Source organism: Crotalus tigris, unplaced genomic scaffold, assembly GCF_016545835.1.
Source record: "Crotalus tigris isolate CLP2741 ecotype Arizona unplaced genomic scaffold, ASM1654583v1 scf7180000021352.268788, whole genome shotgun sequence".
Lineage (NCBI taxonomy): Eukaryota > Metazoa > Chordata > Lepidosauria > Squamata > Viperidae > Crotalus > Crotalus tigris.
The window spans coordinates 71286-140977 of NW_024098466.1; the positions used below are offsets into that span (position 1 = coordinate 71286).

The 69692-nt window shown below is 47.0% G+C and overlaps 5 protein-coding genes and 1 non-coding gene across 7 annotated transcripts in view; 1 reads left to right on the top strand and 5 right to left on the bottom strand.

The window, feature by feature from the left end:
* Window positions 1-636: 636 nt before the first annotated feature.
* Window positions 637-3877, bottom strand: KCTD14 (potassium channel tetramerization domain containing 14). Its single transcript, XM_039370047.1, has 2 exons — window positions 3579-3877; window positions 637-1402 (listed from the first exon to the last, which is right to left on the bottom strand). Exons 1-2 carry the CDS (start codon window positions 3636-3638, stop codon window positions 734-736), a joined length of 729 nt encoding a protein of 242 aa, XP_039225981.1. The 5' UTR covers window positions 3639-3877; the 3' UTR covers window positions 637-733.
* Window positions 3878-9187: 5310 nt separating this feature from the next.
* Window positions 9188-9601, bottom strand: LOC120320391 (thyroid hormone responsive). The gene has a single exon (XM_039370031.1). The coding sequence runs from the start codon at window positions 9599-9601 to the stop codon at window positions 9188-9190; it is 414 nt and encodes a 137-aa protein (XP_039225965.1).
* A 5011-nt stretch (window positions 9602-14612) lies between these two features.
* Window positions 14613-18649, top strand: LOC120320400 (NADH dehydrogenase [ubiquinone] 1 subunit C2-like). Its single transcript, XM_039370048.1, has 3 exons — window positions 14613-14855; window positions 16934-17077; window positions 18469-18649. Exons 1-3 carry the CDS (start codon window positions 14708-14710, stop codon window positions 18516-18518), a joined length of 342 nt encoding a protein of 113 aa, XP_039225982.1. The 5' UTR covers window positions 14613-14707; the 3' UTR covers window positions 18519-18649.
* Window positions 18650-36597: 17948 nt separating this feature from the next.
* Window positions 36598-42592, bottom strand: LOC120320401 (NADH dehydrogenase [ubiquinone] 1 subunit C2-like). The gene is made up of 3 exons (XM_039370049.1): window positions 42343-42592; window positions 38478-38621; window positions 36598-36772 (listed from the first exon to the last, which is right to left on the bottom strand). Exons 1-3 carry the CDS (start codon window positions 42488-42490, stop codon window positions 36723-36725), a joined length of 342 nt encoding a protein of 113 aa, XP_039225983.1. The 5' UTR covers window positions 42491-42592; the 3' UTR covers window positions 36598-36722.
* A 1547-nt stretch (window positions 42593-44139) lies between these two features.
* ALG8 (ALG8 alpha-1,3-glucosyltransferase) overlaps window positions 44140-69692 on the bottom strand; it is a 26788-nt gene continuing 1235 nt past the window's right edge. The window contains exons 2-13 of one of the 2 annotated variants that reach the window (XM_039370032.1): window positions 69279-69357; window positions 67169-67362; window positions 66216-66325; window positions 65567-65634; window positions 64035-64161; window positions 62620-62723; window positions 61654-61774; window positions 54275-54414; window positions 50539-50678; window positions 48105-48202; window positions 46802-46874; window positions 44140-44928 (exon numbers count right to left, since the gene is read on the bottom strand). In XM_039370032.1, coding sequence (XP_039225966.1) covers window positions 44709-44928; window positions 46802-46874; window positions 48105-48202; window positions 50539-50678; window positions 54275-54414; window positions 61654-61774; window positions 62620-62723; window positions 64035-64161; window positions 65567-65634; window positions 66216-66325; window positions 67169-67362; window positions 69279-69357 — 1474 coding nt within the window. In that variant the 3' untranslated portion in view covers window positions 44140-44708. The remainder of the gene's footprint in view (window positions 44929-46801; window positions 46875-48104; window positions 48203-50538; window positions 50679-54274; window positions 54415-61653; window positions 61775-62619; window positions 62724-64034; window positions 64162-65566; window positions 65635-66215; window positions 66326-67168; window positions 67363-69278; window positions 69358-69692) is intronic. The other variant, XM_039370033.1, reaches the window with a different exon arrangement.
* On the bottom strand, window positions 68798-68938 carry LOC120320402. The gene has a single exon (XR_005559952.1).

Genomic DNA, 69692 nt, shown 5'->3' on the forward strand with positions numbered 1-69692 from the left:
AGCGGTTTACTCTTCTTTTTTCTGGGAAGCTTTATTGACTTCCCAATCTAAGTCCACATTCCAGGGATTGCCTGGTGGTGTCCTTTTCAGGTGCTAACTCAGCCGACCTTGTTTAGCAATTTGAACATAGCTGGGCTCAGGTTGTAGGGATTGGTACATGGACTAGCTCAGGGGTAGGCAACCTTGTCTCTTTTATGACTCGTGGACTTCAACTCCCAGAATTCTTGAGCCAGCATGGCTCAACTTGGAAACCTCTCACTTTCTCCTCAGCATGGCTGGCTCAGGAATTCTGGGAGTTGAAGTCCAAGTGTCATAAAAGAGCCAAGGTTGCCTACTCCTGGTCTAGCTATTCCTATTCTCTCAACCATGGCAACTTCAATATGGATAAACTTCAACTCCCAGAATTCCCTAGCCACCAAAACCCAGTTGTTCCCCAAAGGTCTCAAACTCCAGAGGTGGAGCAAAATTTAGAGGCCCTAAGACTGTATACACTCAGCAAACATCTGGAATGATCCTCAGCCTTACCTAGCCCAGTCCTATGAAAGCTACCCAAGAGCCCAAGGGTCTTCAAACTTGGCCCTTTGATGACTTGTGGACTTTGACTCCCAGAATTCCTCAGCCAGTGTGCCTGGCTGAGGAATTCTGGGAGTCGAAGTCCACAAGTCATCAAAGGGCCAAGTTTGAAGACCCCCTGCAACAGCCCTTCTTGATCTAATGGGTTGTGAGCTTTGGGCTACCACCAATGGAACAAAAACTTGTAGAAGAACTCATTGGCTTTGAAGCGAAAGCCTTTTTCTGGGACGTAACTCTGGAAAGAGGCCTTGTAACCTTTGGCTTCTATGTCCATCTTGATGCAGTCCAGAAGATCCAGAATGCTCGGGGCCGCTTTCCATGGGCCAAACTGGACCACCGATTTCTTGGAGGTATCTAAAATGCTGAGGGCATCACTACACCTCGCCACATCTTCCAAAGTCTTCATCACGCAGAGCATCACGCTGGATTGGCGGGAGGCCACAGCTTCTGCCCGGGCAATTCGGATCATCAATTCGATGTTTTCAGAATAGTTGGGCACCCGGTCAAGAAACTGCTTCCTGGCCACCAGCTCACCAAAGATTTGAGGGGATTCTTCCAGTTGTTTGATCAAAGGCTTGAGCTCATAGTAGACGGCTTCCTTGTAAACCTCCTCAACGTTTTGCAAGGGGACGCAATCACCACGCAGATACTCCAGGATGTATTTAAAGTAAGTTCCAGGCCGGTCTATGAAGATTCGGCCCGCTGAATCTGTTCGGGGCTTGGCCTGGCTAAACATTTCAGCCAGTTTGGATCCTGGGTGCCTCTTCAAAGTGTTCAGCGTGGTGGTGAAGATCTCTCCACCAATGTTCAACTCAATGATCTGGCACCGCTGATGAGAAAAGGAAGGGGAAAATAGGCGGCATCTCAGTTTTGAGAAGGGAAAGAGCAGGGACAGCCACAAAGATTGAATTAAAATAGCATTTCAATCAATCATGCATTGTTTTAAAGCAGTTCTCCTTACACAGGGTTCTTCAAACTTGGCCCTTTTATGACTTGTGAACTTCAATTCCCAGAATTCCCCAGCCAGGCATGCTGGCTGAGGAATTCTGGGAGTTGAAGTCCACACCTCTTAAAATGGCCGAGGTTGAGAAACACCAGTTTAGCTCTTTCTGAGTTAGCATTATTTCCCCCTCACATTATGTCAGGGGTCTTCAAATGTGGCCCTTTTATGACTTGTGGACTTCAACTCCCAGAATTCCTCAGGCAGGCATGCTGGCTGAGGAATTCTGGGAGTTGAAGTCCACACCTCTTAAAATGGCCGAGGTTGAGAAACACCAGTTTAGCTCTTTCTGAGTTAGCATTATTTCCCCCTCACATCATGACAGGGGTCTTCAAACGTGGCCCTTTTATGACTTGTGGACTTCAACTCCCATAATTCCTCAGCCAGGCCTAACCCTTCTTTGTCAAATAAGACACAATTTACTGGATTGCCGTGACATGCTTATCAACCTATAGTTCAGAAAGACACACCAAGAAGCTATAATGGAGTTAGTTTGCTTCTTTGGGGCTTAGTGTGACTTATACCACTAACCTTGCTTTTATAATATCCTGGTTTAGGATGCTGCGTCAATCTATACACGTATATGCAGACCGTTGCATATAGATCATATCAATTTCTTTGCCTACCCTCCCTTTCGTCAAGAACTGAATTTGCCTGGTTTTGACTTAGGCCATACGGAATCTAGGTCTGTCTTGTAAACCACAGTTTATGGCTTGATGCAGTGTTTGTCAGCTTCAGCAACTTTAAGATGGGTGGACTTAACAGAATAACAGAGTTGGAAGGGATCTTGGAGGTCATCTAGTCCAACCCCCTGCTCAGGCATGAAACCCTATACCATTTCAGACAAATGGCTGTCCAGTCTCTTCTTAAAAACTTCCAGTGTTGGAGCGTTCACAACTTCTGGAGGTAAGTAGTTCCACTGATTAATTGTTCTAACTGTCAGGAAATTTCCCTTTATTTCTAGGCTGCTTCTCTCTTTGATTAATTTCCATCCACTGCTTCTTGTCCTGCCTTCTGGTGCTTTGGAGAATAGCTTGACTCCCTCTTCTTTGGAGCAGGCCCTCAGATACTGGAACACTGCTATCATGTCACCCCACGTCCTTCTTTTCACCCAATTCAACTCTCTTTAGCGCAGTAGAAGATAACATTATAACCTCAATTAATTTTAAATTTACACAACAGTATATACTAGCCATTTCTATAACAACAAACTCTTTCCAGTATCTCAACATCATTTCTATATCGTGGCGACCAAAACTGGACGCAGGATTCCTAGTGTGGTCATACCAAGGCGTTATAAAGTGGTATTATTAACATTTTATATAGCGTGCTGGCTGGGGAATTCTGGGATTTGAAGTCCACCCGTCTTCAAGTTGCTGCAGTGGACAAATCCTTTTCTTAGTGCAGTGGTTCTCAACCTGTGGGTCGGGACCCCATTTGGGGTCGAACGAACATTTCACGGGGGTCGCCAAACAACGCAGTCCGCCATTTTTTTCCCCCTTTTTCTTAGCTGTGCTACTCCCTTTTATTCTATTGGCTTTTGAAAGCCAATAGAATAGACTCTCTTGAATAGAGTCTAATTCTATTGGCTTTCAAAAGCCAATAGGAATTGTCCAGGCTGTCTCTGCCCTGCTGAGCCCGCCAAAAGTCCCATTCTGCAAACGGTGCTGCACCAGTTGAGTAGTCCTCGACTTACGACCGGTTGAGTAGTCCTCGACTTATGACCGGTTGGGGGTCGCGGCATTAAAAAGGTTGAGAACCACTGTCTTAGTGTGTTGCGTGCTCTCAGTCCACTGACTCCACAATGCACAGACCAAACAAAGGCTCCATTGAAGCAAAGCTGCAGATACTACAGACCCACAAAACTGTCTTGCACTTTTCCTCGCTGCATCTGCTTCTCAAACCTGTCCTATCTACCCACCTGCTCTTCAAGGGCGGCAAAACGTGCCAGAGAGGGGATTAAACTCATTGCCTACCTCCTTTTGCTACGTTCCCTCATGCTTACCGTTGGCGAGCTGGCCAAACTTTGTTTTCCAAGGATCTTAGGCTCTGGAGAATTACTCATTTTTTCTCTCCTCTGGCACTGGAGATCCAGAGGTCTAGCAGTTAGCAGCTGGTGAGTTATTGTTGAGAACGGATTAGCTAACCGGTCTTCCTTTCCAGCTTCTTGTCACCACCCTGCAGCACACCAGTGTCCATTCACGCCCCGTTGCACACTAGACATTCCTTCCAGGTGAAAACAGCGTAACCCGAGCACCTGTAGGCGGACATTTTGCGTTCAGGACACCTGCAGAGGTGGCACTGCCCCCTGAGGTAGGAGGAGATTTCCCTGGCCAGACTTTTCCAAATTCCTGCCTCCAGGCAGACACGTCAAAATAGCCAGCCAGCCCAATCAGTTCTCCCTCATCTCTTTTGCGCCTTCGGCAAACAGTCTCACCAAACAAGCATCGCCCTCAGCTCAGCTGATTCTGAATTCTTCTGCCTGGCTGAAGATAGCCAATCTTCTCGCCTGAATCTGAACAGCTCAGCCCTGAATTGCTAGTTTTGCAAGATCGACCTATTCTTCCAAAGCACCCAAGAGCAGGACAAGAAGCAATGGATGGAAACTTAACGAAGGAGAGAAGCAACCTGGGACTGACTAGGCCAGGAAAATGCACAACTGATAGTGAAGCACAGACAGTCCTCAACGTACAAGAATGATCAGGGACTAGAGGCTAAAATGTAGAAGGAACGGCTGCAGGAATTGGGGATGTCTAGTCTAATGAAGAGAAGGACCAGAGGAGACATGATAACAGCCTTCCAATATCTCAGGGCTGCCCCAAAGAAGAGGGAGTCAAGCTCTTCTCCAAAGCACCTGAAGGCAGGACAAGAAGCAACAGATGAAAACTCATCAAGGAGAGAAGCAACCTGGGACTAAGGAGAAATTTCCTGACAGTCAGGACAAACGTACTGAGGAGAGATCAAACCAAGATTCAGGACAAATTTCCTGATAGTGAGAACAATTAATCAGTGGAATGGCTTGCCTCCAGAAGTATAGTATAGGGCAGGGGTGTCAAACTCAATTTCACTGAGGGCCGCATCAGCATTGCGGTTGCCCTGGGGTGTGTGTGGCCAGAATGGGTGCAGCCTACTGGTGGGCATAACCAGTTCTACATCGTTCGCATCAAGGGTGCCTGTGGGGGCCTGGGCAGGAGTGAGACAGATCTGAGGGTCTCTGGCAGAAGGGGGTGGGACCGGGGCAAGTGCCAAGGCATTGTCCACCGGGGCAAGTGCCAAGATGGCCACCACAAAATTGTATATTGGCTTCCGGCCGGCCTGGGCCAGGGCCAAGGCAGCGGGGGCCGTTCCCTCACTGTTTCCAGAATGGCTTCGCGGGCCACATGAAACCACTTTGCGGGCTGCATCCGGCCCCCGGGCCTTGTGTTTGACAAGTCTGGTGTAGGGGTACCTTGCTCAAGAGTATTAACTGTGAGACGGATCTCGGAGTCCTAGTGGGCAATCACCTACATATGAGCCAGCCGTGTGCTGCAGCTGCCAAAAAGGCCAACACAGTGCTAGGCTGCATTAACAGAGAGATAGAATCAAGATCAGGTGAAATTTTAATACCACTTTACGATGCCTTGATAAGGCTACACTTGGAATACTGCATCCAGTTTTGATCACCGCGATGTAAAAAAGATGTTGAGACTCTAGAACAGTGGTTCTCAACCTTTCTAATGCCGCGACCCCATAATACAGTTCCCCATGTTGTGGTGACCCCGAACCACTTATACATCACCGGGTGCCAGGGGCGTGGCCAAAGAAAAGGGGGAAAAAATGGCGGACAACCTTGTTTGGCGACCCCCGTGAAATGGTCGTTCGACCCCAAATGGGGTCCCGACCCACAGGTTGAGAACCACTGCTCTAGAAAGAGTACAGAGAAGAGCAACAAAGAGGATCAGGGGACTGGATCATATAATGAATGGTTGCTGGAATTGGATGTGTCTAGTTTAATGAAGAGAAGGACCAGGGGGGACATGATAGCAATGTTCCAGTATCTCAGGGGCTGCCCCAAAGAAGAGGGAGTCAAGCTATTCTCCATAGCAGGACAAGAAGCAACGGATGGAAACTAATCAAGGAGAGAAGCAACCTGGAACTAAGGAGAAACTTCCTGACAGAACAATTAACCAGTGGAACAACCTGCCTCCAGAAGTGGTGAATGCTCCAACACCGGAAGTTTTTAAGAAGAGACTGGTTAACCACGTGTCTGAAATGGTATAGGGTCTCCTGCTTGAGCAGGGGGTTGGACTAGAAGACCTCTAAGGTCCCTTCCAACTCTTTTATTCTGTTATTTGTCTTTCTGTTAAAGGAGGAGGCTGTGAAAACCCCAAGGAATATCCTCTCACCCCATAGGGCAGGTTTGGGGTGTAAGTCCCAGTACTTTAGGCCAGGTGCAAAAAGAATTTGAAAAGAAATAATAGCAATAACTTTCTGTAAAGTCCCCAGGAAGCCAAATAGGATCTGAAGGAGATTTTTCTCTACAAGAAAAAATTAACCATCCTGTAGATATTTCACAAGTGGGCAAAACACTGAATCGGAAAGAAGGAAGGGAATGAAGCAATACTTGGAATGAAGTTTACTTATCTTTTTTTATTCACAATAAGTTCCTCAGTTCAGTTACATACAAAAAAAATAGCATAAATATCATTCTGGAAATGATTTTCAAACAGTGGTTAATTCCAGCCACACCCTGATAGGGTGGCTGGGCTGATTCAAAAGGTACACAAACCCGGAATATTTCATCTATGAATAATAACTTAATCTTCTTTTCGCTCGAAGTAAGTTCATAACCATAAATATTTGGGGGGGGGGTTATTTCAAGAGACGGTTTGCTGGCGTGAAAGTTCTCTCCTTCGCTTTGAGCGAGTTCAAAACCTCAAAACTCTTTCTAGAAACGGCAGCACGTCGGTGGCAGCATAGAAATGGGTTTTTTTGGAGCAAGGTTTGACAAGGCTCCCAGTCCATCTGTGGTTTTTCAGGCAGCAATAGTGGAGCAAACCTATGAAATAAATCACAAAAGTTCATCAGCAATCTCTCCCAGACAGCACAAAGTCCTAGCAGCAGAAGCTGTTCAAGGTTAGCCAAGCATCTTTATAAATAGCAAATCAGGGCATAATGCTAGAACAGTGATGGCGAACCTTTTAGAGACTGAGTGCCCAAACTGCAACCCAAAACCCACTTATGCATCGTCAAGTGCCGGGTGGGCGTGGCCCATTGGGTGAGCGTGGCCCATTGGGTGGGCGTGGCTGCGGTGGTAACGGTAGACTGGGTGGGACTAAAAAGTTCAATCAATCAATTCCAACTTTGCGAGATCTTTTTTTTCCCCGCGAGAAGTTGAAATTGACTGATTGATTGAATCTTTTTTTTTTTGCACATGGCGGCGGAGGCCTAAAGCGAAAAGGTTTTCTAAAACCCAGCTGAAGGCCTAGGACTGGGGCAACGGCTCACTTGCCCACAGAGAGGGCTCTGAGTGCCGCCTCTGGCACCTGTGTCATAGGTTCGCCACCACTGTGCTAGGAGGTTTTTTTTTCCTACCACGTTCACTCTTGAGCAGTCTTCCCCTACATATATTTGAAATGAGAGTGCTGATAATTAGGGATTAAATCACTGCTACTATTATACATTTTTATCGGGGTACAGAGAATCACGTTTGGGTGTGATTTCTTGCACAGTGGTGGGGTTCATACATCACCGAAAGCCTGTGTAGGCAACATGGTTATTATATGATCTTTATGCTAATAGAGAAATGGAGAGAGGGAGAAGGGAAAATAGGAAGAAAAGGAGGGAGGGAGGGAGAAAGGAAGGAAGGAAGGAAGGAAAGAGTGAGAGAGAGAGTGAGAAAGAAAGCAAGAAAGCAAGAAAGCAAGAAAGCAAGAAAGAAAGAAAGAAAGAAAGAAAGAAAGAAAGAAAGAAAGAATATGGTGAGTGAGGGAGGAAAGGAAGGAAGGAAGGAAAATGGGGAGGGAGAGAGAGAGGAAAGAAGGAAAGGAAGGAAGGAAGGAAGGAAGGAAGGAAGGAAGGAAGGAAGGAAGGAAGGAAGGAGGGAGGGAAAGAAGGAAGGAAGGAAGGCGAGGGGCACCCTGTAGCTTTTGGTCCCCAGAGCCCCTTCTGATATCATAGAGTTTTCCTAGTCCTGACAGATCTAAACATTTGAAATTATTTCCCTTCACAGGTAGTCCTCGACCAAACGACCACAAGCGAGTCCGAAATTTCTGTTGCCAATTGAGAAGGTTGTTAAGTGAGTTTGTCCCACGTTACCACCTTTTTGGCCACCGCTGACTTTGCCTGTTGCAAAACGGGGATCACATGACCCTGGGACACCGCAACCGTCCTAAGTACAGGCCCAGTTGCCCAGCCTCGGAATTCTGATCACGTGCACCACCCGGATGCCGCAACGGATGTGAGTGTGAAAAGCGGTCACAAAGTCACTTTTTTTTTTCAGTGCCGTTGTAACTTCGGCCACTAAATGAACTGTTGCCAGTTGAGGACTCCCTGTACTAAGGAACAAAGAAACACTTTAAGCCTTAGGAAAAAAGCAACGCCTCCTGTTTTCTGTTCTTTAAGCCAGGGCTTTTCAACCAGTGGTACGGGTACCACCCGTGGTACATTGGCACCTGGCAGGTGGTACGCGACCATCCTAGAAAAGTGGTAGCAGGGGACGGGAATGAGCTGAACCGGTGGCAGCACCGTACAAGCCTGAGCGAGAGACGGCTGGAGTTGCAGGGCTGTCAGGGCTCAGCGGAAGCGCCAGGATCAATGCCGCTTTCCAGCTGATCGGCGCTTCTTCGGGACTGTCAGGGCTCAGCGGAAGCGCCAGGATCAGCGCCAGGCTCCAGCTGGAGCTCAGCGCTGATCCTGGTGCTTCTGCTGAGCCCAGAAGAAGCGCCGATCAGCTGGAATGTTGCAGCATCTCCAGGGTCTTGCAATTTACATTCAAATGCTTGGCAACCGATTCATATTTATGACGGTCACAGTGTCCCAAGGTTATGTGAAGTGACCAAAGCCTGCTGCAACCATCCAGCAGATGGGGGGAATAAAAAAACCCCACCCCACCCCAGCTGCCAATCCCCAACAGAAATGCTCACAACAATGAAAACCTCGGACAGGAGGAAGAGTGCCACTGGGCAGGCAGGCAGGTGTCTTGCTCGGCTGTGGCTTGGGAGACACTTTTTTCAGTGCCATTGTAACTTCGAACAGTCACTAAGCAAACTGTTGTAAGTCGAGGACTACCTGTACTTCATCACTTTTTTTCCTTTTTTGGGGGGGTCATCAAGTTTTTGACACCTTGCTAGGCAACTGGTGGTACTCGGATGTTGCCACATCCTAAAAGCGGTACAATGGGTGAAAAGGTTGAAAAGCCCTGGTTTAAGCACCCTCACCCTTGAAATCTAAACTGATTTTTCTATATGGGACAATTTAAGAAGTAAAAAAATCTTGCGAGTGATGGGATGCTGAGCATTCTTCAGCATGAACATAAAACCGAAGGTCTACCTCAAGGAAGGTCCACCTTCCAGATATATTATAAAAGGAAACATCTTACCTCTGACTGCTTCCTAGGGTGCGTTTCTCCACACCTTAGCTCCGGTTGATCCGTTCCATAATTTCGTTGTATTTGGCCGTGACAGCCAGGGCCCTCTGGGTCAAATGATGGAGGACACGATACAGACTCGACAAGTGGTAGTAAAATATGTCTTCCAGGCTGTCCTCCTCCATGTTGTCCTGCTTCTCTTGAGGAGCCACAGGTAACTGCTTCTCTATTCTCAGAGGTAACAGCCCGCCTTCCAGCATCCCCTTGCCGGATTTCAGCAACGTAAAATGTTCAAACAAATCTTTGCCGGCCCCGAAAGTATCTTCCAGGTCTTCTAAGGAGACCCCACGAAGAAGGCTGGGGAACATCACGGTCTGCTCCATCTTCTGGATGGCAGACACGTACTTCTCCGTGGCTGCAGAAGAGAGAAATTCTGGAAGTTGGAAGTCAGCTGGCATCATCAGGTCTTCACCGAGCTGGGAGACGGGCAAGGAACAAAAAAGGTGGACCAGGGTGCCAGGTGGTTGAGGACCGTTTATGTAGCCAAGCTGGGCAGCAAATCAGCTCCCGTCGGCATGATCGGGATGAGTTCCATCAAAGGACACACCTTGTTTTCCAGCCAATCAGACCTTTCTCCCCCCGGATCTTTCTGTGCAGTTGGCAAAGTGGGTTTATTGACAGGTTGGAAGTCTTCCAAATTGGGCCTCTTCCAAAGGTTTGACCCCCAGAGGGTGTGTGGGGCCGGGTCAAGGGATGACAGCTGAGTCATGTTGGACAAGCTCAGCTGGGTAAATTGGAAAATGCCCAATGGAAAACTTTCTGCCAAAGCTTGAGAAACAGTGAAGGATTGCAACAGGAGCCTTACATACATGGATACTCCAAAAGACACAGAAATCATGCATGCTACAGGTGCTTCCATCAGCTCCCGTGGATGTAATAATACCTGATCAATCAATCAATCTGAATAGAGCTGGAAGGGACCTTGGAGATCTTCTAGTCCAGTGGTTCTCAACCTGTGGGTCGGGACCCCATTTGGAGTCGAACGACCATTTCACGGGGTCGCCAAACCACGCTGTCCACCATTTTTTTCCCTTTTCCCTAGTTGTCCTACTCCTTCTTATTGCTGGCCACACCCACTTGAGGTCACCACAACATGGGGAACTGTATTATGGGGTCACGGCATTAGAAAGGTTGAGAACCACTGTTCTAGTCCAACCCCCTGCTCAAGCAGGAGAATCTATACAATTTCAGACAAATGGTTGTCCAATCTCTTCTTAAAAATCTCCAATGATGAAGCGCCCACGATTTCTGGAGGCAAGCAGTTCCACTGGTTAATTGTCCTCACTGTTAGGAAGTTTCTCCTTAATTCCAGGTTGCGTGTCTCCTTGATTAGTCTCTTGACAAATTGTCCATTAGCTTGCAATTTGCAATTTAATATCACGTCTGATGTCTGTGAAGCTGTCTGGCTTTTAGAAGAGTTTTTTAAATCTATTATTTGAGTTGTGTATAACTTTATTTATGGATTTGTTGAATTTATATAGCCATCCACCTCAATATAGACCTTGGAGAATAGCACAGATCGTCCTCGAATCAATCAATCAATCAGGATAGATCTGGATGGGACCGAGGCCATCTAGTCCAGCCCCTGTTCAAGCAGGAGACCTTGGCATATGCCATTTCAGATAGGTGGCTGTCCAGTCTATTCTTAAAGACATCCAGTGATGAAGCACCTACAACTTCTGGAGGCAAGTGGTTCTACTGGTTAATTGTCCTCGCTCTTAGGAAGTTTCTCCTGAATTCCAGGTTGCTTCTCTCTCCTTGATTAGTTTCCATCCATTGTTTCTTGTCCAGCCTTCAGGTGTTTGGGGGAATAAATTGACCCCTTCCAAAGGTGCTGTCATGGTTTCAATAGATGAAACCAGTCAAAAGAACTTCCAAGGAAGATTTTTTTCCTTAAAGAACATTTTATTAGGAAACAAAGTATCGGCACTTACATAGTTGAACCCAAAACTGAAATTCCCTCCTCCCAGATACGAAGTAACAAGTTACACTTCCCACCCCACAAAAGCTGTCGGAAATCACATTCCCCAATCAGCACAAAACGCGGGCTTTTCTCTCCGGCTCTTCAGCCCGCCAAAACCTGATCAACCATGTCCTTGAGTTCCCACACGACTGCATTTTTTATGGCTAGCTAAATCCTCAAAATAAAAGTTGGAATTAAGATTGCCGGGAGAAATATCAACAACCTAAGATATGCAGATGATACCACTCTAATGGCAGAAAGTGAAGAGGAACTACCACTCTAATGGCAGAAAGTGAAGAGGAACTAAAGAGCCTCTTGATGCGGGTGAAGAAGGAGAGTGCAAAAGTTGGCTTGAAACTCAACATTAAGAAAACCAAAATCATGGCATCCGGCCCTCTCAATTCCTGGCAAATAGATGGGGAAGAAATGGAGGTAGTGACAGATTTTATTTTTCTGGGCTCCAAGATCACCTCAGATGGGACTGCAGCCAAGAAATTAAAAGACGCTTGCTCCTGGGGAGGAAAGCTATGGCAAATCTAGACAGCATATTAAAAAGCAGAGACATCACCCTGCCAACAAAAGTGCGTATAGTCCAGGCCATGGTTTTCCCAGTTGCAATGTATGGCTGTGAAAGTTGGACCATAAGAAAGGCTGAGCGCCAAAGAATTGAGGCCTTTGAACTATGGTGCTGGAGAAGACTCCTGCGAGTCCCTTGGACTGCAAGGCGTTCAAACCGGTCAGTCCTAGAAGAGATCAACCCCGACTGCTCTTTAGAAGGCCAGATCCTGAAGTTGAAACTCAAATACTTTGGCCACCTAATGAGAAGGAAGGACTCACTGGAGAAGGGCCTAATGCTGGGAAAGATTGAGGGCAATAGAAGAAGGAGACGACAGAGAATGAGATGGCTGGATGGAGTCACTGAAGCAGTAGGTGTGAACTTAAATGGACTCCAGAAGATGGTAGAGGACAGGAAGACCTGGAGGAACGTTGTCCATGGGGTCGCGATGGGTCGGACATGACTTCGCAATTAACAACAACAACAACAAAAATCCTCAAGCATTTGCCCCATTCCCCCATCCTACATCTAAACTCTAAGGCACTTTAGAAGCAAAGGTAAAATGGCTGCTGAATCTCAGTTGTCAGAGTGTGGACATCCATTGTCACAGCGTTGACTGGTGCTTTTTCAGGAGGCAACTGGACTTTCTTGTTTTTCTTTGAAGACGTTTCTCTTCTCATCCAAGAAGCTTCTTCAAGCTCTGACTGGATGGTGGGGGAATGGAAGGATTTATACTCCTTGTAGACAGCTGGTCATTTGCATCCTTTTAGAGCAGGGGTATCAAACTCAATTTCATTGAGGGCCGCATCAGCATTGCGGTTGCCCTCAGGGGGCCCGGTGCGTGTGGCCAGGGTGGGTGCGGCCTACTGGGTGGGTGTGGATGGGTGAGGCCAACTGGGTGGGTGTGGATGGAGGTGGTGTGGCCTACTGGGTGGGTGTGGCCAGCTCTACATCATTCACATCAGGGGTGCCTGTGGGGGCCTGGGCAGGAGTGGGATAGATCCGAGGGTCTCTGGCAGAAGGGGGTTGGACCAGGGCAAGGGCCAAGGCATGGTCCACTGGAGGAGCCTCACTGTTCCTCTTAGGCCTTGCGGGGGGGGGGCTTATGGAGCTAAGACTGAATGCGTTTCAGCATAGATGGCCACCACAAAATTGTACATCGGCTCCCGGCCGGCCTGGGCAGCGGGGGCCGTTCCCTCACTGTTTCCAGGATGGCTTTGCGGGCCACATGAAACCACTTCGCAGGCCGCATCCGGCCCCTGGGCCTTGTGTTTGACATGTCTGTTTTAGAGGGTCATTGAGGCCACCTGGAGGTGTACCTGTGTCCTCAGGGTCACCTGAGCTGTGCAAATGGGTGTGGAGCTGAAAGGATTGTGTGTGTAGTTGTGCTTTCTGCAGGATGATTCTGCAGCTCCACAACATAATCCATTTTAGCAGTTCCAAGAAGGCTCCACAACCCTGAGGACACAGATAAATCTCCAATGACCCTCTGAAAGATGGCAAATGACTAGCTGTCTGCAAGGAGTATAAATCCTTTCCTTCCCCACCATCCAGTCAGAACTGAAGAAGCTTCTTGGGATGAGGAGCGAAAGGTCATCAAAGAAAAACAAGGAAGTCCAGTTACCTCCTGAAAAAGCACCTTTGGGACAATCCCTGACCTGGAGGACTGAGAAGCTCCATGGACAACTGGCCTTACACAATTTTCTGCCTCCGCCTCTTCTCCCTCCCCTCAGTGTGTTCCTCCCTTGGTCCCACAAAGCTGTTTTAGACTCTGGACTGAATCTCCTGATGCAATTTCATTGCTTCACTTTGGTTCCAGCTCTGCTGCATCATCCAGATTCTTGTCATCATCTGGCTAAATCAGGCTCTGGATTTTTGCCCTCAGACCTTGCCCAGATGGGATGGTCCCGGCTTGGCAGGAACAAGAACGCCGCAAGAAGGTAAACTTGCCACGAACAAGCCACATCCCAGCGGCGTGGCTGTTGCGACACAGGTTGATGTCTCTTTCAGGATGAGGTTGAGGTACCAAATCCCTTGAGGGGCCTTGATTCTAATTAAAAGGGGCTGTGTAGAAATGATATGGGGGGGCAGGCTTTAGCACTGTGATAACATTACGAGGAGTCCTCGGCTTACAACGTGTCAGATTAAAGTCTTCATCCTGGTTCATCCAAGCTGGGAATAAATAAGCAACATGGTGACTGCTTTGGGAAGATGGTTACAGTTTATTAAAGAAGCAGAAAGATGGTTCTTGCAGGAAAGAGCTGAGGAAAGAAGAAGGGCTGAGCACATGGGCAAGGGGTTTTTATACCCTCTCTAGCCTTTTGTTTGGAATAGTTTCCTGTTCAAAGAAAAACAAGGAAGTCCAGTTACCTCCTGAACTTTGAGGCTATTTCTGAGTGTTTTTCTAGGCCTTGATATCTGTGGTTTAATCCTATTATCATATCCTGCTTCCCTGGTGATGGGGCTAATGACTCCTAGAGATTGGGTGGGGTATGCAGATTTTAAGTCTCTTTGCCTTGACAAACTTTCTGATGGTTTTACATTTGCATTTCTATTCTATTCTATTCTATTCTATTCTATTCTATTCTATTCTATTCTATTCTATATCGTGGGCGCTCCATCACTGGAGGTTTTTAAGAAGAGGCTATACAGTCACTTGTCTGAGATAATATAGGTCTCCTGCTTGAACGGGGGGGGGAGGGGGCTGGACTAGAAGACCTCCAAGGTCCCTTCCAGCTTCTATTCTGTTCAATGCAAGCTCCGTCCAGCTGTTTCCTCCCTGCCAATCGGCCCCTCCGCGCGAGCCCCGCCCTGGCGGAGAACAGCCACGCCCCCCGGCCAATCCGGGCTCGGAGGCGGCAGGGAGGGGCCGGCGCTGCGGAGCCCCGCCCCTTGCTCCAGGAAGGAGGACGGAACCTTCCTCGGCGGGCCGCGCGGGCTGGGGGGACGGTGTTACGGGCCGGAATCTCCGCCGCTCCAGCCGTCGCCATGCAGCTCCGCTTCTCCGTCCCCAACGAGGCACTCTCGCTGCCGCCGCCGCCGCTGCTCACCTTCCCCTCCATCTGGATGGCGGGCGTCTTCTGGATCAGCGCCTTGGTGCACAACGGCGTCAACCGCAGGCCCGCCCTGCGCTCCGGTCAGTCGCCGGGCCCTTCCGCGTGGCCCCCCGTCCCTCCGCTCTTGGGGGGGGGGGTCCCCGGGCTGCCCATCGAGGTCCCGTCCGGCCCTTCCGCGGACAGGGTCCCCGTCGCTGCTAACCAGCACGCAGAGCTCAAGGAAGCGGAGAGCCGGAAGGGAAGAATCGCATGCCCATCATCCACAGCCGAGGTGGAGCCAAGAGAAGCCCCATCCGGAGTCAGGGTCGGGAGGATCCCGGTCTGACCTCCGGGGGGGGGGACGATGCTCCGGAGGGGTCCCTTCCTGGTGGGCCCAAATGGAGGATTTGATTTATTTATCCTGCCTCCCTCTTTTGGGTCAAGGGGCAATTAATGCCTTCATATCTTTCTCCCCGACACACAACAGCCCTGTGAGGTGGGACAGTCTGAGAGAGAGGCGCTGGCCAAGGTCACACCAAATGACCTTTATTAGTCTCTTAGCCCAAGCCCGAGAATAATAAGTTGTTTTTACTATTATTAAATATAATTTTAATATACAAACATAATTACATGTTATTAAAATGCTAGGGAGCTCGTGGAAGACTGACCTTCAGGTAAACAGCCATCAGGTAGCGACAAACTATATTTACCCACCATTCAAAAGAGACAATAATAAAAAATATATATAAAAGAAAAGACCGGAAGAATTCCTCTCTTGCAGCCCACAGTGAGATAAATGGGGATTAACACCGGACAAAAAAATAAAAATGGGGAGAGAAAAAAATACTACATGCAACCAAGGAACCACCAAGGAATAAACTGCAGCCCCCTCAACACTTGGAGGGCAAAATACTATATATAAAAGGGGTCCCCAACCTTGCCCATTTTATGACTTGTGGACTTCAACTCCAAGAATTACTTAGCCAGCCATGCTGGCTGAGGAATTCTGAGAGTTGAAGTCCACAAATCATACAGCGGGCAAGGTTGGGGACCCCTGATATATAAGGCAGCCACCCAAATAATCATAAGAGGGATAGAATCAAGACCACGTGAAGTTTAATACTATTTTACAATGCCTTGGTAAGGCCACACTTGGAATACAGCGTCCATTTTGGTCATCACGATATAAAAAAGACATTAAGACTCTAGAAAGAGTGCAGAGAAGAGCAACAAAGATGATTAGAGGACTGAAGGCTAAAACATATGAAGAATGGTGACTGGGATTGGGTATGTCTAGTTTAATGAAGAGAAGGACGAGGGGTGACAGGATAGCAGTCTTCCAATATCCAAGGGGTTGCCACAAAGAAGAGGGAGTCAAGCTATTCTCCAAAGCACCTGAGGACAAGACAGGAATGGATGGAAACTAATCAAAGAGAGAAGCAACCTTGAACCAAGAAGAAATTTCCTGGCAATTAGAACAATTAATCAGTGTCTAAAATAGGGTACAGGGCAGGGGTAGGCAACCTCGGCTCTTTTATGACTCATGGACTTCAAATCCCAGAATTCCTGGGAGTTCAAGTCCATTGAGCTGAGGTTGCCTACCCCTGGTATAGGGTATAGATGCCTCCAGAGGTTCTGAATGCTCCAACACTGGACATTTTTAAGAAGAGATTGGACAACCATTTGTCTGAAATGATAGAGTTTCCTGCCTAAGCAGGGGGTTGGACTAGAAGACCTCCAAGGCCCCTTCCAACTCTTATCATTATTGTTAATCCACTATGCAATGAGGAGGAGGAGGAGGAGGGAAAGAAGGAGGAAATTGAGGAACACAGCAGATGTAGTTACTTCAGTCCTCCAGACCAAGTTCAGCTTGTCTTCTTCACGCCTTTGTAGGCATCTTCCTAGTGACAGCCACCTGCTGTATACCAGAGGTCACCAACCTTTGGGGCACCAGGGACCGATTCCGTGGAGAGAGCTTTTTCCGCGGACCAGAGGCCGCGTGGTTTTGTATGCTGCCGGCATCCCACGGATGGGGCTTTGCTTGTGCGGACTGGTTGCTGGCATGCCATAACCCGGTACTGGAGGTTGAGGACCCCTGCTCTATACCATTTGAAATGCCAATTGGGAATTTCAGGACAGCTTGTTGAACTTGTCCCTTCGCTCTCTTGATCTTTTCCAGGCGTCCATCGTCAACTCCTGATGGCCACTCTGGGGTTTTGTTTGGGCTACTACATCAAGAGATACTCCAATTACTACCACGCTGAGAGGGACAGGCAGCTTTTCAGTTACATCAAGCACCATCCCGAGGACTTTGTAGAAAAAGGTACGTCGGCGTGAAACGCGTTCCAGAAGAGCTGCTCAAAGCCTTAAAGGGAAATTAGAGGGGGGGAAAGGGGCTGTTTTCTAAGGCAGGTGATGGGACCCCCAGCTGTTTCTCCCGAGTTGCCCACAGCATGGATGAGATAAAGACCCCCAAATAATTCCTCCAGCAAGTTGTCACAAAGCCTTTACAAATCCACACCAATGCCCTGGGTGCCAGCCGCAGCCAGATAGTGTTGAGGAGGCTGGAAATTATAGTTCAGCAATAGCTGGATTGTTGTGAGTTGTCAAGTGTCAGGAGTATGTGGAACTGGACAATTTTTCGGGTATCAAAATCTGGGAATTTGGGGTACGTTTACATGGTTTGAGTCTTGATTCTTGGCAACTGTTTAAATACATTTGTGCATATTTTCTTGGCAGTTTTTGGAAGTGGTCTGCCCTTCTTCCTAGGACCAAGAGGGAGGGACTGGCCCAAGGTTACTGAATTGGCTTTCATGCCTGAGGCAGGACTGGAACTCGCCACCTCCTGGGTTCTAGCTGCCTGAACTGCTGCATCAAGCTGGCTTTTAACAGACTAGACCTCTTGATGGGCAATTCTGATCACTCCTTCTGAACAGGGGACAAACCTATAGGACTAAGGAATTGGGCTTTTCCACAATAAATCAAAATTTTCCTTAGAAGTGACTTGAGAGCAGTGGTTCTCAACCTGTGGGTTGGGACCTCATTAGGTAGGAGAACCAAGATTTTAGCGTCTTATTGGCTCCCCATTTTTAACCCACTGAAGTTTTGGGCACCAGGGACCAGTTCTGTGGAGAGGTTTTTCCACGGACTGGAGGGTGTGTGGTTTTGTCTATAGCAGTGGTTCTCGACCTGTGGGTCGGGACCCCATTTGGGGTCAAACGACCATTTCACGGAGGGTGCCAAACAACGCAGTCCGGCATTTTTTCCCCCTTTTCCTTAGCTGTGCTACTCCCTTTTATTCTATTGGCTTTTGAAAGCCAATAGAAGAGACTCTCTTGAATAGAGTCTAATTATATTGGCTTTCAAAATCCAATAGGAATTGTCCAGGCTGTCTCTGCCCTGCTGAGCCCACCAAAAGCCCCATTCTGCAAACGGTGCTGCACCAGTTGAGTAGTCCTCGACTTACGACCGGTTGAGTAGTCCTCAACTTACGACTATTTGGGGGTCGCGGCATTAAAAAGGTTGAGAACCACTGCTTTAGAGCTTCTTAACAGAAACTCTTGCTTGCTTAAATTCTCTTTAAGGAAGTGTAAACAAGATTGATACCTGAAGTTTACGGTAAACATACCCACAAAATATACAGGCAGTGCTTTTTCCGTGTCGTTGGCTTATCAATAAAGCTTCATCAGCAGGGATCATTTCCTGTTTTGCTAGAGCCTAGAAAAATGGGAGACATCCTGGAAGACTTCGTCCCAACTCGCTGAAGGCTGCCGGCAGATCCCGCCGTCTTCTGGGTGTTTCCTCCCTGCTCTTGCGTGTGGATGCCCTCCGGGTCAAATCGCCTGTTGATAAACGTGGATTGTATCCTTTCTAATAAAAGTTATATGAAGGTCCAGTCTGCCTTTTGTGTTCATGATGTATGCGTCAAAATGGGGGAGACGATGCCTGGGAGGTTTAGTATCAATTTGCCACTGCAGAAAATTTGAATCCGTGGTCACTGATAACGATGAGAGACTAACTGCTGAGGAGTTTGTAAAAAAAAGGAGTGCCATTTTGGTAGCCTGACATCCCAAAACGGGTCCTGTAATCTTTCCCCTATTTAAGAATCCACCAGTATCCAGTCTGCAAACATTAATAATAATAATAATAATAATAATAATAATAATAATAATAATAATAATAATAATAATAATAAAAAAAATTGAAAGGGACCTTGGAGGTCATCAAGTCCAACCCCCTGCTCAGGCAGGTAACCCTATATCATTTCGGACAAATGGCTGTCCAGTTTCTTCTTAAAAGCTTCCAGTATTGGAGCATTCACCGCTTCTGGAGGCAGGCTGTTCCACTGGCTAATTGTTCTAACTGTCAGGATGTTTCTCCTTAGTTCCAGGTTGCTTCTCTCCTTGATGAGTTTCCATCCGTTGCTTCTTGTCCTGCCTTCAGGAGCTTTGGGGAATAGCTTGACTCCCTCTTCTTTGGGGCAGCCCCTGAGATACTGGAAGACTGCTATCATGTCCCCCCTAGTCCTTCTCTTCATTAAACTAGACCTACCCAATTCCAGCAACTGTTTCTTATATGTTTTAGCCTCCAGTCCCCTGATCATTTTTGTTGCTCTTCTCTGTACTCTTTCTAGAGTCTCAACATCAAGTAATAATAATAATAATAATAATAGTAGTAGTAGTAGTAGTAGTAGTAGTGTAGTAGTAGTAAAGTTGGAGGGGACCTTAGAGGTCATCTAGTCCAACCCCCTACTCAGGCAGGGAACCCTCTATCATTTCAGACAAATGGTTGTCCAATCTCTTCTTAAAAACTTCCAGTGTTGGAACACCCACAACTTCTGGAGGCAGGCAGTTCCACTGGTTAATTGTTCTCACTGTCAGGAAGTTTCTCCTCAGTTCTAGGTTGCTTCTCTCCTCGTTCCATCCGTTGTTTCAACCAACACAAACTCTCGTCTGTGACTTTCAGAGGCCTCTTGTGCTGAAGCCATGGCAACTTGGCTACCTATATTACAAGTCTCCCTGTCTGCCCTCAATCCCTTAACCGGTTGCGGTGGTCCAAGGTTACTGGGGAGGGAGGTGGGGTACACATAAGCACTGCCCTCTTTCTACGTGCATCCGTGAGGCTCCCAGCCCCGCAGATCTGGAGGCGAGGTCAGGGTTAGGAAATGGGGATGCTGGAAGCGACGGGCCGGTGACTTCTGACCGGTTTCCGTTTTACGGTCGAGGGTGGGACTGTCTTAAAAATGGAACATAGATTGGAACAGCTCCAGGACGGAGTGAGATCCTCTATTTTTAGAAACCGGGCTATAAGTGAGGACCTTTGGGCCTGGAGGCCTCTCCCAGCTGGGCCTGCCTTTGTCTGGAGAGAGAGAGATGCCAGGGGATCCTTCGGCTGTACGAAGCCCTTGAGACACAACAGGGCAAAGTGCCCAGTCTAAAGCAGAACAGTCTTTTTTTCTTTTTTTGCTTTCAGTCCTGGGAATTAATTACGGTTCGGTTCTGGCTCTGCGTCTCCAGAAAGGGTGAACTGGTAAAACTGCAACCGGGATGCAGTTTAGGGTCTAGGCAGTCCTCGAATTAACGACCACCATTGAGCTCCAGATCTCCGTGGCTAAACGAGGCAGTTTTAAATGAGCTTTGGCCCGTTTCACCAACTTTTCTTGACGCACTTGTTAAGCAAATCGCCGCGCTTGTTCAGTTAGTGACACGGTTGTGAAGTGAATCCGCCTCTCTCCCATTTGACTTTGCTTGTCAGAAGGTCGCTAAAGGGGACAAGGTGAAACACACACACACACACACACACACACCCCAGGACACTGCGACCGTCATAAATAGGAAGCAGTTGCTAAGTGTCTGAATTTTCATCCCGTGATCGTGAGGATGCTGCAACAGTCGCAAGGGTGAAAAAGGATCCTTTATTTATTAATAATTTTTTATTTTTCCAAACTCTTCCCCCATACATATACCGTAATACTTATCAGATATTAACATACGTTCCCTCCACACTCACATAGAAGATACTTTTAACAAAATGAAATAAACACATACACATGGCTTTTGGTGTTGCTCACCCATTTCCCCTTTCATCGTATCCACACTCCTTCTTCTCTACCTTCTTTCTCCCTTTCTTCTCTTCCCTACTTCCCCCTCTCCTCTCCTAGGGTGAAAAAGGATCCTAAGTCACTTTTTTCAGTACTGTTGTAACTCGGAACGGTCACTAAGTCGATTGTTGTAAGTTGAGGAATGCCTGTTCTGGTCCAGTTTCAGTTCTGGTCCCCTTCAAGCACTCAGCATTTCCCTGGGGACTTTGGGCCGGTCCCGTCCTCTCAGCCCCAGACCTGTCTGGGGTGGTGGGGAAGATGCTAGCCTGGGAGCAGAGAGACCCCCCTTTCTGCTCCAATGGGTGGGGGGAAAGATGTGAAGCCTTGAGACTGCCAGACCTCTGGGTGACTTCCAGGGACGGCTTCACTGGCCTGGGTAAGGCTTGGGGAGAGGTTTAAAAGCAGATCTTCCATGGCTCATCTGATCCCAAGCTGGTGTCCAAAAAGTCAAGATGGCGGCGATAACCATGCCAACCCTCTATGGAGATTCTCAGTCGTCCAAGTCATAATTGGCCCGAAGGTGCTTTTTCAAAAGGCCACTGGACTTAACCTTGTTTTCCTAGAAGACGTTTCACTTCTCATCCCAGAAGCTTCTTCAGTTCTGACCGAATGGTGGACAAGAGTAGGAGCTATCTAGCTCCTTGGCAAGATTAAGACACAGGGACTTCGGCTCCCAGAGTTGGAGATAGTATTCGTAGAGGTCTTTGTGGCCGTCTGAATGACTCCCCAAACCATCTTCCAGATCTTCTAAGGCAGTGGTTCTCAACCTGGGGGTCGGGACCCCATTTGGGTCGAACGACCATTTCACGGGGGTCGCCAAACAAGGCTGTCTGCCATTTTTTCCCCCTTTTCCTTAGCTGTGCTGCTCCCTTTTATTCTATTGGCTTTTGAAAGCCAATAGAATAGACTCTCTTGAATAGAGTCTAATTCTATTGGCTTTCAAAAGCCAATAGGAATTGTCCAGGCTGTCTCTGCCCTGCTGAGCCCACCAAAAGTCCCATTCTGCAAACGGTGGGGCACCAGTTGAGTAGTCCTCGACTTACGACCGGTTGAGTAGTCCTCGACTTATGACCGGTTGGGGGTCGCGGCGTTAAAAAGGTTGAGAACCACTGTTCTAAGGAGACCCCACGAAGGAGGCTGGGGGACATCACGGTCTGCTCCATCTCCTGGGCTGCAGAAGAAGCCAGGAGTCAGCTGGTACGTCGAAGTCTGCGCCCAGCTGGGATTGTGGCAAGGAGCAAAAGGGTGGGTTAAGCCTTCCAGATTGTTAAGGGCCATTTAAGAACAAGACCAGGCAGATGATCGGCCCCTCTGGCGTGATCCATCAAAGGACATCCCTTGGTTCCCAGCAAAATCAGGTTCCCTCCATCTCCCACACCTCTTTTTCTGCCCCTGGCAAAGTGGCATTATTTACACATTTCTAACACTGTCCCTGTAAAATTGGACTTCAGTTCTGTAATTTGACCCAAGCTGACTCCTGGGTCATTTGGATCAATAACAGCCAATAATGGAGTCAGGAGCTCAGCTGATGCAGATGGATCACTTCCAAATGACGTAGCTAAACTATTCCTCCTCAGAAGAAAAAAAGCAGTTTCTCTCCCTCCCTCCCTCTCTTTCTCTCTCTTCCTTTTATTAACATGTATAAAACACAGACAGATAATATCTATATTATAAACAACCAAGTTCCAAGAGCACCAAGGGAGCAATAGATATAGATAGATAGATGATTCATAGGTGATAGATAGATAGATACGAAATGTCGCCAAGACACTTTCAATTTTAAGCGGGAGAAAACACGAACAACCAAAGACCTACATACAAACACCCGTGAAAACCTCAGAAAACATAGATAGATAGATAGATAGATAGATAGATAGATAGATAGATAGATAGATAGATAGATAGATAGATAGACAGACAGACAGACAGACAGACAAAGACATACGTAGATAAGATGGATGGATGGATAGATTGAGAGATATAGATAGACACAGATGAGAGAGATGATTGATAGATGAGACAAAAGAGATGAGAGATGAGAGATAGATGAGACAGATGAGAGATGATAGAGTCAGATAGGTGAAAGAGACAGATGATTGATAGATGAGAGACAGATGATAGATGTTAAACAGAGATAGATAGATAGAAAGATAGATAGATAGAGAGAGAGAGAGAGAGAGAGAGAGAGAGAGAGAGAGAGAGAGAGAGAGAGATGAAATCTTAATTATGTAAGTAATTCCTGGATGTACATCGCATGTTCTTCCATCCCTACCTTTCCAATGTTATATTTAACTTTGACAAAAATACAATCATCCTGATTTTAAAAAAAGAAGAAATAGGGGAGACATGATAGCAGTATTCCAGTATGTGAGGGGCTGCCACAAAGAAGAGGGGGTCAAATTATTCTCCAAGGCACCTGAAGGCAGGACAAGAAACAATGGTTGGAAACTGATCAAAGAGAGAAGCAACCTGGAATTAAGGATCGTAACAGTGAGGACAATTCACCAGTAGAACAGCTGGCGACCAGAAATCGTGGGCGCTCCATCACTGGAGATTTTTAAGAAGAGACTGGACATAGGTCCCCCTGCTTGAGCAGGGGCTGGACTAGATGACCTCTAAGGTCCCTTCCAACTCTTATTTTATTCTAATTCTATTCTTATTTGACAGCCTGATTGTAATTAATATTGATAGAGACTTCGGGTTTTTTTCTCCTTTCTTTCTACCACCACAAGGTAACGGAACACGAAGAATTTAGTTCTCCTGTATGAACACCGTTGTATTGAAATAGCATATATTGTGTCAAGATTTATAATGCCAAAATAAAAAGGGGGGGGACAATAAGGGAAAAGGTGGCATTTTGCAGGCAACCGAGTCAGGGTTGAACAAACAGCTGAGGACAAGAAACAAAAATTGAGAAATCCCCAGGGCGTGAAATTTGTCTCCAAAAGGGGGAAAGCTGGCTGCCCTCAATTTGTTTGGCTCGCTCACTGTGGCCGTGTCCATGTGCTAATTATTGCACAGCCATCTCATTGTACTAATATTGCACGGCTGAAACGCTTTGGAAACCCTTATCAAAAGTCACGAAGGTTTGGGCTGCTCTGAGGCCAGAGTGGTTGAATATTTTCCAGAGTGGACCTTCCATTTTTCCAATATTTTCCTGAGATCTCTTTTGCCTGCCTTTTTGGTCTCTTAATTCAGAGATTCCCAGCCCCCGGTCTGGGCTGCAGCATGCCAGCAACCGGGCCGCACAGACAAGCAAAGACCCATTTGCGGAATGTAGGCTATAGACCAGTGGTTCTCAACCTTTTTAATGCCGTGACCCCCCAACCGGTCGTAAGTCGAGGACTACTCAAGCGGTCGTAAGTCGAGGACTACTCAACTGGTGCAGCACCGTTTGCAGAATGGGACTTTTGGCAGGCTCAGCAGGGCAGAGACAGCCTGGACAATTCCTACTGGCTTTTGAAAGCCAATAGAATGAGACTCTATTCAAGAGAGTCTATTCTATTGGCTTTCAAAAGCCAATAGAATAAAAGGGAGTAGCACAGCTAAGGAAAAGGGGGGAAAAAATGGCGGACTGCGTTGTTTGGCGACCCCCGTGAAATGGTCGTTCGACCCCAAATGGGGTCCCGACCCACAGGTTGAGAACCACTGCTATAGACAAAACCTCTCCACAGAACTGGTCCCTGGTGCCCAAAACTTCAGTGAGTTAAAAATGGGGGAGCCAATAAGACGCTAAAATCTTGGTTCTCCTACCATGTTACCTTCTCTGATTTAGCCCTCTTTACTTCCTATTCCTTCTGTCATTCTGTTAGGCCAGGGGTCCCCAACCCCTGGGCCGTGGACCAGTACTGGTCCGCACAAACAACCAAAGCCCCATCCGTGGGTTGCTGGCAGCACACAAAACCACGCACCCCCTCTGGTCCGTGGAAAAACCTCTCTCCATGGAACTGGTCCCTGGTGCCCCAAAGGTTGGGAACCTCTGCCCTAATTTACTGACCAGGTCCACAACTATAAGTCCACAACTTAACTTACTCGTTTAGTGACCAAAGTTACAATTGCACTGAAAAAAAGCGACCAACGACCCTTTTTCGTACTTACGACCATTGCAGCCTCCCCCAGGGTCACATGATCAAAATTCACACACTTGGCAACTGGCTCAATATTTACGGCGGTCGCGGCTTCTCCCGAGGGACACGGGATCCTCCTTTTGCGACCTTATGTCAAGCAAAGTCAACAGGGGAAGCCGGATTCGCTTAACGACCGGATGACTGGCTTAACGACTGCAGCGATTCACTGAACGACTGTGACAAGAAAGGTGGTAAAATGGGGCAAGACTCACTTAACGTCTTGCTCAGCAACAGTAATTTTGAGCTACGTCGGCGGTCGTTCAGTTGAGGACTCCCTATAAGGGTGAAACTTGATAGCAAGTAAGGGGGGCCTCGGTAGCCATCTTGGTGTTGTAGGTATCTCACTGGGCACCGAAGGAAGAATCAAATCAAACCTGAGTCTGCAGTCTCAGTCTCTGCTGAATACAGGTGGTCCTCGACTTACGACTGCAATTGAGACCAGAATTTCTGTTGCTAAGCTAGGCAGATGTTAAGTAAATCACTCCCAATTTTACCAATAGCAATAGCACTTAGATTTATAGACCACTTCACAGTGCTTTATAGCCCTCTCTAAGCAGTTTACAGAGTCAATTGCCCCCAACAATCCAAGCCCTCATTTTACTGACTTCGGAAGGATGGAAGGCAGAGTCAACCTTGGGCTGGTCAGGATTGAACTCCTGACAGTGGGCAGAGTTAACCTGCAATATGCATTCTAACCACTGCTCCACCATGGCTCGCTCCTTCCTTCCTTCCTTCCTTCCTTCCTTCCTTCCTTCCTTCCTTCCTTCCTTCCCACTTACCAATAAACTTATATACCACTTCACAGTCTTTACAGCTCCCTCTCTCAGCGGTTTACAGAGTCAACATCTTGTCCCACCAACATTCTGGGTCCTCATTTTACCGACCTCGGAAGGAAGAGTCCACCTTGAGCCCCTCAGGATCAAACTCCTGGCAGTTGGCAGAATTAGCCTGCAATACTGCATTTTAACCACTGCGCCACCATGGCTTTTTTTGCAACCGTTGTTAAGCGAACCCATTGCCATTAAGTAAACCATGCAATCATTAAGCGAATCCAGCTTCCCTAATTGACTTTGCTTGTCAGAAGCAAGCTGGGAAGGTCAGAAAAGTTGATCACATGACCCTAGGACGCTGCAACACTCGTAAATTACACGTTGGTTGCCAAGCTCCCGAATTTTGATCACATGACCCAGGGCAGGGGTCTTCAGACATGGCCCCTTCATGATTCATGGACTTCAACTCCCAGAATTCCTCAGCCAGCATGGGGGAACTAGGGCCCCTTTATGACTCGGGGACTTCAACTCCCAGAATTCCTCAGCCAGCATGGGGGAACTTTGGCCCCCTCATGACTTATGGACTTCAACTCCCAGAATTCCTGAGCTAGCATGGGGGAACTATGGCCCCTTCATGACTTGGGGACTTCAACTCCCAGAATTCCTGAGACAACATAGAGGAACTATGGCCCCTTCATGACTGTGGACTTCAACTCCCAGAATTCCTCAGCCAGCATGGGGGAACTATGGCCCCTTCATGACTCGTGGACTTCAACTCCCAGAATTCCTCAGCCAGCATGGGGGAACTTTGGCCCCTTCATGACTTATGGATTTCAACTCCCAAAATTCCTCAGCCAGCATGGGGGAAAATTTGGCCCCTTCATGACTTGCAGACTTCAACTCCCAGAATTCCTCAGCCAGCATGGGGGAACTATGGCCTCTTCATGACTTGCAGATGTCAACTCCCAGAATTCCTGAGCCGACTGGCTCAGGTATTCTGGGAGTTGAAGTCCACGAGTCGTAAAAGAGCCAAGCTTGCCTACCCCTGACCCAGGGGATACTGCAACCATCTTCAGTATAAAGGCTGGTCATGTCATTTTTTTCAGAGGTGTTATAACTTCGAACAGTCACTTAACGAGTGGTTGTAAGCTGAGGAGCAACTGTATCTTTACAGATCACAGTACTGTATCCTGACTGGTGTCTTTGTCTCTTGCGGTGATTGGATAACCCTTCTGCAAACAACGGGCATCCCGGCCAACAGCGAGATGAACCGGTTTCACAATTCGCATAAATGATGAAATGTTCTTAGCTGGCTCTTTGCACAGCTTCGTCCCAGTTTCGTGTCAGCCAAAAAAACTATTGGGAGACAATTCATGCTGGGCCAGCCTTGGTGTCTCAATCAAGGCTGTCTCGCCCCCTTGTTCCTGGGCCAACGTGTCTGAACACCACAAGGCCAAGGAATAACACGGTAGGAGGAAGAGTTTGGAAATGATTCCAGACTGAAAATAAAGTCACGTTAGTGATCACAACAAGACACTCCCCCAAATCTTGAAATTTCCTGGACTTGAGTGGCCCAAAAAACCACCCACCATCGTGTTTGGTGACAGGCCAGGATTTGGCCATGTCGGTCTATAAATTGGCACTTTCCAAATCAAGAGCTAAAGGTTTCACAGCCAACCCAACTTGAAGAGTGCTTGAAGGTGCTCGCCTTGAAGGTTCAGCCATGGAGCATCACTACGGAGAACGAATTCCCATGCAAAGGTACTTCTCCGCGGTCCGTAACATGGAACAAACGGTGATGTTTCCCAGCCTTCTCCAGGGGGTCTCGTTGGAAGACCAGGATGATCCAACTGGAGTCAACTCTGGGATAGAAAGGTCCTGCGACAGAGATCTCTACCACTACTACACGCTTCTAAAATCCGTCAAGTCAACGGTTGAGAGTGGTCTACCTCCTCTTAACGACAAGAGTCTCAAGTCCAAGGAAGAAGAAGAAGAAGCTAAGGAGAACACAGACCTTGAAGGACTCGTTCGGTATCACATTTCTGGCTTATATCATGTCCTTGCCCAACTGACCAGCCGAGCCAACACGGTGACTTCTAGGTACAATGAAATTCTGGGACAGATCAATCAGAATGGAATCGCTTTTCGTTGGTAGAAAAGCATTAAACAAAAGGTGAGTTATCTTTGTACAGGAAATGTCTAGTTTGGTTCCCCTGTTTGCATCTTCTAAGGCTTTCTCCATTGGAACTATGGTGGGACTGAGAAACTATTTGTCTACTCTGTTAACGTCATTCTTGCTAACGAGATCAAAGAGATTTCCTTCCTTCTTTCCTTCCTTTTCTCTCCAATGTCCTTCCTTCCTTCCCTTCTCCGATGTCCATCCTTCCTTCCTTTCCTTCTCCGATGTCCATCCATCCATCTTCCTTTCCTTCCTTCCTTCCTCCCTCCCTCCCTCCCTCCATTTCTTCTGTCTACCTATTCACCCATTTTCCTTCCTTCCCCGCCCTCCTTCCCTTCCCATCTTCCTTCCTTCCTTCCTTCCTTCCTTCCTTCCTTCCTTGCTTCCTTCCTTCCTTCCTTCCTTCCTTCCTTCCTTCCTTCTTTCCCTTCTCCAGTATCCATCCATCCATCTTCATTTCCTTCCTTCCTTCCTTCTTCCCTCCCTCCCTCCCTCCCTCGCTCCCTTTCTTCTGTCTACCTATTCACCCACTTTCCTTCCTTCCTTTCTTCCCGGCCCTCCTTCCCTCTCCTTCCTTCCTTCCTTCCTTCCTTCCTTCCTCCAATGTCCATCCATCCATCTTCATTTCCTTCCTTCCTTCCTTCCTTCCTTCCTTCCTTCCTTCCTTCCTTCCTCCCTCCCTCCCTCCCTCCCTCCCTCCTTCCCTCCCTCCCTTCTACCTATTCACCCACTTTCCTTCCTTCCTTTCTTCCCAGCCCTCCTTCCCTCTCCATCTTCCTTCCTTCCTTCCCCCCTCCCTCCCTCCATCTTCTCCAATGTCCATCCGTCTATACATCCACTTTCCTCCCTCCCTCCCTCCCTCCCTCCTTTCTGTAGAATTGACACAGAATGATTTAACAATTATTTCCTTTCCTCAAAAGGTTCAATCAAGGCTACATTTTCAAATTTTCAAAGGCTCTCAGCAACGGCCTCTACTGTGTATATTGCCATTCGTTTTCAAATTGCAGGCATTGTGTTTGAATTATTCATTGTCCATTCAGGAACAAAGGTTTTGCTTTGACTTGCAGCTACACTAGGAGCTTAAAGCTCCAGGCCAATTCCCCCCCAAAAGACGATCTCTCGCCTAACGTATAAGTTAGACTAAAGTTCCATAATTCTCACCAGACATTCAAGACGGTGGCCTCAACCGTAGAATCAAAGCCAACATCTTGAGGTTTTTGACTCTCTATCTTTGCGGATGGCCCTCCCAAAGGCAGAACCTCGGATGAATCCCAAATTAGAAGGGATAGGTTACCTTTTCTGAGGATTTGGAGAAACCTTGGCTTAAAATTAGACCCCAAGCCTCCACGTTAACATCTTGTGTGCTCCCTATTTTTCAGGGCAAGCTGCATTTTGACTGTGGATGTGTTTGTACACTGCAGAGTCCTCTGCCTGGGAAGAAGGCCTTGGATGCAACATCGTGGAGTGAGAGACAGAGACTTATTTGGTGGCTGTGAAACTTTATACTTGAATCATTTCAGCACTGTGGTCAGAAACGTTTTCTGTGCCTTCATTCTGGGCTTTACGTATTATTGCTTTTTTCATATTTGAAATTGTTTGCTGCTTGTAAAGAATAAAGAATTCTATTTCCTGCTGTACAAGGCTGGTGTTTTTTTTTTTCCCCATTTAGAACACGATTCTTCTAGAAATTTGGAGCTTGAATAGCTGCTGGGTCCAACATCTTTCTTTTCTTTTTTATTGAAAAGTTTTATACAATATACATCCCAAGACCCACCCCCCCTACCCCACTTCCCAGAGCTGAATACAAGGTTACAAATAAACAATCAAACTCTAAAAAAAACATTACCCAACTATACAAGTAACCAAGTCCATAACCCCCTTATAACATAAATATAAACAAATCAAAATTAAACATAATAATATAAACAAATCAATATTGTTAAACCATACTAAAACTAGTAAAAATTAAAAAAGAAACTATTAATAATACTCTAAAGTTTACTCATAGGCCAAATGAAACTTTTTAATCCCATATTTATTCTGAATATAATCTATCCATCTTTTCCAAACCGAAATACATCTTTCTTGTGAGTGATCCTTCAAGTAAGGAGAAATTTTTGCCATTTCTGCTAAATTTGACACCTTAAGCGTCCAATCTTCTATAGTAGGCAAAGAATCTTTCTTCCAACATTGTCCTACTAATAACCTTGCAGCTGTTATAAAATGGTCCAACATCTTTCTTATCCTTGATAATTGGGACAATATGAGCACCCAGGCATGTAATTCTTTTAAGTACTATTATTAATTTAGGTTTTTTTTTAGTATTTTTACTTTTCCTCCAAGAGCACAAGATGGCTTCAGTGAGGAATGCCCCTTTGTGTTATTCCTACCCCCAACAAAAGCCCCTGTGGGTTAGATTGGGTGGGGAGAGAGAATGATTGACACCCTCCCCCAAACCTCCATTGAGTTTTTATGATCAAAAGTGAACAAACTGAGGCTAATTCAACCCGTTAACCAGCAGAACCCATTGGCTCTCTTAGATTCCCAGCAAAGCTCAACATGGAAGGACAAGTTCTCTGTGGGGATTGGGGAATATGAGGGTGTCGTCTCTCAGTGCCTCCCATAAGAGGTTTAAAACTAGGATATATAATTTTTATAGAACATAGAATACTAAGAGTTGGTAGGAACCTTGGAGGTCATCTAGACCAACCCCCCTGCTCAAGCAGGAGACCCTATACCAGTGGTTCTCAACCTGTGGGTTGGGACCCCATTTGGGGTCGAACGGCCATTTCACGGGGGTCACCAAAAAAAGCAGTCCGCCATTTTTTCCCCTTTTCCTTAGCTGTGCTCCTCCCTTTTATTCTATTGGCTTTTGAAAGCCAATAGAATAGACTCTCTTGAATAGAGTCTAATTCTATTGGCTTTCAAAAGCCAATAGGAATTGTCCAGGCTGTCTCTGCCCGGCTGAGCCCGCCAAAAGTCCCATTCTGCAAACGGGGCTGCACCAGTTGAGTAGTCCTCGACTTACGACCGGTTGAGTAGTCCTCGACTTACGACCGGTTGGGGGTCGCGGCATTAAAAAGGTTGAGAACCACTGCCCTATACCATTTCAGACACGTGACCCTATGCCAGTGATGGCAAACCTTTTAGAGACCGAGTGCCCAAACCGCAACCCCAAACCTACTTATTTGTCGCAAAGTGCCAGGGCCGCATCAGCCTTGTGGTGCCCTCGGGAGGGGGGCAGGGGGGGTATGGCGCACTGGGTGGGTGTGGCTGCGGTGGTCATGGCAGACTGGATGGGCATGGCCACAGTGGGTGTGGCCACCTCGATGTTGCTCGTGGGGGGGGTGGCTGAGGGGTCTGGGCAGGATTGGAGGAGATTTCCTCCAATCCTGCCCAGGGGATTTCTGGTGGGTGGGGCGGTGGACAGGAGGCTTTTCCTGCAGGGTGAGGCAGGGGTTGGGCGGGGGTGCCATTGCTGCAGGGCAAGGCAGGGGTGGCTGCTGCCCGACACCATCGGCCCCCACACACAGAGGCCAGCGAGCGCATGGGGGCGTGCTCGACCACCTCTACTTGAGCATGCTAGCCGGCCGCTTCGCCTTCTTTGTGCTGGGCGGGGCTGTTGCTCTGGGCGCCAGCAGCAGCCTAATGGACCTGCGCAAGATTCTGGCAGCAGCGGACGTGCCCACAGAGAGGGCTCCGAGTGCCGCCTCTGGCACACATGCCATAGGTTCGCCCTCACTGCCCTATGCCATTTCAGACAAATGTTTGTCCAGTCTCTTCTTTAAAAACTTCCAGTGTTGGAGCACCCCAACTTCTGGTGGCAAGCTGTTCCACTGGTTAATTGTCCTGTTAGGAAGTTTAATTTCCTTAATTCCAGGTAGCTTCTGTCCTTGATTAGTTTCCATCTGTTGTTTCTTGTCCTGCCTTCTGGTGTTTTGGAAAATAAGTTGACACCCTCCCCCCTTCTTTGTGGCAATCTCTCAAATACTGGAGCATTGCTATCGTGTCCCCCCCCCCGGTCCTTCTTTTCATTAGATATTTTTGATACATGCACACACATGCACACAAAGACATTCTCTCTCTCTCTCTCTCTCGTCTATCTATCTATCTATCTATCTATCTATCTATCTATCTATCTATCTATATCCTACCTGTCATCTGTCTGTCTGTCTGTCTCTCTTTCTCTCTCTCTCTCTCATTCATCAATGATTCACTTTAAAATGAACCAGTTTTTTTTTAAAAAAAACCTAGCTGAAAGTTCTGCTAGTCTCTATAGATAGATAGATAGATAGATAGATAGATAGATAGATAGGTGGGTGGGTGGATGAGTGGATGGATGGATGATAGATGATAGATTGATAGATGACAGATGGATGATAGATGATATATAGATAACTGATAGATGATAGAGATGATAGATGATATAGATAATATAGATATAGCTGATGGATAGCTGATAGCTGATAGATAGATAGCTGATAGATAGATAAGATAGATGGATGGATGGATGGATAGATAGATAGATAGATAGATAGATAGATAGATAGATAGATAAGCTTTATTGTCATTTTTTACTGTAGGCATATTGGCACACATTAAAAATGAAATTTTGTTGCTTGCTCTCAAAGATAAAGGGGGGGGGGAGAAGGCTTAAATTGCAGTGTTTCACAGCGGTAAAGCCTGTGAAAACCCAATCCTTTTCCATAGACCCTGCTGTAACTAGGAATCAAAGTCTCTCAAGCTAGGATTTTGCAATGCAGTCCCTTTCTGAAAAGGGCATCAATCTGTGTTGCAACAGCCACGCCACTGAAATGTGGCTCGTTCACAGCAAGTTTATCTTCTTGCGGCGTTCCTGCTCCTGCCAAGCCGGGACCGTCCCATCTGGGCAAGGTCAGAGGGCAGAAATCCAGGACCTGATTTAGCCCGATGACGAGAACCTGGATGATACAGCAAAACTGGAACCGAAGTGAAGTAATGGAATTGCATCAGGGGATTCAGTCCAGAGTCTAAAATAGCTTTGTAGGACCAAGGTAGGAATGCACTGAGGGGAGGGAGAAGAGGAAAAAAGAACAATTTCTTTCCCTCATTTTAATATTACCACATCTGCCTGCAGCACCCTCAGTTACCACTAGATGGCACCAAGGAGACAAGAGACAATTCTCACCTGTTACTGCCACCTAGGAGTCATGAGGAGTTGTGCAGTCCTGCTCTTCATAGGATATTACAGGGGTCTTTAAACTTGGCCCTTTTACGACTTGTGGACTTCAACTCCCAGAACTCCTCAACCAGGGATGCTGGCTGAGGCATTCTGGGAGTTGGAGTCCCCAAGTCATGAAGGGGCCATAGTTCGCCCATGCTGGTTCAGAAATTCTGGGGGTTGACGTCCACGAGTCATGAAGGGGTCATGGTTCCCCCATGCTGCCTCAGGAATTCTGGGAGTTGAAGTCCCCAAGTCATGAAGGGGTCATGGTTCCCCCATGCTGCCTCAGGAATTCTGGGAGTTGAAGTCCCCAAGTCGTAAAGGGGCCATAGTTCCCCCATCCTGGCTGAGGAATTCTGGGGGTTGAAGTCCACAAGTCGTAAAAGGGCCAAGTTTGAAGACTCCTGGGATATTACATCCTTGAGTGTGGATGAACACCGTGATTGAACACATCTGTCTGCATCATTCTCTTTAGCTTTCAAACTTTCCCAATTATCTTTCCTTCCCAGAACAAATCTGACCTTTCTTTCTTCTTTCCCTGGAAAGAAACTATTGCCTCTGCCGGAGACATTTTCCCAGCTGGACCGCAGAGGGACCACAGCCGCAATTCCTGAATTCTTCAGGCCCTGAATTGGGAGTTTTGGTGCATGATGATTTATGATGAGATCTGAACTTCAGGGCTCCTTATTATGCTTTAGATCAGGAGTCTAAACGTGACAAACCTTTAAGACTTGTGGACTTCAACTTCGCTGGTTGAGGAATTCTGGGAGTTGAAGTCCACAAGCCTTAAAGTTGCCAGAACCGAACTGTAATTAATTCCCAGGATTGAAAAAAAAAAAGAAAAAAAGACTGTTCTGCTTTAGACTGGGCACTTTGCCCTGTTGTGTCTCAAGGGCTTCGTACAGCCGAAGGATCCCCTGGCATCTCTCTCCAGACAAAGGCAGGCCCAACTGGGAGGAGGCTTCCAGGCCCCAAAGTCCTCACTTATAGCCCGGTTACTAAAAATAGAGGATCTCACTCCGTCCTGGAGCTGTTCCAATCTATGCTCCATTTTTAAGACAGTCCCACCCTCGACCGTAAAACGGAAACCGGTCAGAAGTCACCGGCCCGTCGCTTCCAGCATCCCCATTTCCTAACCCTGACCTCGCCTCCAGATCTGCGGGGCTGGGAGCCTCACGGATGCACGTAGAAAGAGGGCAGTGCTTATGCGTACCCCACCTCCCTCCCCAGTAACCTTGGACCACTGTAACTGCCTCTAACCGCTTAAGGCAAGGGTAAGCAACCTTGGCTCTTTTATGACTCGTGGACTTCAACTCCCAGAATTCGTGAGCTAGCCATGCTGAGGGGAAAGGGAGAGGTTTCCAAGCTGAGCCATGCTGGCTCAGGAATTCTGGGAGTTGAAGTCCGGGAGTCATGAAGGGGCCATAGTTCCCCCATGCTGGCTGAGGAATTCTGGGAGTTGAAGTCTGGGAGTCATGAAGGGGCCAAAGTTTCCCCCATGCTGGCTCAGGAATTCTGGGAGTTGAAGTCCGGGAGACATGAAGGGGCCATAGTTCCCCCATGCTGGCTAAGGAATTCTGGGAGTTGTCACAAGTCATGAGGGGGCCATAGTTCCCCCATGCTGGCTGAGGAATTCTGGGAGTTGAAGTCCGGGAGTCATGAAGGGGCCAAAGTTTCCCCCATGCTGGCTGAGGAATTCTGGGAGTTGAAGTCCACGAGTCATGAAGGGGCCAAGTTTGCCTATCCCTGCCTTAAGGGTAGACAGGGAGACTTGTAATATAGGCAGCCAAGATGGGACGGCTTCACCACATGAGGCCTCTGAAAGTCACAGACGAAAGGGAGGTTCACGTGTCCACGCTGTTGGGTGAAACCATTTAGGGAGAAACGGAGAAAACACTGTGTTTTATGGCCCTGTTAGGAGACAAACTGTGTAGGTATGTCGAAGGATAGGGGAAGAAGGAAAGGCTTGGAGGAAGATGCAAGAAGCTTCATCAGCGGATGAGAACAACCGGAAGACCAGAACTTTTTCAGGAGCTCAGCTACTCAGGAATTTCCCACACAACAACCTTGTGAGCTAAACTAGGCTGAGGGAGGCCTAAGTTACTCAATGAGGGAGGACTTGAACCCAGGTCTCCCTTCTCCTACTCCAATCCCTTGACTGGAACACCTTCCTGGAAAGGGAGAATGGCGTGAGGAGGAGAGGGAGAAACCGGTTTGAAACAGAATAACAGAGTTGGAAGGGAAGGAAAGAAGAAAGGAAGTGGGTCTAGTGTGAAATGAGGGCAGGATCGTACCTCCAATAGAGGGGGGGGGCAGGGTACCCCACTTTCTTCCTAGCTATACATCCTCCTCCCAACCTTTGTGGCTCAGGAGCTGTTATTGTGATTAGAGTCTCATCGTGATCAGTAACCATGGATGGGAACCATTTAGCTAAATTTGGGGCTGAGAGAATTCACACTTTAGCGCTGGTAAAGAATAGAATAGAATAGAATAGAATAGAATAGAATAGAATAGAATAGAATAGAATAGAATAGAATAGGATAAGATAGAACAGAATAGAATTACAGACTAGATTAGAATAGAAATACAGAATAGAATAGGAAATACAGAATAGAATAGAATAGAAATATAGAATAAAATAGAATAAAATAGAATAGGAAATACAGAACAGAATAGAATAGAATAATAGAGTTAGAAGGGACCTTTTAGATCATCTAGTCCAGTGGTTCTCAACCTTTTTAATGCCGCGACCCCCAACCGGTCGTAAGTCAAGGACTACTCAAACGGTCGTAAGTCGAGGACTACTTAACTGGTGCAGCACCATTTGCAGAAGGGGACTTTTGGCGGGCTCAGCAGGGCAGAGACAGCCTGGACAATTCCTATTGGCTTTTGAAAGCCAATAGAATTAGACTCTATTCAAGAGAGTCTATTCTATTGGCTTTCAAAAGCCAATAGAATAAAAGGGAGTAGCACAGCTAAGGAAAAGGGGGGAAAAATGGCAGACTGCGTTGTTTGGCGACCCCCGTGAAATAGTCGTTCGACCTCAAATGGGGTCCCGACCCACAGGTTGAGAACCACTGATCTAGTCCAACCCCCTACACCATTTCTGACGGATGGCAGTCCAGTCTCTTTTTGAAAGCTTCCAATGATGAAGCTCCCACAACTTCTGAGGGCAAGCTATTCCATTGATTGTTCTCACTGTCAGAAAATTTCTCCTTATTTCTGGGTTGACTCTCTCCTTGATCAGTTTCCATCCGTTGTTACTTCCTGTCTGGCCTTCAGGTGCTTTGGAAAAGAGATTGACCCCCTCCTCTCTGTGAGACCCCCTCAAATACTGGAACATTGCTATCATCTCTCCCCTGGTCCTTCTCTTCCCTAGAGATTCTGAACATTCTGAATATTATTTATGCCAGATCTCCTGGGGGTCTATTCCCCCCCGTACACCAAGAGCGAAAAAAGCAGACTGGATCTTCATAGAGCTTTAATTAGAAATGATATAATACACGTTTATCAGCAAGCGATTGGGCCTTGAGGGCTTCCACACGCCGAGAGAAAACAGGCTGGAGAAGACGGGATCTGCAGGCAGCCTTCATTGAGTTGGGACGAAGTCTTCCAGAACGTCTCTCATTTTTCTAGGCTCTAGGAAAACAGGAAATGAGCTCTGCTGAAAAAGGCTTATTCATAAACCAGGGATACAGAAAAAGAACCAATTTCCTTTTATATCTACGGAGATTCTCAGTCATCCAAGTCATGGTTATCCCAAAGGTGCTTTTTCACATGAGAACTGGATTCTTTTTTCTCGTTTTCAAGAAAGTCCAGTTGCCTCGTGAAAAAGCACCTTTGAGACGACTTCCTGTCTACTTTGCCAAGGATGGCTCTCTTGTTTATAGTTCCTTAAAGAGAATCGAAGCAAGCAGAGGCACAAAGAGCTTCTCTTAAGGGGGGGGTCTAACGTCACCGCTAAGTAAAATTTTACTTTACTGTGGAAAAGCGCAATTCTTTACTCTTGCAGGATGTAGCCTTGTTCAAAGGTGTACACAAGCATGCCCACCAAAGGGACTGGTCTGTTGAGAGCCAGTTGGAACCAGCAGTTCAGACTCTGGACTAGAAGCCAGGAAACGGTGAATTCCAATCCAGCCTGAGGAATGAAAGCCAACTGGGCCAATCCCTCTCTCTCTTAGTCCTCGGAAGAAGGGCAAACCACTTCCAAAAACATTGCTAAGCGAATATGCATGAACGTGTCCATGTAGACTGGACTGCCAAGAGTCCAGAATGAATCAACAATGTAAACTTGCCCATTCCCTCTAAATTCCCAGATTTTGTTACCTGAGATACAAATCTAACTCAGTGCTGGCGACCCTATGGCACGCGTGCCAGAGGCGGCACTCAGAGCCTTCTCTGTGGGCACGCTCGGCATGCCTCAGAGATAGTAACTGTCCCTCTTCAGCCCACTAACTCGCCGAGGTCCACGTTGCTGGATGCATCCCAGCACCCATGCACTCGCTGGCCTCTGTGTGTGGGGGCCGATGGTGACAGGCAGCAGCCACCCCAGCCCCTGCCTCATCTTGTCCTGTGACAATGGCACCCCCGTCCTGCCTTGCCTTGCCGCGCCTCACCCCGCAGGACGAGCCTCTTGCCCACCGCCCCACCTACTCCCCCAACCCTGCCAAGCCCCCATGAGCAACATCGAGGTGACCACGCCCAGCTTGGCCACACCCACCAAGTCTGCCATGACCACAGCCATGCCCACCTGGCACCCAGCGATAAATAAGTGGGTTTTGGGTTGCAGTTTGGGCATTCAGTCTCTAAAAGTTCGCCATCACTGGTCTAACTCCATACTTGACAATTCAAAGCAATCCATCTGCTGCTGAACTATAATTTCCAGTGGCCTCATCAATGGCTACCTGGCTGCAGCTGGCACCCAGGGCATTGGTGTAGATTTGTAAAGGCTTTGTGACAACTCGCTGGAGGAATTATTTGGGGGTCTCTATCTCATCCATACTGTGGGCAACTCGGGAGAAACAGCTGGGGGCCCCACCATCTGCCCTAGAAAACAGCTGCTTCCCCCCCCCTCTAATTTCCCTTTAAGCCAGTGTTTCTCAACCTGTGGGTCGGGACCCCATTTGGGGTCGAACGACCATTTCACGGGGGTCGCCAAACAAGGCTGTCCGCCATTTTTTCCCCCTTTTCTTTGGCCACGCCCTGGCACCCGGTGATGTATAAGTGGTTGGGGGTCACCACAACATGGGGAACTGTATTATGGGGTCGTGGCATTAGAAAGGTTGAGAACCACTGCTTTAAGCCTTTAAGCAGCTCTTCTGGAAAGCGTTTCACGCCAAAGTACCTTTTTCCACAAAGTCCTCAGGATGGTGCTTGATGTAACTGAAAAGCTGCCTGTCCCTCTCAGCGTGGTAGTAATTGGAGTATCTCTTGATGTAGTAGCCCAAACAAAACCCCAGAGTGGCCATCAGGAGTTGACGGTGGACGCCTGGAAAAGATCAAGAGAGCAAAGGGACAAGTTCAACAAGCTGTCCCGAAATTCCCAACTGGCATTTATAGAGCAGGTGGCTGTCACTAGGGTGATGCCTACAAAGGTGTGAAGAAGACAAGCTGAACTCGGTCTGGACTTAAGTACCTAAATCTGCCGTGTTTCTTCCCCAATCATTTTTCTCCTTCCTTTCTTTCCTCTTCTCCTCATTCCACATCGGATCGGTCCCTTCCTCAGCTCTGTCCTGGCAGATCATCCCTGGATACTGGCAGACCGTCATTCCCCACCCCAAATCCACCTTCCCACGTTAAGGCTGCTGTGGCTTGTCTGCTATTCAGTTCCCATGCCAGACACTCTTTGCAAGCAATCGTCATTTTAAAAAGAGAACAGCAGCAAAGTCCTTGGTTCTCCCTGAGCTTGGATGTTTGCTTGCAGACATGCATTACCCAACTGATATTATCAGTTGTAATGACTATGAGTGGCTGCCTTATATATAGTATTTTGCCCTGCTGGTGTTGAGGGGGGGAGGTGCAATTTATTCCTTGGTGATTCCTTAATTGCATTTGGTATTTTTTTTTTTCTGATGATAATCCCCATTTATTTGACTGGGGGATGCTGGAGAGGATGTCTTCTCGTCTTCTTTGTTCTAATGTTTTATAATTGTCTCTTTTGAGTGGTGGGTAAATGTGGTTTGTCTCACTGTGTCTATTGATGGCTGAAGGCCAGACTTCCACGAGTTACCTATTATTATTATTATTATTATCGATCATCGCACAGTCAGCCAGATGTTCAGACTGGATTTGGCATTTTGTCTACCTATCGAGTCCTTACCCAGGACCTGGGATAGGCAGATGTGGATGTTTGATGGTATTACAGATATCGGCGCAGGATGGAAGCAGTTCCTAATAAGGCTGCCTTTTGCAATTGACTAATAGCGAATTTGTCAATGCCAATGGTGTTCAAGTGGTGCTCCAGTTGTTTTGGGATTGCACCCAAGGAGCCTATGACTATTGGTACTACCCTTGCTTGCTTTTGCCACAGTCTTTCTATTTCTATTTGTAGGTCTTTGTATTTTGTTATCTTCTCCAGTTCTTTCTCTTCTATTCTGCTATCTCCAGGCACTGCCACGTCCACTATCCAGACTTTTTTGTCTTTCTTATCGACAATTGTTAAGTCTGGGGTGTTATGTTGCAGGTGCTTGTCTGTTTGAATTCTGAAGTCCCAGAGCAGTTTAATTTTATCATTTTCTATGACTTTCTCTATTTTATGATCCCACCAGTTTTTGCTTACAGGCAAATGATATTTTTTGCAGATCTTCCAATGCACCATTGTTGCTACTTTGTCATGCCGCTGCTTGTAATCAGTCTGTGCAATCTTCTTGCAACAGCTTACCAAGTGGTCCACTGTTTCTTCAGCTTCTTTGCATAGGCGGCACTTACTGTCTGTTGCTGTCTTCTCAATTTTGACTTTGTATGCATTTGTCCTTAAGGCTTGGTCTTGTGCAGCCAGAATTAGTCCCTCGGTCTCTTTCTTCAATTTTCCTGCTCTTAGCCATTGCCAGGTTTGTTATTATCTGCTTTCCCAGCTATTTTTTTAATGTATTGGCCATGTAGTGCTTTGTCTTCCCATGCCTCTATTCTGTTCTTCATTTGGTCTTTCTTGTAGGCCAGTTTGGTCTCTCCAGTAGTTAGTAAGCCTTCCTGATATACTAATTTCAGTGCATCTTCATCATTGTTCTTCAGATATTCTTCCAAAGCCATTTTTTCTTCTTCAACCATCTGATGTACTTGTAGCATTCCACGCCCACCTATTTGCCTTGGTAGATAAAGTCTATCAATGTCACTGCGTGGATGAAGGGCATGATTCATTGTCATTATTTTTCTGGTCTGCCTATCCATTGCTTTTAGTTCTGCTTGAGTCCAGTCCACTATTCCAGCTGTGTACCTAATGACTGGGATTGCCCAGGTGTTGATTGCCTTTATGGTATTTCCTCCATTGAGTTTGGATTTTAAGATCTTCTTCACTCTCTTGATGTATTCACCTCTAATCTTTTTCTTGACTTCAGTGTGCTTGATGTTGTCAGCTTGAAGGATACCCAAGTATTTGTAGTACTCTTCCTCATCCAGACTCTTAATGTTATTTTCGTGGGGCATCTTGATTCCTTCAGTTTTCATTATTTTTCCTTGTTTGATAGTAAGTGTGGCACATTTGTCCAAGCCAAACTCCATTACAATATCTTGGCTATATATACGGACAGTGTTGAGCAGCGATTCTATTTCAGATGATGTTTTTCCATACAGCTTCAGATCATCCATATAAAGGAGGTGGGATAGTCTGGCAGATGTTTTTGATGTTTGATAGCCATGTCCTGAGTTATTCAGTATTGTTGACAGAGGAAACAGTGCAATAACAAATAGTAATGGTGATAATGAATCTCCTTGAAATATTCCTCTCTTGATATTAACCTCTCCCAGCCTCTCACCATTGATCTGCAACTGTGTCTTCCATTGTGCCATCGATCTTTGCACAAATTTTCTGATGTTTCTACTGACTCCTGTTATTTCTAGGCACTTTATTATCCAATCATGTGGCAGAGAGTCAAATGCCTTTTTGTAGTCAATCCATGCCACATTCAGGTTGGTCTTCCTTCTCTTGCAGTTTTCCAAGATCATTTTGTCTATTAGGAGTTGATCTTTTGTTCCTCTGCTTATTATTATTATTATTATTATTATTATTATTATTATTATGGATCATCGCACAGTCAGCCAGATGTTCAGACTGGATTTGGCATTTTGTCTACCTATCGAGTCCTTACCCAGGACCTGGGATAGGCAGATGTGGATGTTTGATGGTATTACAGATATCGTCGCAGGATGGAAGCAGTTCCTAGTAAGGCCGCCTTTTGCAATTGACTAATAGCAAATTTGTCAATGCCAATGGTGTTCAAGTGATGCTCCAGTTGTTTTGGGATTGCACCCAAGGCGCCTATTACTATTGGTATTACCCTTGTTTGCTTTTGCCACACTCTTTCTATTTCTATTTGTAGATCTTTGTATTTTGTTATCTTCTCCAGTTCTTTCTCGTCTATTCTGCTGTCTCCAGGCACTGCCACGTCCATTATCCAGATTTTTTTGTCTTTCTTATTGACAATTGTTAAGTCTGGGGTGTTATGTTTTATTATTATTATTATTTTATTATTCTCAAATCGGGCTTGGGCTAAGAGACTAACAGAGGTCGTTTGGTGTGACCTTGGCCAGCCGCCTCTCAGATTGTCCTACTTCGCAGGGCTGGTGTGTGTGTGTGTGTGTGTGTGTGTGTGTGTGTGTGTGTGTGTGTGTGTGTGTGTGTGTGTAAGGCATTAACTGCCCCTTGACCCCAAAGAGGAAGGCAAGAGGACCACCTAATAAATTAATCAAATCCTCCATTTGGGCCCACCAGGAAGGGACCCCTCGGGAGCATCGTCCCCCCCCCCGGAGGTCAGACCGGGATCCTCCCGACCCTGACTCCGGATGGGGCTTCTCTTGGCTCCCCCTCGGCTGTGGATGATGGGCATGCGATTCTTCCCTTCCGGCTCTCCGCTTCCTTGAGCTCTGCGTGCTGGTTAGCAGCGACGGGGACCCTGTCCGCGGAAGGGCCGGACGGGACCTCGATGGGCAACCCGGTGACCCCCCCCCCAAGAGCGGAGGGACGGGGGGCCACGCGGAAGGGCCCGGCGACTGACCGGAGCGCAGGGCGGGCCTGCGGTTGACGCCGTTGTGCACCAAGGCGCTGATCCAGAAGATGCCCGCCATCCAGATGGAGGGGAAGGTGAGTAGCGGTGGCGGTGGCAGCGAGAGCGCCTCGTTGGGGACGAAGAAGCGGAGCTGCATGGCGACGGCTGGAGCGGCGGAGATTCCGGCCCGCAACACCTTCCCCTCAGCCCGCGCGGCCCGCCGAGCAAGGTTCCGTCCTCCGTCCTGGAGCAAGGGGGCGGGGCTCCGCAGCGCCGGCCCCTCCCCGCCGCCTCCGAGCCCGGATTGGCCGGGGGGCTCGAGCAGAGGGGCCAATCGGCAGGGAGGAAACAGCTGGACGGAGCTTGCATTGAATAGAACAGAGCTGGAAGGGACCTTGGAGGTCTTCTAGTCCAGCCCTCCGCTCAAGCAGGAGAACCTATACCAGGAATCCGGGTGACGTGATGCAGGGGATCGCAGGAAGGCGCTTTGGATCGAGTTTGCAAAAGAAGAGAGATCCCTGGGCTCCTGTTTGGAGGGGAGGGGGGCGTTGGGTCGAGAGGCAATACAGGGAGTCCTCGACTTACAGCGGTTTGTTTAGTGACCCCTCGAAAGCGACAACCGCATTGGAAAAAAAGTGACTGATGACCATTTTTCACACTTAACGACCGTTGCAGCTTCCCTACAGTCCCGTGATCAAAATTTGGCTGGCTCAGGAATTCTGGGAGTTGAAGTCCACGAGTCATAAAAGAGCCAGTTGCCTACCCTTGCCCTAGAAGGCAAATGACCAGCTGTCTGCAAGGAGTATAAATCCTTCCATTCCCCACCATTCAGATCAGAACCTGAAGAAGCTTCTTGGATGAGAAGTGAAATGTCTTCAAAGAGGAAAAGAGAGTCCAGTTGCCTCATGGAAAAAACATCTTTGGGTTAACTACAACCTGGATGACTGAGAATCTCCAGACAAGGTTGTGATCATGGTTTTTTGAGCCTAGCAACCATATCAAAATGTTGTTTTTTTCCAGGAGGGTCTATCCCCAACTTGACCCTACAGGTCTTCCAATGGTCCACGTTTCACTGCTGCAATTGCCCATCCACCTGACATTGATCGTATACCATACTCCCCCAACATTATTTCTCCATCATGGCAACTAAGAGGCATGGACTACGACTCCCAGCATTCCCCAGTCAGCATCTTCAAATTGCTACGTTTGAAAAACCCAGGTCCCAGCTCTTGATATAGCCCATATTAATGCCCGGTTTAGACATAGGTAGCTCCCATGGATTATTTCTAAGCAAACATGAAACCACTTTAAACAATCTTTTGGCAAATGCTAATGCAAGTCCCAAATATGTATTTTACAGGTAGACTTACGACTGGCTGCTTAGCAACCATTTGAAATTATGATGGACTCCCCCAAAATTAGTTACTGGGTACCACAACTGGAATTTACCACTATTTGCAGCAGTGATTTATATTTTTTGCTGGAAACTGGCATTTGCGTCTGGTTTGGGGGGGGGGGGAAATGCCCATTGACTAAAAAAACAGATGCATTTAATGACCAGTGGCAACTGATTAACGACTGCCCCCCCAAAAAAGATTGCAAAATTGGGTTGAGTGGTGACTTAATGACTGCCACAATTTATGACTGTAATTCCAGTCTCGATTACGGTCCCACGTTGAGGGCTACTTGTGTAAGTTTTTCTAGCTAAAAGCTTGGAACAATCATCCATAAATTGGTCTGATCAGATCAGATTTGCTTGAAAGGTAGATCTACCATTATGCATTCTATACAGTTCAAGGAAACAGATTTTAAAAAATGAATTCTTTATTTAATTTTCACCCAGCATGATAATAACGTTTTCTAGAAATTGATGATCATGTAATACAGAGTTTGGGAACTCAGCCTGTCTTTTTTTTTTTTTTTTTTGGTATGTGCAAAGCTCACCCCTACAATTTGCAAACCTCTTTTTTCTTTTAATTCCAGATAAGATACATGGAATGTGCCTCTTTAAATGTTAAGAAATTATCTCCTTGAACCCTGGTGACTCAAAACAGGAAAAAGAAATTGTTCCTGTTCCCTCTACATATGGATCAGCACATCCCTATGGCCTTTGGAGACAGAATTATTTAAAAGAAAAAGAAAGCAAAAACTTTGATTTCTCCTGCTATAGCAATAACGGAAATAAACACTGTTGCATTCAGGTCGCGCTGGTTTAAAAAGCTGATTATTTCCTTATGAGTTTCAGGTCCCCAAGTCTTTAAAGCGTTTCTGCAATTGAAGAGGAGGTCCAATGTGAGCACCTGTTGCCGTGTTGTGTGTGGTTGTGAGCTTGCCGGAATGATCCTTGCCAGCTTGGAATCCATGATAAACCATCATTATTCTTCTTTTTCTTTGCCTTCTGTGAAGGCTGAGATGTATAGCTTGAGCCAGGCATAAATGATGCCTAGAGCACAATATACGGAGGTGAGCAATAAAGGCAGGAATGGCAGTTTTTGAGCCCAGGAAGTAAAAGGGAACACAATTTCACAGGCGATTCCTAGGGGTATCAGCCCAGTGAGGTAGACTGCTTCCAACCAGTTCAGCAGAGGCTCTTTCCTATGGAGACAGGACAAGACAAAATGATTTTAAAAAGACTTCTTCATAGCCTTGCCATAAAGGTAGTCCTTGACTTATGACTGGTCGCTTAGCGACTGTTCAAAGTTACCATGGACCTCCCCCCCCCAAACGGGAACGATCCGGTTCGGAAGTTCCAACGGCTGCCCCACCCGACAGGCTTGTGGGGTAAGTGTGTGTGTGTGTGAAAGCAGGCAGGTCCAAAGCCTGCAGAGTCCTTAGGCCTCAAGGACTCTCGGAGGGAGTACGAACGACCAGATGACTGCAAGGAATAGATAAATCCTGCCATTCCCCACCATTCAGCCAGAACTGAAGAAGCTTTTTCGGTGAGAAGCAAAATGTTTTCAAGGGGAAAAAAACCCCAAGGAAATTCAGTTGCCTTTTGAAAAAGCACCTTTAGGGTGCCTTAGGGGGTGAGGGAAGCCTTGGGGGTCCTGGAACAGGTGTACCTAGGCTTGTGCTAGCACTCCCAGGGTCTCTCCTAACCCTGAGGCACCCTGGGCTCCGCCTAAAGACCACATTGGGGAGAGCAGGGTGGGGGGTCATAAAGTAATATTACAACTTCTGCCACAGCTTCTGAGTGTAATGGGCAAGCTCCATTACAGTTGTAACTTGAGGACTACCTGCACCCATTACCTATAAACTTATCTATGAGTGAAGCCAGATGAATCCAGCAGCCCCCAGTTGCGGGTGCTTTTAAAGAAGAGACCGGACAGCCATTTGTGTGAGATGGTATAGGGAAGGGGTAGGCAACCTTGGCTCTTTTATGACTCGTGGACTTCAACTGCCAGTATTCCAGAGCCAGCATGGGGGAACTATGGCCCCTTCATGACTTGTGGACTTCAACTCCCAGGATTCCTGAGCCAGCATGGGGGAACTATGGCCCCTTTACGACTCGTGGACTTCAACTCCCAGGATTCCTGAGCCAACATGGCTCAGCTTGGAAACCTCTCCCTTTCCCCTCAGCATGGCTGGCTCAGGAATTCTGGGAGTTGAAGTCCATGAGTCAGAAAAGAGCCAAGGTTGCCTACCCCTGGTATAGGGTTTCCTGCTTTATCAGGGGGCTGGACTAGAAGACCTCCAAGGTCCCTTCCAACTCTTGTTATCCTGTATTCTATTCCGACTGGCCACGGAGTAAACAAGCGGGTGGACTTAAGTTTTGACTTCTTACAACCTACCCAATGTATAATCCGGGCTTTTACTTTCAAGTTGAACTGCATAGGATCAAACTGTCAACATAATCAGACTCACCCAAATCCTATCAGTCGGTTGCTTCCCTGAAGACATTTCATTACCCAAACTAAGTAACAAAGAGCCGAGGTGGCGCAGCAGTTAGAGTGTAGTACTGCAGGCCACTTTAGCTGACTGTGTTCAGCAGGTCAGCGGTTCAAATCTCACCGGCTCAATACACACACACACACACACACACACACACACACACACACACACACACACATTGCTTACTGGTGCACACTGCTTAGAGAGTGCTTGCACTTAAAGCGGTATATAAAGTCTCATAAGTAAATAAATAAATAAATAAACATCATCAGTGCACTGATATTGTTACCTAGTTGGGTGATGAAACGTCTGCAAGAAAAAAAACCAACCTCAGTCCTCCTCTTCTTCATAAACCCCACTCCCTTCTAGCACTGATGATGTTACCTAGCTGGTTGATGAAACGTCTATAAGAAAACAAGCAGAGATGACCAAGGACCCCTCATTTCAACCCTGAGGTACAAATATCCTCCTTTTATTGGCAGTTTAACCATCCCTGAGATGGGACAAATGTGCAAAACCAGATCGCTCGGCAATGGGAAGGCTCTTCTCTTTATTTATAAAATGATTTCCTTCTTACCTGAACAGGGCCTTCAGGGAAGAGAAACTGTACACTGAAAAGAGGAGCATCAGCAATATTTTAATGGGCAGCTCTGAAAGAAACAACAACAAAGACTTTGTAGTATCAAATTCCATGGCAGATGTATTGCGGGGAAGAAGTATTCCCATTTATGCATCCTGTATTATGCCGTGCATACACTTTGTGACAACCCCTGAGATATTGGAACACGGCTATCATGTCCCCCCTCGTCCTTCTCTTCGTTAAACTAGACATACCCAATTCCAGCAGCCGTTCCTTATATGCTTTAGCCTCCAGTCCCCTGATCATCTTTGTTGCTCTTCTCTGCACTCTTTCTAGAGTCTCAACATCTTTTTTACATCGTGGGGACCAAAACTGGATGCCGTATTCCAAGTGTGGCCTTACCAAAGCATTGAAAAGTGGTATTAACACTTCACGTGATCTTGATACTATCCCTCTGTCCATGCAGCCTAGGATTGTATACCACAACACCAGACTGGGTCCAGATTTGCCCTACGGTTTGGTAGTGCTTGGATCAAGTCTGTATTTCCATGTAGAAAAGGATGAGTTACTAGCCTGAATAAAATCCCATGGCACTGATTTAAGTAGAGCCCGTACCAATTTTATCTACGGCTAGGCCAGGGGTAGGCAACCTTGGCTTTTATGACTCGTGGACTTCAACTCCCAGAATTCCTGAGCCAGCATGGGGGAACTATGGCACCTTCATGAATTGTGGACTTCATCTCCCATAATTCCTGATCCAGCATGGGAGAACTATGGCCCCTTCATGACCTGCGGACTTCAACTCCCAGAATTCCTGAGCTGGCATGGCTCAACTTGAAACTTCTCCCTTTCCCCTCAGCATGGCTGACTCAGGAATTCTGGGAGTTGAAGTCCATGAGTGATAAAAGAGCCAGGGTTGCCTACCCTGGACTAGGCCATACATGTCAATCCATGGCTAACCAGTCCTGTCCCAGTGTATACCCAATTCAAGTGCTTGGCAATTGACTCGGATTTACAACTGGTTGCAGCATTATGTGTCCCCACGACTACAATTTGCAACTTTTTTTTTTTTTTTTGCTTATTTGTGGCAAAAAAAATGTTGTTGGAGAAGCTGGATTCACTAGGAACCATGGTGACCTGACTTACGACTGCTTGAAAAAGGGTCATAAAATCGTGTGATTTGACTGATGACTGCAACTTAGAATGGAAATCCCAGTCCCAATTATGGTGATAAGTTGAGGATTACCTATATCAAAGCATTTTTTTTCTTTTTTGCAAATAACGAAGAAATTAAATATACCTGGTGCGGTAAACAGCAGTGGGAAGAGGGAAAAATGGCCCGTAGTGGACAGCATGAGGTAAACACCAGCATCTCTTGACCTCTCCACAGACAGAAAGCTGAGAACAGAACAATAAAAAAAAAGGAATATTTCAGAGTAGAATCTGTTTTTGTCAGGCCTCTCTCAAAGCTGCCACGCTCACTCACTGATACAATAAGGTAGTCCTTGACTTATTAACCACAATTGAGCTCAAACAGTTCGTTGCTAAGCGAGACAGTTGTAAATCTTGCCCCATTTTGCGAGCTTTCTTGCCACCGTCGTTAAGTGGATCCTTGCAGTTGTTAAATTAGCAACATAGCTGTTAAGCAAATTTGGCTTCCCTCATTAACTTCGCCTGTCAGAAGGTCGCAAAAAGAGATCACACGATCCCGGGACACTGCGACCGTCCTAAATATAAGCCAGTTGCCAAGTATTCAAATTTGGACCCCGTGGTGATCCACTTTTTGTGACTTTCTGACAAGCCAAGTTAATGGGGAAGCCAGATTCACTTAAAAACTGTGTTACTGATTTAACAGCTTTAGCGATTCACTTAACAAGTGTGGCAAGAACGGTCATAAAGTGGAGGCAAAACTGTTGAGCAACAGAAAATTTGGGTTCAATTGTGGCCATTAAGTCTTACATTTTGGACTGTGGTCTTGCTGGGGGGGGGGGGGGGAAACAGCTTCAGTTCACCAACTGCTTTATTGTTCTGACCAGTTTGGGGACTGTTCTAGCAGGGATCTGTCCTGGTTCCAGAGTCAGTGAAGGAAGAGTTGTGGCAGAGGGATGTCTGGATCCTTACAAAAGCAGAAACAATCCCCAGCTCCAGGCTTCCACTGTATCGCTTGTGGTTGATATTTATGGTCAGGCCCATTATGACCTTCTCTTTCTTTCTTTCTCTCTCTCTCTCTCTTTCTTTCTTTTCTTTTTCTTTCCCTCCCTTTCTTCCCCTTCCTTCTTATGTTGCATTTCTCAATGGCTTGTCCTCTGGGCAGTGTACAATATAAACAAAATGAAGTTAAACATTAAAAGCAGAACGGTTTAGGACCCACACGTTTTAAATGCTTGATAAAACTACAGAATTGGGGGCTTTGCTAACCTCTTGAGGGCAAGATGCTCCAGAATGCAGGGGCAGAGGCAGAGAAGGGTCTCTTCCCACATCCTGCCAGTCGAAATTCTTTGACGGGGTCCGCAGCATGCAGGGGCAAGGTAATAATTGAACAGCTAACCAGCTTGTATGATGCGAAATGTAGAATGTAATGTAAGGTGGATGATGCAATGATAGGAATGACTCAGCAGGGTCTGTATCCCTTTAAGAGCCTGAGTATATTTTTGCTGGAGTCTCTCTCTCTCTCTCTCTCCCATCCGTTTCCTGCTGTAACTGCTGTGTGTTGGATTCTGCTGTATTACCATGTGTATGTCTATTGTTCCTGGGGTACAATATTGTAGACAGTGTAATATAAACCACCATTTAATATAGACTGCTGTTTATTGTGTTTACTCCTGGGTTATCTTAGTGCAATAAGACTGTGCATGCTCTGACACTTCCCTTCCTGAATGAGCGGGATGGGCTGATGTGATGGGGTGAAGCCAGTTCCGTAGGTAGCCTGGCCCTAGGCCAGTGATGGCGAACCTTTTAGAGACCGAGTGCCCAAACTGCAACCCCAAACCCCCTTATTTATCGCCGGGTGCGCGTGGCCCACTGGGTGGGCATGGCTGTGATAGTCATGGCAGACTGGGTGGGTGTGGCCAAGGTGGGCACAGTCACCTCGATGTTGCTCGGGGGGAGGGACGGGCAGGGTTGGGGGAGATCCAGGGGGTCTCTGGCAAGTGGGGCTATGGGCAGGAGGCTCATCCTGCAGGGTGAGGTGAGGCAAGGTGAGGAAAGGCAGGGCAAGGTGAGGCAGGGGCCGGGGTGACTGCTGCTTGACACCATTGGCCCCCGCACAGAGTCCAGCGAGTGCATGGGGGCCAACAGTGTCTTGTCAGCAGCCACAGCCTGCCAGCCCCTCGACCAGCATACTCTGGGGCTCCGCAGCCCACCGCCAGCAGTTCAGAGAAGCCACCTCTGAGCTGGACAGCCAGTGGACAGCTGAGGAGGTGATGCAGTGGGTCGTGCCCGGAAAAAGGAGACCATGTGAGGCCAGAAGGGATGGGATGAGGGGGAGGGAAATCAGTGGTGCTGGGATGCATCTGGCCACGTGGGACCTCGGCGAGTTAGCGGGTGGCTGGTTGAAGAGGGACAGTTGCCAACTCCAGGGCATGGCGTGTGTGCCCACAGAGAGGCTGAGTGCTGCTTCTGGCACGCGAGCCATAGGTTCGCCACCCCTGCCCTAGGCTATGTAGGGTTTCAATAGCTCCCTTCTCCACTCACAATGCTTTTTCCTTGGTGGTCAGCAATGACCGCTCTCTTACCTCAAAGGAAGAATGGCGAGGAGAATGGCTTTCTCATGGACGTGCCAACCAAACAGGAAGGAGCTTAGCGCACAGAGAACCAAGCACCTCAGGAATCCTCGGGGCCCTTGGGGTTTAAACCAAAGACAGAAAACAGAAGGCTAGAAATAACAGGCAGAAACAGAGCTTCAGTGGGTCTTCCACCATTAAGCAGGTCATCAGTCAATGGAGCCCTCTCTTTTCTGTCATGCCCTAGAGCAGGGATCGGCAACCTTGGCTCTTTTATGACTCGTGGACTTCACCTCCCAGAATTCCTGAGCCAGCATGGGGGAACTATGGCCCCTTCATGACTCGTGGACTTCAACTCCCAGAATTCCTGAGGCAGCCATTCTGAGGGGAAAGGGAGAGGTTTCCAAGCTGGGCCATGCTGGCTCAGGAATTCTGGGAGTTGAAGTCCACAAGTCATAGTCCTGCCCTAGAGAAGGTGCCTTCAAATGTTGGAAGGCTTTAGATCAGGGGTACCCAACCCCAAGTCTTAAAATCACCAAGGTTGGATACCCGGATCTAAAACCAACGGCCATCTCTACTTCCAGTTGAAGGAGCTCCATTCTTCAGTAAAACGAATGGAGCAGAACTCATATGACAAGACTCAATTAGTCCATGTTTACATGTTCCGTGGGGTCACAGGAAAAGTTGGCAGAATTGTGGGGGCATGGGAAGTGGCATTTTCGAATGCTGCTGCTTCATATATGTTTTTAAAAACCACAATCAGCCACCCCAGGGGGGGGAGAGGGTCAGCCCTGGTCATTGTTGTTTGTGCTAGCATCATAATTATATTGTAAGCCGCCCAGAATTATGCTGTGGTAAGTTGGGCGGCCAATAAATTAAATAAAAGTAAACAAATAAAAGTAAATAATAAATTAAAAATTAAACTAAATAAATAAAATTAAACAAAAAAAAAAAAATTAAATAAAAATTAATTAGATTAAAGGAATTAAATAATGAATTAAATATATACTATACCAGGGGTAGGCAACCTTGGCTGGCTCTTTTATGACTTGTGGACTTCAACACCCAGAATTCTTGAACCAGCCACTCTGACTCGGGAATTCTGGGAGTTGAAGTCCACAAGTCATAAAAGAGCCAAGGTTGCCGATCCCTGTACTGTATTGTACTATACTGTACTAGTTAAGTAAGCAAGCAAGCCTTCCCAGGTAGATCAGACAGTAAACATAATCAGACAAGCTAATTTTACTTTAAAGCAACAGTAATAGAATCTTGCAAGTTTGAAAATACAAATCTCCCGCTGTCTCCTTTTTCAGTCTAGCTAGAGAATTCCTTCCGAGCTTCTTGCTCTGCCCATTTTAAATAAATAAATAATTAAATAAACTTTATTGCCATTGTATGTGTATACACAGTGTACACATACAACGAAATTTACGTGACACCCAAAGACCAGGTCCCACACACATAATCCCCCAACACACTGCCACCCACCACAATTCCCCACCCCTAAAACCGCCCAAACATCCACCCAACAGACCAAGTAATGCTGTCCAACAGTTCACTGATGGTGGCCCTTTAGTTCATTATTAAGTGCAATTATAGCTCTGGGAGAAAAACTATTCAGAAAACGTGTGGTCCGAGTTTTAAATGTTCTATATCTTCTGCCAGAAGGCAACAGTCCAAAGAGATTGTAAGCAGGATGGGAAGAGTCTCTGAGAATGTTATGCAACTTCCTCAAACAGCGAGATTCGAAGATGTTGTCCAGGGCTGGTAGCTGGAGTCCGATAATATTCTGGGCAGTTTTAATAATTCTCTATAGAGCTTTTTTATCCGCTAACAGCAGCGGTTCTCAACCTGTGGTTCGGGATCCCATTTGGGGTCAAACGACCATTTCACGGGGGTTGCCAAACAACACAGTCCGCCATTTACCCCCCCCCCCTTTTCCTTAGCTGTGCTACTCCCTTTTATTCTATTGGCTTTTGAAAGCCAATAGAATAGACTCTCTTGAATAGAGTCTAATTCTATTGGCTTTCCAAAGCCAATAGGAATTGTCCAGGCTGTCTCTGCCCTGCTGAGCCCGCCAAAAGTCCCATTCTGCAAACGGTGCTGCGCCAGTTGAGCAGTCCTCGACTTACGACCAGTTGGGGGTCGCGCCATTAAAAAGGTTGAGAACCACAGCACTACAGAGCTGCTTCCATACCATGCAAGAATGCCGTATGTCAGGACACTCTCAACCGTGCTGTGATAGTAGGACAGAAGTAGATGCTGAGATAGATTAATCTATCATTCTCAGGAAGTACAGCCTCTTCTCTGCCTCCTTCACAAGCATGTTAACATTCATAGTCCATGAGAGGTCCTCCGCGATATAAGCTGTGGGCTATGCTGCTTCTTATCTTATTTGGATTCTCCAGCTGGATGTTGACATCATGTCTGACTCTTCGCGATCCCCACAGACCATAGCAAGCCGGGGGGGAGGGGGGGCTGTCTTTCACTGTCTCCTGGCGTTTGCCCAAATTCTTCTTCATCATCTCACCAACTATATAAGCGGATCAATTTGAGAAGGATGTGGTTTAGACCAGGGGTTCCCCAATTCCTGGGCCACTATCAGGTCTTGAGCCTTTTGGAATCGGGCTGCGGAAGTTGTGGGGGGGGGGCAAGCACAGGCGCATGCACATATGGAACAACCTGCCTCCAGAGTCGGTGAATGCTCCAACACTGGAAGTTTTTAAGAAGAGATTGGACAGCCATTTATTCAAAATGGTATAAGGTTTCTTGCCTGAGCAGGGGGTTGGACTAGATGACCTCCAAGGTCCCTTCCAACTTTACTATTATTATTATTATTATCGTTATCATTATGGCTAAAACATATAAGGAACGGTTGCTAGAATTGGGTATGTCTAGTTTAGGAAGGACAAGGGGGGACATGATAGCAGTATTCCAATATCTCAGGGGCTGCCATAAAGAAGAGGGAATTAAGCTATTCTCCAAAGCACCTGAAGGCAGGACAAGAAGCAACGGGTGGAAACTACTCAAGGAGAGAAGCAACCTAGAACTAAGGAGAAACTTCCTGACAGTGAGAACAATTAATCAGTGGAACAGCTTGCCTCCAGAAGCAGTAAATGCTCCAACACTGGAAGTTTTTAAGAAGAGACTGGACAGCCATTTGTCCGAAATGGTGTAGGGTTTCCTGCCCGAGCAGGGGGTTGGACTAGATGACCTCCAAGGTCCCTTCCAACTTCTACTACTACTACTACTACTACTACTACTACTACTACTATTATTATTATTATTATTATTATATACATCCCCACTCACATGAGTAGCGGGCAATCTGCAAAGCCAAAATGTAGGGGAACCCTGGTTTAGACAGAAAAAAAAAATCTAACTGTGGCTAACAGATCTTCCAAGACCGGATGCAATGTTTTAGCCCAACTTTTGACATCGGGCCAAATCTCCATTATCTGCACAGGGGGGAAAAGGGACCTTCTACTTTCATGTTTTATGCCTCTGTAAGAATCAGGCACGGTGATATTTAGAACTTTTTATTTTCTTTACCCTTATCTCTCGCCTAGGAAAAGTTTTGCCTGAGAATTGTGGCATGGCAGAGTCTGTCCAGTAAGGTCAGAGTCAGTTATTTTTTAAGGAGATTCTGGACTGATGAGAGATGGGAATGTACCGAAATTCAACAGATTTGGTTCAGAGGAAATTAAACAAATTTAACCGCACAAGGGCGATAATGGTTTATGCTTACCAGCATGGAGATGGCGGTACAGCACAAGGTTGCTAGTGGGGTCACAGAAGGCAGGACGCTGTGCTGAAATTCCTGAACCAGCCCTCCCGTCATGGCTGCCTTGGGCACTTTTGCAGGGTCAAGCAAGTGATACTTCAGCCCTGGAAAGTCAAAGAGGAAATCTGTTAATGAGCTCAGGTGCACAGTCGAGCAATCTGACATAGATTGTCTGGGATCTGTGGTCCTTTCTGAGCTTGGTGGTTTTCTTGCAAATGTTTAATTACTCAAGTAGGTAACATTTTCAGTGCTAGGAGGTGTGGAGGGGTATGTGTGTGTGTGTGTGTGTGTACAATGATTGTGGGGTCCTGGGTGCTCTCTGAGCTTGATGGGTTTTTTTTTTTTTTTTTGCAAATGTTTAATTACTCAAGTGGTAACATTTTCAATGCTGTGTGTGTCTGTGTGTGTGTGTGTGTGTAGAGGACGACTGTGGGGTCCTGGGTGCTCTCTGACCATGGTGGTTTTCTTGCAAATGTTTAATTACTCAAGTAGGTAACATTTTCAGTGCTGTGTGTGTGTGTGTGTGTAGAGGACAACTGTGGGGTCCTGGGTGTTCTCTGACCATGGTGGTTTTCTTGCAAATGTTTAATTACTCAAGTAGGTAACATTTTCAGTGGTGTGTGTGTGTGTGTGTATGTGTAGAGGACAACTGTGGGGTCCTGGGTGCTCTCTGACCATGGTGGTTTTCTTGCAAATGTTTAATTACTCAAATAGGTAACATTTTCAGTGCTAGGTGTGTGTGTGTGTGTGTGTGTGTGTGTGTGTGTGTGTGCGCGCGCGCATAGAGGATTGTGGGGTCCTGGGTGAGCTTGGTGGTTTTCTTGCAAATGTTTAATTACTCAAGTAGGTAACATTTTCAGTGGTGTGTGTGTGTGTGTGTGTGTGTGTGTGTGTATGTGTAGAGTGTCAGCCCCAGCGTGCATCCTACCCATGTACGGACGTTGGCCGGTCTCCGGAGCTCTGAACCGACTTCCGAACAGCCTTGGTGGAGCCGGAGCTCTGAACCGACTTCCGAACAGCCTGGGTGGAGCCGGACGCGGAGCAGTGTCGGGACTAATACCGGCGCTTCCGCTATGACGGAGGAACCACGTGGCTGCTTACTCTATTGCACGGGAAGCCCGGATGAACAGACATTATGTGGGCGGACAGCGCTGATTTATGACGCTGGGTCTGACAGAATGTAATTGATAGGATGATGATAGGGTGTGGTGCAGATGGGGTTGCGTTCAGCAGGGGTAATTGGGTAATTGGGGTGATTGGGGCGTGCGCGGTGGGTGTGGTGATGGGATTAATAGGACGCTGGGCTGGGGTGTTTCCCAGAGCTGATTTTGTTTTCGACATAGCGAAATAAACCTTTGTTGACTACTGAAACGTACCTGGTGTTCTGGTTGATTTTTACAGCAGCAGGACGTTCTTACAGTAAATCAGCTCTGGGAAACACCTTCCGGTGTTTCCGCTGCAATCGGCCGGGCCACCGCGCTGCGGAGTGTGGAACACCCTAGCCCACAGGTACACCTACGGCGGTTGGCACCCCGGGTACCACATCGAAAAAACCGACAGAGAAATCACGGGTGGCCTACCAACTGGGACAGTCGCCGATCCAGCAACCACCCGATGGGGCGTCTCCTACATTACAGGAATACGAGGACGAAGGACTGGTGGAAGATCCGATGGTGAGTGACCCCATCGTCCCCTTCACCATCCCCATTTCATTGACAAACCCGGTCACGGGTGAGGTAATGCCCTGTCCGGCGTTATTAGATACGGGATGTACAAGATGCCTTATTAGTAAGGGGTTAGTACAACAGATGCGGATTAGGGTGGCCCGACTAAAGACCCCGATCCGTTTTGAGCAGGTAGATGGTTCCCTGTTGGGAGGGGTCCCCACTACATTGGTAACGGAGCCTGTTAGAATGGATATTGGGGGTCATTGGGAAATGATAAGGTTCATAGTTGTTCCCACTATGTCCGAGTCTGTTATTCTGGGATTAGCGTGGATGGATAAGTGGACACCAACCATTTGGTGGGCGGAGGGGTCCAGACACCTACGGCTAGCAGTAGGTCCGCATCCGCGGTCGCCAGATGACTTGAATAGGGATAGAAAGTTAAACGCTTCACGATCGGTCCAGGAGAAGGACAAAACCCCATACCCACGGGTATATGACGATCTCGCGGCAGTTTAGCGAACAGGAATGTGATAGTTTGCCGCCGCACAGACAGACTGATTGTGCAATCGAACTCGCTCCAGGAGCTAAGCTACCCAAACCCAGAATGTACCCCATGACATTTGCAGAACTGCAGGAAATGAGAAAGTACATTGATAAGAATCTAGCCAGAGGTTTTATAGAACCAGCACGTTCGAGAATAGCCGCTCCAGTTATATTCCAGGGAAAAAAGGATGGGGGATTGAGGTTATGTGTAGACTTCCGAGGTCTGAACGCAGTGTGTATAAATCAAGTATATCCCCTGCCGCTTATGAAAGACCTGCTCACTCATTTGGCGGCTGGGAAAATCTTCACAAAACTAGACCTCCGTGAGGCATACTATAGGGTACGCATTAGGCAAGGGGACGAGTGGAAGACAGCATTTAACTGTCCCCTGGGCAGCTACCAATTCAAGGTGATGCCTTTCGGGTTACAAGGAGCGCCGGCCGTCTTCATGCAACTAATAAATGAAGTATTACATGATCATCTATATAGGGGCGTCCTTGTCTATTTGGATGATATACTCATCTATTCGCAGACGTTAGAAGACCATGTACAATTAGTACGGACAGTACTGCAAAAGTTGTTAAACGCCAACCTGTACTGTAAGCTGTCAAAGTGCGAGTTTCACAAAGACCGGATAGATTATTTAGGGTTCAGGGTGTCAGCTATGGGGATAGAAATGGATCCTAATAAAGTACGCAGTGTTCTAGAATGGCAGGCCCCGAGGACCCGTCGTCAACTGCAGAGATTCTTGGGGTTTGCCAATTTCTACCGCCAATTCATCCCCTCTTTCGCTGATGTGGCTCTACCATTAACTCAATTGTTGCGCACCAAAACCACACCTGGCAAACCCCATCCCAAACAGGCATTGGAATGGACGGTAGCTTGCCAACGGGCCTTCGAGTCTCTTAAACGACTATTTGCAGAGGAACCAGTGCTATTGCACCCCGACCCAAATAAGCCATTTATAGTGCAGGCCGACGCTAGTGATGTGGCTGTCGGCGCACTCTTGATGCAACGTAACGGCCAAGGCAACTTGCAACCGTGCGCATACACCTCCAAGAAGTTTACCGACCCCGAGAGACGATGGGCAGTGTGGGAGAAAGAAGCATTTGTGATAAAATGGGCGTTGTCCACCTGGCGACATCTATTGGAGGGTGCGCAACACCCATTCGAGGTGTGGACGGACCACCGGAACCTGGCGGTCCTCCAGACTCCAAGGCGATTTGCGCCGAAACACGTTCGATGGGCGCAGTATTTTCAGCGTTTCCGGTTTCACCTGAAGGTGGTGCCCGGAGGAAAGAACTTCCTAGCAGACGCACTCTCCCGGCTACCACAATATGATAGTAAAAAGGAACAAGTGATCCAGACCATTATGCCGCTATGTAGTAGGGATCCCGCACACGTAGAAGGATGTGCCAAAGTGGTGACGTTTGAGGAGGAACTGCAAACTGTATTGTTGACCGATCCCTGGTTGCAGGCGAATCCCGGGTTATTAACCCAGCGTGATGGCTTGGCTTGGTATAGGAATAGGTTATACATCCCCCAGGAAATGCGTCATCGGGTACTTCATCAATGTCACGACTCGAAGCTGGCAGGCCATTTTGGCTTCGTCAAGACGCTCCATTTGGCGAGACGACGGTTCTGGTGGCCCAGTTTACGGAAGGACATTGAGCGATACGTTAAGGAATGTAGGATTTGCGCGCAGTCTAAAGTGGTACCGAAGAGGCCAATGGGACTGCTACAACCGGTATCTAATCCGATCCGACCCTGGCAGGACATCGGGATGGATTTCCTTGTTGATTTACCGAACATCAGAGGGTACACGGTCATATGGACGGTTGTGGACTTGTTCTCGAAGCAAGCACATTTCGTCCCCTGCAAAGGACTGCCATCTGCGAGGGGACTAGTGACATTGTTCGTGCAACACATATATAGATTACATGGAGCACCCCGTAGAATTATCTCGGACCGGGGTGTTCAATTTACGGCTCAATTCTGGCGTAGATTCCTAGCAAGCATTGGGACCACACAAGGCCTGAGTTCAGCATACCATCCTTGCACTAATGGGGCGGCGGAACGGGCTAATGCGGCAATCTCACGATATCTCCGGTCTTATGTATCTCACCAACAGTCAGATTGGATAGACTTCATACCATTCGCGGAACTAGCGTATAACAACGCAGTGCATAAAAGCACCGGGTTGACCCCTTTCCAAGTAGTTTATGGATACGATCCGGTTCCATTACCTGGGGCTGAACCACAGGGGGGTACAGATATACGTCCTGGAGATTGGATGTCCCGTGCAGGTCAGGTGTGGAGTACAGTGAAACAGGCGTTACAACATGCGGAAAAGGCAGTGAAGGAGCAAGCAGATAAAAGTCGTAGAAGGGCAATGCACCTGAGAGTGGGTGACCGGGTGTACTTGTCCACCAAGTATATTAAGTTGCAGGTACCATGCAAGAAACTGGCACCAAAATACATTGGACCATTCCGCATAGTACGTATCATCAATCCTGTCACGGTGCAACTGCAATTGCCAGGAGTACTTGGTAAGATACACCCAGTATTTCATGTGAGTCTATTAAAACCAGTAGAAGGGACCACCCATGATGAACCTCCCCCAGGGCCCGTTGCCCCGGGAAGGTATGAAATACAGGACATACTGGATTCCCGGTGGAGGGGGGCGATATGTATTATCTGGTTCTATGGAAAGGATACCCCTTATCCGAGGCATCCTGGGTTCGGGAGGGGGATGTCTTCGCTCCTGCCCTGATTCGTCAATATCACAGGCTGTGGCCGCACAACCCGAGGAACACAGGGGGATAGGTGATAGCATACGTGAATGTCTCTGTTTCATTTCAGGGGGCCCTGTGGTGAGGGGGAGCCGGATGTCAGCCCCAGCGTGCATCCTACCCATGTACGGACGTTGGCCGGTCTCCGGAGCTCTGAACCGACTTCCGAACAGCCGTGGTGGAGCCGGAGCTCTGAACCGACTTCCGAACAGCCTTGGTGGAGCCGGACGCGGAGCAGTGTCGGGACTAATACCGGCGCTTCCGCTATGACGGAGGAACCACGTGGCTGCTTACTCTATTGCACGGGAAGCCCGGATGAACAGACATTATGTGGGCGGACAGCGCTGATTTATGACGCTGGGTCTGACAGAATGTAATTGATAGGATGATGATAGGGTGTGGTGCAGATGGGGTTGCGTTCAGCAGGGGTAATTAGGTAATTGGGGTGATTGGGGCGTGCGCGGTGGGTGTGGTGATGGGATTAATAGGACGCTGGGCTGGGGTGTTTCCCAGAGCTGATTTTGTTTTCGACATAGCGAAATAAACCTTTGTTGACTACTGAAACGTACCTGGTGTTCTGGTTGATTTTTACAGCAGCAGGACGTTCTTACATAGAGGACAACTGTGGGGTCCTGGGTGTTCTCTGACCACGGTGGTTTTCTTGCAAATGTTTAATTACTCAAGTAGGTAACATTTTCAGTGGTGTGTGTGTGTGTGTGTATGTGTAGAGGACAACTGTGGGGTCCTGGGTGCTCTCTGACCATGATGGTTTTCTTGCAAATGTTTAATTACTCAAGTAGGTAACATTTTCAGTGCTAGGTGTGTGTGTGTGTGTGTGTGTGTGTGCGCGCGCGCGCGTAGAGGATTGTGGGGTCCTGGGTGAGCTTGGTGGTTTTCTTGCAAATGTTTAATTACTCAAGTAGGTAACATTGTCAGTGCTAGGGGTGTGTGTAGAGGAGGACTGTGGGGTCCTGGGTGCTCTCTGAGCTTGGTGGTTTTCTTGCAAATATTTAATTAAGTAGGTAACATTTTCAGTGCTAGGTGTGTGTGTGTGTGAGTGTGTGTGTGTGTGTGTGTGAGAGAGAGAGAGAGAGAGAGAGAGAGAGAGAGAGAGAGAGAGAGAGAGAGAGAGAGAGAATAGTAGTAGTAGTAGGACTACCGGGTCCTTGGTGTTCTCTGAGCTTGGTGGTTTTCTTGCAGGCGTTTCACTACCAAACTAGTTAATCTCATCAGTGCTAGTGGAGGAGGAGGAGGAGGACTGTGGGGTCCTTGCTGGTTTTCTTGCAGATGTTTTCACTACCAAACTAATCTCATCTATGCTAGCAGGGAGTGGGGTTCGCTCAAACCAAAACCTGCTTGACCGAACCGTCTCCTCTCTAGCAATCAACATCTCTATGTGCAGAGATTAACACCAAGACAAACGATCGAGAACTAAACAATACCCTAATCAAGGACCTATCCATGCAGACAACTAAGTTAACAGTAAATGTCTATGGAGATTCTCAGTCATCCAGAGGTCATGGTTGTCCCAAAGGTGCTTCTTCAGAGCTGAGGAAGCTTCTTGGATGAGAAGCAAAACGTCTTCAAAGAAAAATAAGGAAGTCCAGTTGCCTCCTGAAAAAAGCACCTTTGGGACAAGGGAACAGTAAACAACAGCCTAATCAAGGAATCGCCATGACTCCAATCAGCACTGACAGAGCAAGCCACGTGTATATAAACAGAGCAAATCCCACTTCCTTCTAGCACTGATGATGTTACCTAGTAGGGTCAGGAAACATCTGCAAAAAAACAAACCTACCCATGGAGCAGGGGGTCTTCAAACTTGGCCCCTTTGTGACTTGTGGACCTGAACTCCCAGAATTCCTGAACCACCATGGGGGAACTATGGCCCCTTCATGACTTGTGGACTTCGGCTCCCAGAATTCCTCAGCCAGCATGGGGGAACTATGGCCCCTTCATGACTCGGGGACTTCAACTCCCAGAATTCCTCAGCCAGCATGGGGGAAATATGGTCCCCTCATGACTCGTGGACTTCAACTCCCAGAATTCCTGAGCCAACATGGAGGAACTATGGCCCCTTCATGACTCGGGGACTTCAACTCCCAGAATTCCTGAGCCAGCATGGGGGAACTATGGCCCCTTCATGACTCGGGGACTTCAACTCCCAGAATTCCTCAGCCAGCATGGAGGAACTATGGCCCCCTTTATGACTGCTTTTGATTTTTATACTGTGAACCCCCCAGAACTGACTGAAGTGAGGTTGTGGTGTCCATGTCAAATAAAATGGCACGATGGAAGGACAGACAGACAGACAGACAAGCAGAAGGATTAAGATACCTACCAAGGACTGACAACATTTTGTCAATGGAGTTGTACACAGCCCAAACGTTTGGGGCCCAGTATGCATGGCAGAGGCCCCGTTTGAATGGGAAAAGGCGAGAGAAAACTTGAGGAAGCTGACCCTAAATTGGAGAAAAATTGTTATTAACCGTTCTACTTAGATCAGGTTTTTTTCCCCAAATGTAGCGTGTTTAAGGTGTGTAGACTTCCACTCCCAGAATCCCCCAACTAACCACCCCTTCTGAGGGTTGAAGCAACGGATGGAAACTCATCAAGGAGAGAAGCAACCTAGAACTGAGGAGAAACTTCCTGACAGTCAGAACAATTAACCAGTGGAACTACCTGCCTCCAGAAGCAGTGAATGCTCCAACACTGGAAGTTTTTAAGAAGAGACTGGACAGCCATTTGTCCAAAATGGTATAGGTTTCCCTGCCTGAGTAGGGGGTTGGACTCGATGACCTCCAAGGTCCCTTCCAACTTTATTATTATTATTATTTGAAAAACACTGATTTAGGAGAATTTATTGCTTTTTTCTTTTCTTCCACAGCATTCAAACCAGGTTGGATCCTACATGTTGAATGTTAAATACATCACTTTTTCCTCCTTTTTTGTATGCTATTTTTTCTTTTTTTGACATGGTTAGAGCCGAATGTTTTTATTTTCTTGCATTTTGTCTGTTTCTGTATTTTATTCTCTTGGAGAAAACAATGAACTTTATAAAACAACCACACTGATTTAGACCAAGAAACAACTCACCCCGATCTACATTTTAAACCCTGCTATGTTTGGAATATTGCTACTTTGCGTTAGTTGGTTTTGAAAACGGAATGCATTTATTTTTATTTATTAATTCATTCAAATTTGTTCTATTTGCCCAACTCCCAACGGTTTATTGACAATGCCCTAACTTGAGAAACTTTCTCAAAAATTGTCTTTCAGGAAAAAAATAAAGAGAGGGGTTTCTTACCCAAACCAAAAATGGTCCAAGGGAAACGGCAGAAACAAGGCAGACGATGAATCCCAGACTGATTAAGCGCAGAAAACGGAAACTGCGCCATCGAAGAGATCCACCTAGACACAATGAGAGCTAGAATGATGATAATAGATGATTTGAAACCTGCCAGCGACAGGTCAGACCGCCTTTTTAGCTAGACCAGTGTTTCTCAACCTTGACAATTTTAAGGCATGTGGACTTCAACTCCCAGAATTCCACAGCCAGCAATGCTGGCTGTGGAATTCTGGGAGTTGAAGTCCACATGCCTTAAAATTGTCAAGGTTGAGAAACACTTGAGCTAGACCTTGAGGTAATCCTCGACTTACAACTGCAACTGAGCCCAACATTGCCCTGGATAAAGCAAGACCGTTCAGTGAGCTTTGCCCCATTTTACGACCTTTCCTGCCACAGATGTTAAGTGAATCACCGCAGCTGTTAAGTTAGTAAGGTGGCCGTTAAGGGAATCTGGATCCCCCATTGACTTTGCCTGTCCAACGGTCACAAAAGTGGGATCACATGTTCTCAGGACAGGGCAACCGTCAGGAGTGACCCCGGGATACAGGCCGCTTGCCAAGGGCCCAAATGTTGATCACCTGAGGAGATACGGGTAGTCCTCGAATTACGACGTAAAATTGAGCCCAACCTTTATGTTGCTAAGTGAGACATTTGTTAAGTGACTCTGGCCCCATTTTACGGCCTTTCTTCCCAGTTGTGAAATGAATCACTGCAATTGATAAGTGAGTAACACGGTTGTTAAGGGAATCTGGCGTGTCCCCTATTGCAGTGGTGGCGAACCTATGGCACGGGTGGGCATGCGCGCTATTGCCCCAGTCCTAGGCCCTCAGCTGGGTTTTATAAACCCTTTTTGCTTTAGGCCTCTGCCATGTGCAAAAAAAAAAAGGTTCAATAATCAATTTCAACTTCTCGCGGGAAAAAAGATTTTGCAAAGTTGGAACTGATTGAACTTTTTAGTCCCACCCAGTCTGCCGTTACCACTCCAGCCACGCCCACTGAATGGGCCACGCCCACTCAATGGGCCACACCCATTGAGGGATAAGTGGGTTTTGGGTTGCAGTTTGGGCACTCGATCCCTAAAAGGTTTGCCATCACTGCCCTATTGGCTCAGCTTGTCAGAAAGCCGTCAAAAGGGGATCACGTGACCCGGTATACCGTCATAAATACGAGTCGGTTGTCGAGCGTCTGAATTTTGACCATGTGACCGTGGAGATGCCACCACGGTCGTGTGAAAAATGGTCGTTAAGTCACTTCCTTCAGTGCCATTGTGGCTTTGAATGCTCACTAAATGAACCGCTGTAAGTTGAGGACCGCCTGTACTAGAATCCAACCTTTTTTTGCCTTCAAGGTGTGTGAAATTGTCAGCAACGTACCTGGATTATTTTCAGCGAAGCAGTAAGATCGGAGCAGATAGACGCCATAGGCTGGGGCCACATAGAGGTAAATGTGCTTGAAGTGCAGGAGAGCAGCAAAGAGGAAAGCGCCTTCTAAGTATCTTTTCTGGAAAGGAATGGGGCGGGGGGGGTGGAGATGAAAAGAGCTAAGATAAACAAGCACCCCTGGTCTTTATCAAAACATGCTGGCCAAGGAGTTGGGGATGAGGATGTTGGGGCCTCAGTTTAGCAAAAACAACGTAGGAGCTTCTCAAGATTCAGAAATTTTTTTTTGGGTGGTTCGTTATAATAGAAATACTGGGAATTCTAGTTCCGCTGTAGGCATGAAAGCTGGCTGGGTGACTTTTGGCCCCGTATCACCAGGAGACGGTAAGTTCTAGTCCTGCCTTGGGCCGCTTCCTTTCTCTCTCAACCCAGCCCACCTCACAGGGTGGTTGTTGTGGAGAAAATAGGAAGAGGAAGAAGTAAAAGACTATGTATGTGTATATATGTTTGTGTATAATGTATGTATGCTATACATCTATCTATATCCATATATATAGATTTATATATAGATCTCTCTCTCTCTCTGTGTGTGTGTGTGTATGTATGTATATATATATAGATAGATAGGTTGCTAACAAAGAATAAAGAGCGAACTGGGATAGCTATTTCGAGTTTTTTAACTCTCTTCAGCCAGACTTACTCTTCTGAGTCGAACCTGGGCTATATGCATGTTAGGCAGTTGTATTAACCTCTAGGCTACAGGCTCTTTCTCACTTTGTCAGCTGTATCAGGAGAGAGACAGGGGGAGGAGATTTTTACCTTGAATGTGCACCCTGTCAGCCCAAATATGGGAGAAAGAAATCTTCTTCTGCAAAATGATGTCGCAGTTGGCGATTGCTGCTTGTGGATGGCTCTGGATTGAGCTGATACAGGCAAAAGAAAAGAAGATTTCTTTCTCCCATATTTGGGCTGACAGGGTGCACATTCAAGATAAGGGAGAGAGAGAGCAAGAGAGAGAGAGAGATCCATATCTATCTATCTATCTATCTATCTATCTATCTATCTATCTATCTATCTATCTATCTATCTATCTATCTATCTATCTATCTATCTATCTATTCAAAAACTAAAACATGGATCACCGAGACCAAGGAATTTATTTAAAAACTTAGCTTTTATCAGCGGCTGCTGACATCGTCAGAGTTCTAGCCAGGATTGAGAATCAGGTTTCACCGCTGACGAAAGCTAGGTTTTTAAAAAAATTCCTTGGCCTCGGTGATCTGTGTTTTAGTTTTTGAATATGAATATACCGGAGACTCGTATCTTCAAAATTATTTTAGATCTCTCTCCCCCTCTCTCTATATATATATCTTTGTTTTCTTTGAAGACGTTTCGCTTCTCGCCCAAGAAGCTTCTTCAGCTCTATCCATCGATCCATTCCTATCTATCTGTGTGTGTGTGTGTGTGTGTGTGTGTAGAGAGGGAGGGGGGAGAGAGGAAGAGTGGGGGGAAGGACTATACACTACCTGGAATAATCGTGCAATCGAAAGCAGCAGGAATCCGAACAGGAAACCATTGTATTGAAAGTGAATATCTGAGATTGATTTAAGGAAGTCCATCTGCTTTAGAAATATTGCTCTAAGCCAAGAGGTTTTTCCAATTTAAATACAATTCTGCCTAGTTCTGAAAAAATCAAACCCTAATAGATTCAATCAATCAAAACGTACACCAAAGTTGTTTCTCACCCCTCCTGGGATATTTGGTTAATGCAGTGGTTCTCAACCTTTTTAATGCCGCGACCCCCAACCGGTCGTAAGCCGAGGACTACTCAACCGGTCGTAAGTCGAGGACTACTCAACTGGTGCAGCACCGTTTGCAGAGTGGGACTTTTGGCGGGCTCAGCAGGGCAGAGACAGCCTGGACAATTCCTATTGGCTTTTGAAAGCCAATAGAATGAGACTCTATTCAAGAGAGTCTATTCTATTGGCTTTCAAAAGCCAATAGAATAAAAGGGAGTAGCACAGCTAAGGAAAAGGGGGAAAAAATGGCGGACTGCATTGTTTGTCGACCCCCGTGAAATGGTCGTTCGACCCCAAATGGGGTCCTGACCCACAGGTTGAGAACCACTGGGTTAATGCATCAGTCTCTTCAGAAGCAACCAGAAGGCCAGGATACGATCTACAATTAAGAGACCAAAATTCCACAGCAGAAGGACAGAAAGAACAAACGGCGGGCTTTCCAGTGGGTCTTTTCCACCTTGCTTCCTGCTCACACAATTGCAGCATCTGGAACAAGAAAACCAAGACCCACAAATGTTGCATGCACGCACCTTACGGGACATGTACGGTTTATCGAGCAAAAATATCTACATTCCTTCCTTCTTCCCAATTACATAGTCCTCAATTTACGACCATTTCTTTAGCCACTGTTCAAGGTTACGCTAGTGGAAAAAATGACATGAGCTTGTTTTTTACACTTATGACCATTGCAGCATCCCCAGGGTCACTGGATCAAAATTCAGATGCTTGGCAACTGGCATGTACTTGTGACAGTTGCACGTGATCCCCTTTTGCAACTTTCTGACAAGCAAAGTCAAGGGGGGGGGGAAGCCAGATTCGCTTAACGACCGTCTTCCTAACTTAACAACTGCAGCGATTCACTTAATAATCGGGGCAAGGAAGATGGCAAAATGGGGCAAAATGCACCTAACAACTTAGCAACGGAAACTTTGGGTTCGGTTATGTTCGTAAGTCGAGGACGACCTGTATTTTGGAAATATCAGGTAAAGACTGTATGAGCCGAGGTGGCGCAGCAGTTAGGGTGCAGTAGTGCAGGCCACTTTAGCTGACTGTGTTCAGCAGGTCAGCGGTTCAAATCTCACCGCTCAAGGTTGACTCAGCCTTCCATCCTTCCGGGGTAGGTAAAATGAGGACCCAGATTGTTGGGGGCAATGTAAATATACATATACATTGCTTACTGGTGTACACCGCTTAGAGAGTGCTTGCACTTAAAGCGGTATATAAGTCTCATAAAATAAATAAATAAAAGACAAGGACAGTCAACACCAGTGGTCTCCTCCCCTTTCCTCCAGGCCCCAAGCCCCCTCCAATAAAGACACAACCACCTACTGGTACACGGCGTAGATGTAGAGCGTGTCTGTAGCGATCACCGAGAGCCTTTGGAAAAGAACGGTCATTTGGCTGGCATGGTTGAGGTTCTGAACGGACAGCATCTCTTTGTCAAAGTAGACGGCAGCGTAGGAAAGCATACGCTCGAACCAGGCAAAAAAGGGAGGGTAATCCAAGGTCCACTCAGAAGTTGCCTGAAATTAAAAAAAACAAAACAATTAAGCAATAAGAATCTACAGGAAGAGGCGTCTGTTGATTGTACATTTCAAACTTCAGTTATCTTCTCCAGATCATAAAATCCTAGAGTCCGGCAAGGCCAAAGGCAACTCAAGGCAGCGAAGATACTGAATATTTCTTCCTCAATATTTCCCCACAATGACAACCGGGTGAGAGGGACTGGCCCAAAGTCACCCAGCTGGCTTTCATGCCTAAGGTGGGACTAGAACTGATAGTCTCTTGGTGATTGGCCCAGAGTCACTCAGTTTGTTTTTCATGCCTAAGGCGGGACTCGAACTCATAGTCTCCTGGCGATTGGCCCAAAATCACCCTGTCACTGTTCGTGCCTAAGGCGGGACTAGAACTGACAGTCTCTTGGTGACTGGCCCAAAGTCACTCAGTTTTTCCATGTCTAAGGCTTTCATGCCTAAGACAGAACTAGAACTCAGTCTCCTGGCGATTGGTCCAAAATCACCCTGTCACTGTTCATGCCTAAGCTGGGGCTAGAACTCACAGTCTCTTGGTGATTGGCCCAAAGTCACTAAGGCTTTCATGCCTAAGGTGGGACTAAACTCCTAGTCTTCTGGTGATTGGCCCAAAGTCACCCAGCCAGTGTTCATGCCTAAAGCGGGATTAGAGCTGACAGTCTCTTGGTGATTGGCCCAAAATCACCCAACCGGCTTCCATGCCTAAGGCAGAACTAAGTCTCCTGGTGATTGGCTCAAGTCACCCAACCGGCTTTCATGCCTAAAGTGGGCCTAGAACTCACAGACTCCCATTTCCTAACCTGATGCCTTAACTGCTAGACCAGTGGTTCTCAACCTTCTTAATGCCGCGACCCCCAACCGGTCGTAAGTCAAGGATTACTCAACTGGTCGTAAGTCGAGGATTACTCAGCTGGCGCAGCATCGTTTGCAGAATGGGACTTTTGGCAGGCTCAGCAGGGCAGAGATAGCCTGGACAATTCCTATTGGCTTTTGAAAGCCAATAGAATTGGACTCTATTCAAGAGTCTATTCTATTGGCTTTCAAAAGCCAATAGAATAAAAGGGAGTAGCACAGCTAAGGAAAAAAGGGGGAAAAATGGTGGACTGCGTTGTTTGGCGACCCCCGTGAAATGGTCGTTCGACCCCAAATGGGGTCCCGACCCACAGGTTGAGAACCACTGCATTAGACCAAAACGGCTCTCAGTCACAGTTATTGATTACAACAATAAAAGATAACAGTCTAAAAAAAAGGGGGGGGGGAAAGGCTGCAAAAAAGTAAAGCAGCTTTTAAAATGACATCAGTTAGCGAACTCCCTTTAAAAAAAAAATAATCCCAGAATTCAAGGAATTGGAAGAATTGTCCGGAATCTGTTTAAAAATGCGACTTACCCAAACCATTGCAAGCCGGCCTGTTGTTGCTATTCTCGTTTGTGCAAAGGGGAACGATCTGGATCAGTTGGCTGGGCTAAACCAGACAGAGACCTTCACTTTTTTTAATCTAGGAAGGCTGACAGTACAGGCAAAAGAGACTGCAATTGCCTGCTTGGGAGGTTTGTTCAGCTTCCGGTGACAAGCAGCAAACTTTCTAATTAAACAATCTCTCTCGGTAGATTCAGAAACCGTATCACGAACACAGCTCTTAACCACACCCCATTTTGGAGGAAAAGACAGCTAGTCCTCAATTTACAACTGTCTGTTTAGTGACTGAAGATATAGCGGCATTGAAAAAAGTGTCTCATGACAATTTTTCACACTTAACAACCACTGCAGCGTCCTCACGGTCAATATTCAGACGCTTGGCAACTTGACTCGTACTTACGATCGTTTTGTGACTTTCTGACAAGCCAAGCCAAGTCACTGCTCTACAAACCAAGGATATTTCATGCAATGAAAGGATAAGATACTCACCTCGTAATACCACTGAGAGGCTGGTAGGCTGTGAGTAATGGCAAGCCAATTCCTGTGCACTTCAAAATCTGTGGAATGACTACAAGGAGTTAACCATTAGTATCCAGATAGAGGTTTCTCCACATTCAGTTTGTTTTCCACTTTATTGAGCAATCAAACAAAGACTAACCAGGTTAACTACAGGAGTGGCCAAAACTGTGGAAACCTTTTGGGAAAAGTGTACAGTAGAAATGCCACCTTTGGTTAAGTTTCCACCCATTTTTCTTCTCATTTCTTTATAACTGTAGCCTTGTTCACTTAATAATTCTATTTTACATCGCTTTCTGGGCAACCAGTCAGCTCTTTGCACCATGACTTTAATTTTATGACGTTTTGCAAGCTCACTAAATGAAAAAACACAAAAAAACCAATCAA

Coding starts and splice junctions, on each gene's coding strand:
- KCTD14 (XM_039370047.1), bottom strand. CDS start 3,638: ATGAGTAATTCTCCAGAGCCTAAGATCCTTGGAAAACAAAGTTTGGCC. Junction 1,403..3,578: donor GTTTGGCCAGCTCGCCAACG/GTAAGCATGAGG, acceptor TTTTCTCATCAG/CGGTGCCAGATCATTGAGTT.
- LOC120320391 (XM_039370031.1), bottom strand. CDS start 9,601: ATGATGCCAGCTGACTTCCAACTTCCAGAATTTCTCTCTTCTGCAGCC.
- LOC120320400 (XM_039370048.1), top strand. CDS start 14,708: ATGCAGCTCCGCTTCTCCGTCCCCAACGAGGCACTCTCGCTGCCGCCG. Junction 14,856..16,933: donor CAGGCCCGCCCTGCGCTCCG/GTCAGTCGCCGG, acceptor GATCTTTTCCAG/GCGTCCATCGTCAACTCCTG. Junction 17,078..18,468: donor CGAGGACTTTGTAGAAAAAG/GTACGTCGGCGT, acceptor CTGTTTTGCTAG/AGCCTAGAAAAATGGGAGAC.
- LOC120320401 (XM_039370049.1), bottom strand. CDS start 42,490: ATGCAGCTCCGCTTCTTCGTCCCCAACGAGGCGCTCTCGCTGCCACCG. Junction 38,622..42,342: donor CAGGCCCGCCCTGCGCTCCG/GTCAGTCGCCGG, acceptor GATCTTTTCCAG/GCGTCCACCGTCAACTCCTG. Junction 36,773..38,477: donor TGAGGACTTTGTGGAAAAAG/GTACTTTGGCGT, acceptor CTGTTTTCCTAG/AGCCTAGAAAAATGAGAGAC.